Genomic DNA, 72,089 nt, shown 5'->3' with positions numbered 1-72,089 from the left:
GGCTTCTTGTGGTGCACTGACTTAGTTATGATGGGGAGTGTCTAAAGAGAAAGCATTTCAAGAGGAGGAACCATATGCTGCTAGTCCTCTTAATGACTCAGCTCAGAAATCCCAGATTGTTGGGGTAGCATTTGGCCTGCTAGTTAAGATACCTGCATCCCATATCCACATGCCTGTGTTCAGGTCATGGCTCCGCACTCAACTCCAGCTTCCTACTTATGCACATCCTGGGAGACAGCAGGTGATGTCTCAAGTACTTGGATCCTGCCACCCAGGTGAGGGACCCAGGATGAGTTCCTGACTCCCAACTTTAGCCTGGCCTAGCCCCAGCTGTATCTGGCATTTGGGGAACAAACCAGCAGATGGAAGCACTCTCTTGCTCTCTTTAGCTCTCACTCTTATTCTCACTCTGTATCTCACTCTTCCTTTTTTTTTTTTTTTTTTTTGCCAGAGTGTTTTGGCTTTCCATGCCTAAAATACTCTCATGGGCTCTTCAGCCAGATCTGAATGCCTTAAGGGCTGATTCTGAGGCCAGAGTACTGTTTAGGACATCTGCCATTCTATGAGTCTGCTGTGTATCCCACTTCCCATGTTGGATTGTTCTCTCCCTTTTTTTATTCTATCAGTTAGTATTAGCAGACACTAGTCTTGTTTATACGATCCTTTTGACTCTTAGACCTATTAGTATGATCAATTGTGAACTGAAATTGATCACTTGGACTAGTGAGATGGCATTGATATGTGCAACCTTGATGGGATTGTATTGGAATCCCCTGGCACATTTCTAACTCCACCATTTGGGGCAAGTCGGATTAAGCATGTCCCAAATTGTACATCTCCTCCCTCTCTTATTCCCACTCTTATATTTAACAGGGATCACTTTTCAGTTAAATCTAAACACCTAAGAATAATTGTGTGTTAATTATAGAGTTCAACCAATAGTATTAAGTAGAACAAAAAAAAATACTAAAAGGGATAAAGTATTAAATTGTACATCAACAGTCAGGACAAGGGCTGATCAAGTCACTATTTGTCATAGTGTCCATTTCACTTCAACAGGTTTCTTTTTTGGTGCTCAGTTAGTTGCACTGATCCCTAACCCTAACCCTAAATGAAAGATCTCTACGAGTGAGATCCCAGTAGAAAGAATGGGCCATTAAAGAAGGAGGTACCTTTCTCTGAAGGGAGGAGAGAACTTCCACTTTGACTATGACCTTGTCTAAATAAGATGGAAGTTGGAAAACTCAAAAGGCTTCTATAGCCTTGGCAACTCATGACTAGAGCCTAGGGAGATTACTGATGCCATAAACGAGAGTGTCAAATTGTTAAGTCAACAATAGGAGTCACTGTGTACTTACTCCTCATGTAGGATCTCTGTCCTTAATATGTTGTTCAATGTGAATTAATGCTATAACTAGTACTGAAACAGTATTTTACACTTTATGTTCTGTGTGGGTGCAAAATGATGAAATCTTTACTTAATATATACTAAATTGATCTTCTGTATATAAAGATAATTGAAAATGAATCTTGATGTGAATGGAATGGGAGAGGGAGTGGGAGATGGGTGGGAGGCGGGTGGGAGGGAAGTTATGGGGGGGGGAGCCATTATAATCCATAAACTGTAATTTGGAAATTTATATTTACTAAATAAAAGTTTGAAAAAAATAAAAATAAAAAACTTTTTTTAAAAAAGTCTGAAAAGTGGAACCAGTTGGTGCTGGAACCAACTGATGGACAAGTGAACTGCAATTGATGGAATGATACTGACAGACGAGGAAGCAAACAGGAAAGAGAAGTTCCTTCTAGATTTAGCCTTGCAGGGTTTCTACTTCTTCTCTACGCAGAAGCTAAAAGGAGCAGCTGGCAAAGTAGAAATGTGTTTTGCAGAAGCCCATCCCAGCATCACAACGAAGAGTTTAGAATTGAAAAACAGTGGCTTTCAGTTCAAGTCCTGGCTACTCCACTTCCTATCCATCTCCCTGATAATGCACCTGGGAAAGAAGTGGAAGATGGCCCAAGTCCTTGGGCCCCTGCACCCACATAGGAGACCCAGATGAAGTTTCTGGCTCGTGGCTCCAGCCTGGCCCGCCTCAACTGTTGCAGCCATTTGGGGAGTGAACCAGTGGGTGACACATATTCTCTCTCCCTCTCTCTTCTAACTCTTTCAGATAAATAAAATAATCTTTTAAAAAAGTAAAGAAAAACAATTGCTTAATAAATCTCCCCACTGATTTACCCAGAGTGACAGGGATTTTATTGAGTTATTTTCTTTCTATGAATGATGTTTATAATAGTATTTATGGAGATTGGTACGGGGAGAAGAACATAGGAGTTACTAAATCTGTGAGTGAAAATAACACTTTTGCCTACACCCGAGGAGCAGCTAGTTAACATTGAAGGGCTCTAGTCAGTAACCCACATTCTGGGGTAGCTATGCAAATATGACCATCTGAATCTGCCCTGAGGTTTTGATATTAATTTAATGGATAGTAGAAATAATTTCTCATTTTGCAAGGTAGTTAATGGGTCAGAAAGACCACATGGGCCACACAGCTCTTCTATAAATGAGAAAGAAGAATCCCGCATACCCAACAGCCTAACATCTAGGCCTAGTATTCTATTCCTTTATAAAGGACAGTGAGGTTTGATATGACTAAAAGGCTTATTCACCTATGCTCAGAATATTGCTAAGTCCACCTTGGATTAAAGGTTTCGTGCTTGTTGGAATGCCCAAGGAACTGAGAGCAAGAAGGTCACTGAGCTCATGGTACAGGGTAAATGTTTCGCAACTGTTCCAAGTACTTGTATGTTTGGCAGAATTTGGTCTGTGGCTCGCTCTTATGGTTATAGCCCACCTGGTCATGGGGGAGGAGATACAGAGCTCTCATCACTTCTGACTGCATTTCCTTACATTAAACAAAGAACTTGAAAATTGCCAACCATCCAGGTGGAATCACTATGAGAGCTCTAGGAGTACTACTGTGATGGCAGCACCATCAATTAGAGAACCCCACGGAGAAGAGAATATTTAGGGGGTCAAGTCAGATCAGTATGGTCAGCAGATCATCTGTTCAGGAAAATTATCTTTCCAAGGCTTCTCGCTAGAACTTTGTCTTTTTTTTTATTTTTATTTTTTGACAGGCAGAGTGGACAGTGAGAGAGAGAGAGAGACAGAGAGAAAGGTCTTCCTTTGCCATTGGTTCACCCAACAATGGCCGCTGCGGCCGGCACACCGCGCTGATCCGAAGGCAGGAGCCAGGTGCTTCTCCTGGTCTCCCATGGGGTGCAGGGCCCAAGCACTTGGGCCATCCTCCACTGCACTCCCGGGCCATAGCAGAGAGCTGGCCTGGAAGAGGGGCAACCGGGACAGAATCCGGTGCCCCGACCGGGACTAGAACCCGGTGTGCCGGCGCCGCAGGTGGAGGACTAGCCTATTGAGCCGCGGCATCGGCCCTCCCTAGAACTTTGAAAATGTGTGTGTTGAGGAGCCATTTCTTCGCCTTCCTGTTCATTAATTTCCAGTACTCCAGATACCACTGCAAGCTCTCCCTCTGCCCTCATCCCTCTCTCCCTCTGGGATGCTTAGTTTTAGGTATTGGCTTGACTGGATTAAGGAAGACATAGAGATCTGATGAAACATTATATCTTTATGTGTCTGCAAGTGTGTTGCCAGAAGAGACTGGCATGAGAATCAGTGGGCTGAGTGGGGAAGATCCACCCTCAAGGTGAGCAGGCACCATCCAAACAGCTAGGGACCCAGGAAGGACAAAACCAAGAAAAAGACAAATTAGTCTTTCTCTGTTGAATCTTGGACACTCTTCTTCTCCTGCCCTTGGACATCGCAACTCCAGATTGTCTGGTCTTTGAGCTCCAGGACTTACACCAGCAGCCCCCTGCATTCTCAGAACGTTGGCCTCAGACTTAGAGTGACACCATCAGTTTCCCTGATTCTGAGATCTTCAGACTTGGACTAAGCTACAATACAGACATTCAAGGGTCTCCAGTTTGTAGATAACCTGTTGTGGGAGCCAATTCCCATTAAAAAAATCCCTTCTCATATATCTCTAAATATTTCCTGTTGATTCTGTCTCTCTGGAGAGCTTTTCCTATTGTATATCTACTCTTCACCCAGGCCCTGTGCAGCTGGAGCTCTTCTCTCTGACTGTCAAACAATTTCTACCTGGACTTTAAGAGGTAATTGGCAGAGAGGAAGTCCCTAAGGTCATTATCAAGTTCAAGAAGGTGTGCCTAAGGACAGGTATTATGATGCCAGTTAGGATGCCAACATGCCATATCAGAGCTTGGTTTCAAATCCCAACTCCACTCCTGATTCCATCTTCCTGCTAGTGCACAACTTAGGATAAGTATCAGGTGGTAGCTCAAATTGCTGGGTCCCTGTCACCAACATGGAAAACCGGATTTCCTGGCTCCTAATCTCAGCCTAGTATAGCCCTGGCTGTTGTGAGAATTTGGGGAGTGAACTAGAAGATGACAGATCTTTCTCTCTCTCTCTCTCTCTCTCTCTCTCTCTCTCACACACACACACACACACACAGAGGCACACACACAAATAAGAATTTTCAAAAAGGAGTCATGCTGAGAATTTTCGTGTCAACTTTCGAAATAAGAAGATGAAGGGTCATAACACAAAGAATGGAAGAACACATTTTGGAAGAGGCTAATCATACTATATAGAGTTCTCAACCTCCCTGATCCAGCATTTAGAAAGTTTCCAAAATTTCTGCATAACTAGGACTATCTGTCATCTCACTCCTACATGTATACTAATACAATACACATACTCTTTTCAAAGGAATTACTGATCTCGTTTGAGAAACAATTGGTTTGATGGTACCAATCATGCCCTAAGTTAGCCTAGAACGTTAGAACAAATTTTAAAAGGATCATGTTTTACACAAGAAAACATTTCAGAAAATAATAAATAACTAAATGCACAAGTATATATACTGTAACCTAGGATGATCTGGGCCTGTAGTGGAAATGGAAACTCTGGCACCTTCCACAGTTATTTCTGTTCTAATGTTTGGCCACGATGAGATTTTCCAGGGCGTTTGTGCAGTTCATTAAATATATTGTTATGTTGGCTTATGTTTCTTTTTCAATTTAAGAACCCAGCTCCTAGAAAACATTTGCCTGAAATGAGTCCAAATAGTTTAGACCTCAGAAGCAAATCCATTTTGACTAATAAAAGACTAATTCTCTAAATAAAGCAAGATGGTTTTTCTTAAATGAGAATCTAATTGTGAAATCCTATATCCTTAAATCTAGCAAATTACTAGCATAGACATTTCTAAGCCTATACAACTTGGATCAGATTTCTCATCATCAGAAAAAGGAATAATTTCTCTATCATCAGAATTCAAAATGAGCTGCAAGAATGAGGGCCTCAGCTGGCAATTACCTCTCGAAGTAAACAAATCCATATGCTGGGACCCTGGAAGATTTGGGTCTTTTCCCATTTCCCTATGCCACCCCAACCCCCACCCCCACCCTGCTGCCAACCTGTACCACCTAGCAGCCAATCACTTTCAAATCCTTAATCAGCCTTCTTGTCTGCCCTTTATTGGAGGACTAGGAGTGGTTCCTGTCTCTAACAAGATTTTCTTCCTGAAATTCCAGAGACAAAACATTATTGTTCATATTTTCATGCAGAGCAGCTAATCAGGTGTGCCTGATTGACTCTCAAGCCCTCAAGCCAGAATTGCATAAATTGACACACTCTAAAAAAGAAAATTAGCATGTAACATCTGGGGCTCTTTTCACTCAGAAATGCATCGATTAAGAATTAGTTTTCTGGCTATAAACAAATAACTTGGAGCATCATATCTCACAAGGGCATACATATCCTGCTCAGGGAGATGCCTTTGTCCCTTGGCATCCAGTCAGCCATAAGAGCTGATTATTACTTGGGATGCATCTTTTGACTCGCTACAAGCATTATCAGCCCAGCTTTGTCTTTTTTTATGATAGCCACAGGACAATCTCTCTTCAAACTATTAGGGTCACCTGTAGGCTCTCTTGCAATGTAGTGTGTGGATGACACAATTCTAACAAAGGGGAGATTTGTGTAATGAAAATAAATAGCAGAGAGCAGAGAAGACTTTGACAAATGCAAGGACTATGCACACATTTCATTGCCATGAATCCTGGGGATTTGTCAATATGCTAGACTTCTCAAACTAAATTCCTTTGCAAGTCCTGAAACCAAACTGTATTCACAGTTCTTTGTTCTTGCTCTTGTTTTCATTCATTAGATAAAAACCAAAATGAGCACTTCCTGTGTGCAAGGTGCTGTACCAGGTGCTGGAGCAGGATGGTGAAATAGTTTCAACATTAGGAAGGTCATAGTCCAGCAGGAGAGATGGTTAAACAAGAAAACACAATGCTTTGTGTTAAAGGCTTTGATGAGACCAAGTGCTGGAGCTTTAGCAAAGCAAAGAAGCAACTAATTCATTTCTGCAAGAGATGACATTTACATTACTAACTATAAGGGGTAAATAAACTGGTAAGAGTGGGGCAGGGAAGATAGGGAGAAAAGTGGATCAGGACAAGGCTAAAGCACGTGTGAGCGCTTAGAAGTTCATGACAGCATGCTCCATTATTGGAACTGAAAGATGACCAGGAGAATAGAATGAAGAGGAGATAGCCAATTCTTCATTCATTCTCTTGTTACAGAGCTCTCACTCCCTGCCTTTGTCAAGCTTCTGTGATAGGCTGAACTTACTTCTCTTCTCCATGACTTCGGGTTTAGCCATGTGCTTTGTGTTGACCAATGGAATGTCAGCAGGAAAGGCCAGCAGAAGTCATGAATGAACTTGAGTGATTTGGCTTGCATTCTCATGCCCCTGTGATGTTCAATGAAAAGGTAGCTGCTGCCCCTTCAGCCTAGGCCCAGTGAAGATTCAAGGATTAGATCTAACCTAACCAGGAGCTTAGGGTCCTCTGCAGCTTGACCCAGCCTCAGTGAACCAAACTAGCACCACCTAAAGACCTGAAACCATGAAAATACTTAGTTTTGTAGCCACTGAGATTTGGAGGTTGTTATGTAGCAGAAACTGACTAAAATACAAAACCTTGGCAGAGGCTGGCATTTTGTGTCACAGTGAGCTAAGCTGATGCCTACAATGTCAGCATTCCGTATCAGAGCTTTGGTTTGAGTTCCAGCTGCTCTGCTTCTAATCCAACTTGCTGTCAATGCACCTTGGAAAGCAGCAGAAGATGGTCCAAGTGCTTGAGCCCTCGCCACCCACGTGGGAGACCAAGATGGAGTTCGGGACTCTGGCACAGCCTCAGCCACTGTACCATTTGAGGAGTGATCCAGTGGATAGAAGACCTCTCTCCCTCCATGCCTCCCTTTCAAATAAATAAATCTAAAGAAAAGTACAAAACCACGGCATTTTCAAGTAGGGAGTGGCATGGCCAGAGTTGTATTTCAGACCACGCCTGACTCCATCATGGGGAACAGATGGAAGGAGCAAAGACTAATGGGAGGCAGTGTAGAGACAAGTTAGGGGGTAGCTTTGTTAATAATACAGACAGACATAGTGGCAGCCTTGCCTAGAGTGTCAGTGCTAAGGGACAGACAGAACTGTTTATTCGTACTTAGTATGTCCTAAGTGCAGTATTCATTTGTGTGGGGGTTTTCTTTTTCATATACAAATCTGTTTTCCTCCAAGGCAAAGATAAACACGAACCCCCTAGGCCAGTAGAGCTCAACAACTTTAGCAGTCCAGGTCCATTTGTTCATTCATGTATTCATTCTACTGCCATTTATTAAATGCCTGCCTTGTGCTCTCCAAAATCCCACATCCAGGGAAACAGAGGCATATACATAAATAAATAAATACAATGAAGTACTGTGCTGTAATAAAAGAGAGAATAATGGAATGTAAGAGAGAACATGATCCATTTTTTTAAGATTTATTCATTTATTTGAAAGGCAGAGTTACAGAGAGGCAGAAACAGAGAGAGAGAGGTCTTCCATCTGCTGGTTCACTCCCCAGATGGATGCAATGGCCAGAGATGCGCGATCTGAAGCCAGGAGCCAGGAGCTTCTTCCAGGTCTCCCACATGGGTGCAGGGGCCCAAGGACTTGGTCCATCTTCTACTGCTTTCCCAGGCCATAGCAGAGAGCTAGATCAGAAGTGGAGCAACTGGGACTCAAACTGGCGCCCATATGGGATGCTGGAACTGCAGCCTGTGGCTTTATCCACTATACCACAGCACTGGCCCCATGATCCTTTATTAATGTTCCTGAGACATTTATACTCATGCTGAGGTGGATCTTTGCCTATTATTATTCACTGATATATCTCAGGTTCCTAAAAGAAAATTCCTAGCACTTAGTAGATGCCTGAGAAATATTTGAATTCTGGGCTTTGTTTTCTGAACTGGGCTCAGATCCACCCTTCTGTCTGAACTGCCTCAGATAGGAATCCCACGATCTAAGATGGTGGCTAATAGTTTCCTGTACCAAGGGGTGTATAGGGTGAAGACTGAAAAGTCATTGCATGGGGCCACCAGAGGACTGCTATTGATTTTTGTGAGCAGCTTGATAGAGTGCTAGGTTAAGAAGCCACATTGTGGGGCCAGCACTGTGTTGTAGCAGGTAAAGCCACCACCTGTAGTGCCATCATCCCATATGGGCACTGGTTCGAGTCCTGGCTGTTCCACTTCCAATCCGTCTCTCTGCCATGGCCTGGGAAAACTGTAGAAGATGGCTCAACTCCTTGAGCCCCTGTACCCATGTGGGAGACCTGGAAGAAGCTCCTGGCTTCAGATCAGAGCAGCTCTGGCCATTGTGGCTATCTGGGGAGTGAACCAGCGGATGGAAGACCTCTCTCTCTCTCTCTCTCTCTCTCTCTCTCTCTCTCTGCCTCTCCTTCTGTCTGTGTAGCTCTGACTTGCAAAATAAATAAATCTTTAAAAAAAAGAAATAAAAAAGAAGCCACATTGCAAGTGGAAAACTTTCTCATTCTGCTTCTCTGGGTTTTAAGTTCTACTTGAGTGGAGATGAGAATTTTCCCCAAAGGCACTGTAGATATAGGAAAGAAGGCACCCAGCTAGCGGGGTGCTGCTACCTTAATAGCGTCTGCCTTAATGAACTTACCCTACTCTACGTCTGGCCCTTGGTTGCTAAAGCTTATGAGCTTTATCTCAAGGATCCTAATTCACACTAACCCTAATGGACTAAAGAATGTGCACTGATAGGCTTTATGATTAATGTTTACTGAGAAATATAATTATCATGTGGACTTTTTTAGTCTTATCTAGCCAGTATATCTTTTTTGTCATTATATAAGGAATAGGGGATGTGTATTTATCAGAAAGTAGCATCAAGTTTATGGAATTAAAGAAAAGAAGAATTTAACATTGAAATGGAAATAGGTTTTACTAGCCTGATAGAATTTCAGGGTTTGAAGTATCAAGCATTTTGGATACTTATAAAGATGTAGAGGAGACCCTTTCCATAGGATAATGCATAGAAAGGCCCCACCCATGTTTCCCTAGCTCCTCTGTTTTTTCCAGGGCTCCAGTGCTGCCCAGTCTTCATTTCTGATTAACATCTGCGTATTCAAGGAATCTTTATAGGCCATTGCCTATATCAGGCCATGTTGCCCTTGCATATGGAATGTTTCAACACCCAAGACTTGACTAGGCAGATGCAATTTGTAGAAAATCAGTATGGAAGTAGGGCTCAATAAATTAAAACTTGGCCAGCTCTTCTTGTAAATTTGGTTGTCGTATTACAATGCTGGCATGCCCATTCGAGTTTGGGTTATACTAGCATGACAAGGGATTTAGGACAATTTTTCAACTGTTTGCTTGAATACCCCTTGGTCTTCCAGTGAACCACAAAGTAGTCATAAATCATTGTGGCAGTGGTATATTCACCTTGACATCTCCACCAACTAACCCCTAATTGACTAAGCAGTTTCAAGATTAAATTACACAGCAATGAATAAAAGGTTAGAACTAGCATGTAAACAAAACCGCCATAAATCACAGTTCTGGTCAAATTTGCCTATGTTGGTTTATGCATGCATTTCTTGCTGCACAGCTTACTGGAACAGAATAGCAGTTTTCCATGTGGCGAGACGGAGTTGGGGGGTGGGGCGGGGGGGCTTGAGAATCATCTAGGAGGGAGAGAATGACAGTTTCTTGCACTTTTCTACATTCTAGCCAGAAAGGGATGTCCTTTCATATTTATTTAAAATTCTTGGTTTGTCTGTTAGCATCTCCACCACAGTTAGCACATACTTTCCAGTTTGTTGTTTCCTTTGAGGTATCTGTGCTGTTCTGCTGCCTGGTGAATTGGTCCTATGAACTCATATTGCTGTAGAGGGACTGGCTCCTTGCCTCATAGTGTCTGCGGTAATGGCTGAAGGCCAGTGCCTAATCTGGGTCAGTTCCAAAGTTCCCAGGGAGCAGTGAAAAAGAATCCTAGGCCTGACAACCTCAAAACATCTGAGTTGATCATTCCTGTTTGCTCTCGTCTCACCAAGCAAATTTTCTGGTCAGAGCACAGCTTTTAACCCCGAGAGAAAAGCAACACTTCGAGAATGTGGCCCCCATGAGTGGATCCACCCACATGGCAGGTCTTCAGGAAGTGGGGCAGCTGCCCCAGGCTGGAGAGCCCACCCGGTTTTCAGCCGCTCCTCACCCCAAAAATGCTTAGACTCAGTGTCACTCCTGTGTCCCTCATCACCCCAGTTTTGTCTGGCTTGAGTATGTTCCTCAAGAGCAGTCTTGCATTTGCTTTTACCAGAAACCCTGAAAGTGTCCCAGACTTGGACCATTTATATATATATATATACTACTTTCTCAGCTTGGGGCTGCCAGCCCACACAAAGAATGTAAATTCAGGCTATACGCTACCTGAGGAAGGATGGTCATTATTAATTCTCATGAATATACATTTTTCACTCTAAGCTCAGGAAATGGCTGACAGATTTCTTTGTCAGCAGCATGGCTTTTCTTCTTACACAACTCTAGCCCTTCCACGGCCCCGAGTTTATCTAAGATTCTTTGTTCCTATTTCTCATCTGGTCTGTGCATAGAACATTATCTCCTGAACCCCAAAGCTGCTAAAACCCAATCCCTTTGGTTATAAAGATTGGAGTAATACTCTCTCCCTCTGCTAGGGGAAACAAAATGTCAGTACCTGCTCTGATTTTGACCCTGAACTACAGTCATGCATCACATAAAAAGGTTTCAGTCAACAACAGACCACATATACAACAATGTTCCCATAAGATTACAATGGCCTGAACAAAATGCTGTGACCTAGTGATGTGATAGCCATGAACTATCACAGCACAGCACCTATTCATGTTTCGGTGTTGATGCTCATGTAAACAGACCTACTGTGCTGCCAATCATATCTGAATATAGCACTGACAATTATGTACTGGGCATAGTACTTAACAGTGATAATAAATGACCACGTAATTGGTTTATATAATTATACTAAATTTTTGTTATAGAATGCACTCCTCGTGTATTAAAAAAAAGTTTACTGAAAAACAGTCTGCCGTGTTATGCCACAGCAGCCTCATGCAGCTCTTGTTTATCAGGTGTCTTGGTTGCATTATTTTGTCTTCTGCTTGGTTTAACCTCGTGTTATTTTGTTTGTCATGTCCCTAGGAGCAACAGGCTCTATCACACACACATACACACACACCATGTAGCCTAGGTGTGTGAGCATGTACTATCACGTTCACATGATGGATGCATTTCTCAGCTCATGTCCCCCTTGTTAAGCGACACACAACTGTATTTGCCTTACCATCCTGACTATCTATTTAAAAAGATATTTTCTTTATTATCCAGCATTTCCAGAAATTCGATAGTAAATTTCTCAGATTATCCAAATTGCCAAATGACCCAAGATGGATGTTGAATGAAAGCCTAGGAGGTATGTAGACATGAATATATCCACACTCTAGCCTAGAGTTCCAGCCTTGCATGCAGCCTGGAGCTGGGACCAGGGGTATTTTGATGACATTATATCACAATTGAATCTGATGTGCTTCTCTACTTAAGAACCACCACAAGAGAAAATAACAAGCCTGGATCATTATAACCATGCAAGGACACTGTTATTTTGCTGGAAAAAATAATCTTGGCCTGTTTTTCAAAAGAAACGAAACCTTTATTGGCAACTGCAAAGATAAAATGCTTTTGCTAGGGACAAATGCCATTTGGTGATTAGTTCTTTTTATAGCTAATTGAATGCAGAAGATTTTGTTGGAATTATGTATTATTATGTAGTGGACAATTCCATTTTCGAACGGGTAAGAAAAAATAGATGTGTGCATCATATTTCCTGTATGAAAATTTGGCCACAATTTTGCTGAGCTCCGAAAATATTTTAAAACTTTAGCATTATCTGCTTTGGTTTGTCAACATACCAAAAGCCAGTATCATAACATATGGATTTTGGCAGTTGTTTGGTTAAGTGAATAATAACTCAGCAATTTTTAATTGTGTCACTGCTAACAGTACAAGTGGATGCACAACTCTCCATCCCCACTTCCTCTTTGCCCCTGGTACTCTGCTGTGGACCTGTTTTAAAGCTGAACATTACCACAGGCCTTTGAGAATATAGTTGCAGAACTCTAGATGTTCTCAAACCCGAAGCTGAGAACATGTAATCAAAGACTATATACGTAACACTGTGGAATTACATCAGGAAATTTGAGAAGCTGGGGCCGGCTCTGTGGAGTAGCAGGTAAATCCACCGCCTGCAGTGCCAGCAACCCATGTGGACCCTGGTTCAAGTCCCAACTGTTCCACTTCTGATCCAGCCTCTGCTATGGCCTATGAAATCAGTAGAATATAGCCCAAGTCCTTGGGGCCCTGCACTCATGTGGGAGACCCAGAAGAAGCCTGAGGCTCCTAGCTTCAGCCTGGCCCATCTCTAACCATTGCGGCCAGTTGAGGAGTGAACCAGTGGATGGAAGGCGCTTGCTCTCTCTCTCTCTCTCTCTCTCTGCCACTCTGCCTTTCAAATAAATAAATAAATCCCCCCAAAAATATTTGACGCTGTGGTCCAGTAGGCAAATCCTCCACCTGCAGCACTGGCATCCCCTATGGGCACCAGTTCGAGTCCCGGCTGCTCCACTTCCATTCCCGCTCTCTGCTACAGCCTGGGACAGCAGTAGAAGATGGCACAAGTCCTTGGGCCCCTGAACTCACATGGGAGACCCAGAAGAAGCTCCTGGCTCCTGGTTTTGGATCGGCACAGCTCCGGCCATTGCGACCATTTGGGGAGTGAACCAAGAGATGGAAGACCTCTCTCTGTCTCTCCCTCTCACTGTCTATAACTCTACCTCTCAAATAAATAAATAAATAAATATTTTTAAAAATGTTTTGAGAAGCTAAATGGTGCTGGTTATTTACCTACTTTGCATCTCCACACACATTCTTTTATTTCCTGCAAGGTATTGCTGGGGTTGAGATCTGCAAAGTGCTCTACTGGGCTCTTTTAGCAACTTGCTTTCCGCTGGATTCTACCAAGAAGCAGCACTGGTCAGTGATGAGAAGGTAGGAAGGGGTAATAGCAGTGGTTCCTCTCTCCTTCTTCTTGCCTTCCTCTTCTTCTTTCTGGCTGCAAACCTTCAGAAACAGCCCTTCCTCCAACCATCCAGCCCCAGTAGCCCCAGCAGTTCTGATCTGCTGGTCCCTCACCCTCCCTCCTAGGCTCACAAACTGCCTCCCTTCAGTTCTTTGAACCCTAGAGATGTGATAACTACTTTCTGCAGTTTCTAATCTCTGGGCTAACTCATCTTTATTCTTTCAACCTTTTGACATATGTGTGCTCAATTCCCTTATAAAATACTCTCTGTTTTGACATACTTAGAATAGTTTCTGTTTGCCTGCCTGGACTCTGCCTCAAATGGCAATAAATTCTCATCAGGATTAATAAAAAGAAATCCTCACCTAGACACATCAAAGTCAAATTCAGAAGGCTAGAAAGAAAACAGATTGCCTAGAAGAAGTGACAGTTGGAGTGACAACAGATTTCTTAACAGCAACAATAAGAGCCAGAAAATAAACAACATTCTCAAAGCACTGAGTAAAAACAACTGTCAATCAAGAATTATATACTCTGAAATTGACATCTAAAAATAACAGGGAATCAAGATATCTTCAGACAAAACTCAAGAGTTTTCCACAAACTGACACTCTTCAAAAAATTTTCTAAAATACATACTTTAGGAAGAAGATAAATTATGTCAAAATTAAGTCCTGACATGCAAGAGGGAAAGCTGAGCAAAAAAACTGATAAGTGGGGCCAGAGTTGTGGCATAGCAGGTAAAGTTGCCTCTGCAGTGCCAACATCCCATATGGTACTGGTTCAAGTCCCAGCTGCTCCACTTGTGATCCAGCTCCCTGCTAATGCACCTGCAAAAGCAGCAGATTGATGGCTCATATACTTGGGCCCCTGCACCCACGTGGGAGACCTAGAAGAAGCTCCTGGTTCATGGCTTCAATTTGGCCCAACACCAGCCATTGCAATCATTTGTGGAGTGAACCAGTAGATAGTGCGCTCTCGCTCTCTCGCGTGCTCTCTCTCTCTCTCTCTCACACACACACACATACACAAAACTCTTTCAAGGTAAATAAATCCTACAAAAAAGAAACACTGTCACTTGTAATAGAAATGTCTAATTTAGGAGAAGGCATTTGGAACAGCAGTCAGGGCATCACTCCAGATGCCTATATCCCATGCTGGAGTGCCTGGGCCCAAGTCTGGCTTTGCTGTTGATCCCAGCTTCATGCTAATGTGCACCCTGGGTGCAGGTGATGGTTCATTGAGATGTGTCCCTGGTGCCCACATGAGAGACCCAGACTGAGTTTCAGGCTTCCTGGGTTCAGCCTTGCCCAGCCCAGGCTACTGAGGGCATTAGGGGAATGAACCAGCAGATGGAATATCTCTGTGTCTCAGACAGAGACAAATAAAACTTAAAATGTCTAATTTATTGTTCAGTAAAATCAACAGAAAACCAAAATACCAGGAAAAATGACAATGCAAGCCTTGAGCAGGGCTAATGACTGTAAAAGCTTTCAAAGATCTGGATATTAGTATAGAGAATGCTGTGTGTTGATTAACTTTAGACTCTGCTTGCCTAAATAATAGTGATGTGCTGAAATTTAGTTTAGGCCTTGGAATCTTAGATTTAGCTTTCCCATGAGTCTTGTCTTTGGCATTCCAAGTGGACAAATGCCTGCTTCAGCATCACTTCTGGCATCCCTGAAGTCATGTGACCAGTCACCATATGACTGAATATGTATCGTCACCTATTCATGTGAAAGTATTAGCCTAGCAGTTAACCCACTAGATAGGACACCACATCTCACATCAGAGTACCTGGGTTCAATGTATAGCCATGGCTCCCAATTACAGCTTCCTGCTAATTCAGACCCTGGGAGGGTGCAGATGATGGATCAAGGCATTTGCTTCCTACTACCCACTTGGGAGACCTAGACTGAGTTCCTAGTTCCTAGCTTTGGACTGGCACAGCCCTGGCCATTGCAGGCACTTGGGGGAGTGAACCAATGGATGGATTCTCATCCTCTCTTTCTCTCCCTCTCAAATCATTTTTAGAAGCCATAAAAATATTTGATGGAAAAATGAAGATAGGCCGGTGCCACAGCTCACTAGGCTAATCCTCCGCCTGCGGCGCTAGCACCCCGGGTTCTAGTCCCGGTCGGGGCACCGGATTCTTTCCCAGCCATCTAGGAAATGAACCAGTGGATGGAAGACCTCTCTCTCTGACTCTACCTCTCTCTGTAACTCTGTCTTTCAAATAAATAAAATAAATCTTTTAAAAAAAAGTAATCTTGAGTGAGTCAAAAGCCATATGCTTTTTACATGAAAATATATTTTAGCTTAATAATACTGCATGCTGAGAAAGTAGTTGGCTTGCTGCAACCTGAGAAAGAAATGAGCAACTCAGTACTTACTTACATGATAGTTGCTAAAGATGCCCCTATTCTACTCCTGGAAGATGCTGATACTGGTGTACGTGCAATGGAACATATGCATAAAGATCAAGAGGAGTGGTTTCTTAGAAATGAATTATATTGCTCCAGTGCCACACTTGTGGAACCAAGGTTTAAGGACACATTTTACTTAATTGACCATGTAGAGCACCAAGTGAAAAAAAAATGAGAAATTAGAAATGTTATTGAAGGTGACACTTTCTGAGAAGATTCTGAAGCCATTTTCTTCAACTGGGAGACTGCTTTGGTCAAGCTACACTGTCACTGGCAATCACAGCAAGACTGCCATTTTAAATGGAGATGACTTCTTACCATATTCATCCCTAGTCAACAAAAGGAAAGCTTAATTTTGTGGCAGCATCAAGACTAACATTATCCAAACATTATCTATTACTCTACTTTCCTTAAATGAACCGAGCACCTACTTATGTGGTAGATAACACTAGTGTTTCTTTACAGTAACACTAGTATACTTTCTTCTCTACTTCTGTGTATACAGGGGATTACACTCCACTTGATGTTTAACTTCAACACAGCTGCTTGACTAGTTTTAGCTAGTGACGCCTAAGTAAGGTAACACATGCACATCTGGTCCATAGCATCTCACTTCTGGATGATAGACCTCCTGGTTCAGTCTTTCCCTCCCTTGTCGAATCTTAAGCCTCATCTTGAGCTGTGGCTATGATAAAAGGATGCAGTCAGTGCTGGCATTTGGCCCAGCCATTGCAGCACTGGGTAGGACAGCCATTTTTCATATTGGAGTGCCTGAGTCCAGTCTTCCCATTCTGGCTCCTGATGCCAGCTTCCTGCTAACGTGGAAGCTGGGAGGTAGTGGTGATAGCTAAAGTAGTTGGGTTGCTGCCACTCATGTGGGAGACCTGGACTGAGTTCATGGGTCCCAGTTTTGACCCTGCCTAGCCCTGGCCCCTGCAGGCATTTGGAAAGTGAACCAGCAGATGGGAGATTTCTGTCTATATGTCTTTCTGCTTCTCAAATAAATAAATAATTTTTTTGAAAAAAAAGGTAGTCTCCTTCTGTCTAGTCCCCTCTGCATGCACATCCTACCAACTCATGATGGATAATGTTCTTAGGGTTGTTTCCAAACACAACCTAGCTTATCCTCACTGGTGCAATTTAGTGTTATAAATATATATGCAGAATAACAACCACAGATGCAAACTATTAGTTCATATTGAGTAGAAATAATTATTCCTGAAAATAATGTCAAATCTATAATTTGATTTTTAATTGACCAATAAAAACACATAATATGTTGTGTTGAGTTATTGATACATTATGGAATAGCTAATTTAACACAAATATTTTAATAAAATCATAATATTTAATATTTAATTTTCCTATGTAACATGTACTTTTACCTCAGAAGTACATTATATGATGGTTATATTCTGTTTCAGTCAATTATTGATTTTTTTGAAAATATTTTATTTATTTGAGAGGTAGAGTTACAGACAGTGAGAGTGAGAGACAGAGGGAAAGGTCTTTCATCTGCTGGTTCACTCCCCAGATGGCCGCAGCCAGGAGCCAGGAGCTTCTTCAGGGTCTCCCATGTGCATGCACGGGCCCAAGGACTTTGGCCATCTTCTGTTGCTTTCCCAGGCCATAGCAGAGAGCTGGATCAGAAGAGGAGCAGCCGGGACTCAAACCAGTGCCCATATGGGATGCCAGTGCTGCAGGGGAGGATTAGCCTATTACACCACAGCTCCGACCCCCAATGATTGATTTTTAACATGCAGCTGTTATGCATTCAGCCAAAATATATATGGTGCCTTCTAAAATAATATACCAAAAATAAATGCTATGAATAAAAGTTTGGTTATGTGTACTTTATTTAAAGTTACTTGATAGAAACATAAAATGATTTGTAAATTAAGTTACAGATTTATCCAAAGAAAGAATGTCTTGATCTAGAATTCAGGCATTCTTTGTTGCCATCTTGCATCCTCTGTCTTGTTTCTTCTGCTGCCACCAGCTGGCTTCCACTGCTGCTAAATTCCAGCAACCAGCAGGATTCAATTCACCGCTTTGTTTTGACTGCTGGGTCCCTGATGAGAATATCAAGTCAGTTGAATTACTAAATTTTTAGGCTAGGAACAGAAAAGCACAATGAACTCATTTCCCACATATTTTGGTATTTGTATCAGCAAGGGGTCCAGGCAAGGCTTCAGGCTAACAAAAGTGAAGCCATTTAAATCCTGAAATTAATATTCTCCTCCCAGGGAAGAATACTGTTAAAAACTAGAGTAATTATAGAAGAGAAAACAAAGGTCAGTTCAAACACAATAGTGTATCAACAGTCTTAGTGTAGTCTTAAGTCAATGTAACTTCAGGGAGGGAGCCAGGGAAGAAGGAAGCAAGGAGGGGCCAGCGCTGTGGCTCAGTAAGTTAATCCTCCGCCTGCAGCGCCAACATCCCGTAGGGGCACCAGTTCTAGTCCCGGATGCCCCTCTTCCAATCCCGTTCTCTGCTATGGACTGGGAAAGCAGTACAAGATGGCCCAAGTCCTTGGACCCCTGCACCCACGTGGGAGACCAGGAAGAAGCCCCTGGCTCCTGGCTTCAGATGGGCACAGCTCCAGCCATTGCAGCCATTTGGAGAGTGAACCAGGGGATGGAAGACCTTCCTCTCTGTCTCTCCCTCTCACTGTCTGTGACTCTACCTCTCAAATAAAATAAATAAAATCTTTAAAAAAACACAAAAAGAAAGCAAGGAAAGGGGGAGGGGAGAGAAGAAGAGAGGAGAGGAGAAAAGAGAAAAGAAGGGGGGTGGGGGAAGGGAGTGAAGTATCATTATATTAGAATTGCATCTATGGGCTACATTGAATCTATTCTCTTTGCATAATCACATTAACATGAGAATTGTGTTGTAGTACTTATTCATTTGCTGTGACCCTGCGTATCTAATGTATTAATAAATTCCTTTAAATTTTTTTTAAAACTCAGACAATGGCAAAGGTTGTCAGTAGTATCAATATGGAAACCAACCATCCTTCTTAAATCTGTCTGAAATTTAAAAAACTTAAACTAGTATCCAAATCAAATTTTGCCACAAAACAACTGCTGTAGTTAAATGAACTAATTTATACATTTTAGCACATATTTATGTTACTATTCAGTGTTGACGTTGATATTGTAATTCAGACTGCTTTTAATGAACAGACTAGTTTTGTAGTTCAAAAAACATAACTGCAGAAGTGTAAGTTCTATAGGCATACAAAACATCATTTGAAAGTGAAATTATTTAAATTTCTTTTATGCTTAGTTTTATGGATTTTTGAACCATAAATGTATTTTCTTTTTTAAAAAATTATTTTATTTATTTGAAAGACAAGAGTTACAGAGGGAAGTAGAGCCAGAGAGAGACAGAGAGACAGGTCTTCTATTCACTGGTTCACTCCCCAAATGGCCGCAACGGCCAGAGATAAGCTGATCCAAAGCCAGGAGCAGGTGTTTCTTCCTGGTCTCCCACGTGGGTGCAGGGGCCCAAGGGCTTGGGCCATCTTCTGCTGCTTTCCCAGGCCACAGCAGAGAGCTGGATCAGAAGAGGAGCAGACAGGACTAGAACCAGCAACCATATGGGCTGCCAGCGATGAAGGCCAGGGCTTTAACCTGCTGTGCCACAGCGCCAGCCCCTATAAATGTATTTTCATTTTTTGTTTTGATGTTTGCCATTTTCTTTTAGAGGGACTAGAAATTTTTTAGTTATTCAACATTCACAAAATAAAATAAGCATAAAAGAAATTAAATAGACTTTCAAGTGATGGTTTCTGCCAGTTTATGCAGTTATATTTCAGAAATTAACCAAGCTTAAAACAGCCTAAGACTTATGGGATGCCTGCACATGGAAAATTGTGGTCACTGATGGAACAAGGACATAAGCCTCAGCCATTACCTCTGCCTTCTTTCAAGAGATCAGTGCCACCTCACACCCTGTATTGTTCCCCACCCCACCTCCTGCATTCTTCCCCAGGTTTGGAAGCCAGTGAGCCAAACTTGAAGAACCAGTATAGAGATCATCTCTGCCTACTGCCCCCCCAGCTCCACTCCTAGTCCACCTGAGATAAAAAAGGCCCCGCCTGCAGGGGTTGGGGCCTTTTGCCATGTGTTCGGCCTGTGTACATGCTGGCATTTGGTCAAACTCTGTGAATTTATTTTCTCTGAATACATTGTCTGGCTGCTATTTTGTATTCTGTCTCCTCTCTGTTCTGTACCCCTTTGCCTTATATTTGGTGCCCTATGTGAGGAGGCACCAATCTGTGTCCTTTTTCTTACAGTCATAGTGTTTGAGTATAAATTTTATACCAAAGAAAGCTGAAACCATTTACAACACATATACACACATATATACAAAAAGATGTAAAACTGAGCCCTAAGAGTGCTTGAAGCTGGAACAGACATGCTGCTACATGATTAAAATTTTATAAAAGGTATGGGAGAGTGAGGCAAACTAGTTACAATAGGTGTAACACAGGCTTCTGGTATTGTACTAACAGTATGTGTGTGTGTATATATATATATATATTTCTTTGAAGGGGGTTGAGTGTGCATTTTTATTTGACATACGTGTTAAGATAGTATGCTTTTGACATTTTTCGTATTAGTATTATTATTGCTAATGACGTTTTTGAAGAAAAGTTGAAGGAAATAACTTTTAAAGACCCATGTTAAGTATATGCAGAAAAAATAATAATATTAGTTTTACTTCCTGTTAGAGATTATGTAATTTAGTGGTTCTTAACCTTGACTGCACACTGGAATGTACTGAGGACCTTAAAAAGTACAGATGCCTGTGTCTTAAGGCGTTTCTGATTTAATTGGCCTAGGCTAAAGAACGGGCATTGGGAATTTTAAAAGCCCCCTCCACGATGCAGCCAAGGTTGAGAACCACTGCTGTAGTTCAATACATAATCAGGTATAATAAGAACACATGCAGATGTTCAGAGCTGCAACTTTTTCATCTGATACTTTATTATGTTAATGTGATATTAATACAAATAGAACAGATTCAATGTGACTCATAGATACAATTCTTTTTTTTCTTTTTTTCTGTTTTGCTACATTTTAATAGTAGGATTTTTTAAAAAGATTTATATATTTATTTGAAAGAGTTACAGAGAGAGGAGGAGACAAAGAGAGAGGTCTTCCATCTGCTGGTTCACTCCCCAATTCGCCACAACGGCCGGAGCTGTGCCAATCCGAAGCCAGGAGCTTCTTCCAGGTCTCCCATGCGGGTGCAGAGGCTCCAGGACTTGGGCCATCTTCCACTGCTTTCCCAGGCCATAGCAGAGAGTTGGGTCAGAAGTGGAGCAGCTGGGACTTGAACCGGCGCCCCTGTGGGATGCCGGTGCTGCAGGCTTCGGCTTTACCTCTTACGCCACAGCACCAGCCCCAATAGTAGGATTTTTAAGGGATGATTATTTTAGGTCTCATTAGCAACATCAAACAGGAACTGAATACTCCACAGGGTACAGAGTGCTGCCAAGCTCCTAGGGAAATGTGTGTGACATGGAGGAAACATGGTTCTTGCTCCTTGAAGTGCTTACAGTTTGGGGATTTGACAAAAGGCAAATTTTTCATCCTCTAGCTCTACTGTGGACTGAGTTACTTGAGAATCTGGAATTAATTACATCAAGTTGAGAGACAAGACTAAATTTGGTTGAGAATTTTTTCAGGCTCATATGGCTTTTATTAATATCTAACTAATAAACAGAACTCACCTAAGAGACAACTGAAAGACTATATCTCTTGAAGTGCAAGGGCTAAACAACTTAATTGTGACTACTTACTTCAATAAGGGTTATTACACTAGTTTAAAAATAGGCCAGAGGCCAACACTGTGGCGTAGTGGGTAAAGCTGTCGCCTGCAGTGCTGGCATCCCATATGGGCGCCAGTTAGAGTACCAGCTGCTCCACTTCCAATCCAGCTCTCTGTTATGGCCTGGGAAAGCAGTAGAAGATGGCTTAAGTCCTTGGGCCCCTGCACCCACAGGGAAGACCCGGAAGAGGCTCCTGGCTCCTGGCTTTGGATTGGCGCAGCTCCGGCCATTGCGGGGAATTGGGGAGCGACCCAGTGGATGGAAGACCTCTCTCTCTCTGCTTTTCCTTCTCTCTCTGTGTAACTCTTTCAAATAAATAAATAAATCTTTTTAAAAAATAGGAAAAGTACTGAAATTGCATTCCCCTCATGCATTGTTCATTAAAATAGTGAATATTAAAATATGCGAGTTCTACATCTAACCCACAGAGAGCCCATCACAAATTTTAATGTTCTGTGTATCAAATATCCACCTCATGTGTACTATGAAAATTTTATTTATGCTCCATTAGGTCAAAAGTAATATAAATAGTCAAATTATAATAAGCTAATGACCTGCATATTCTCATATGGATGAATTCCAATATATCTAAATAGGAAATAAATGGCAATCCTATCTACCTAGATTTAAGAAAATAGAATATCGGCCAGCGCCACAGCTCAATAGGCTAATCCTCCACCTGCAGCGCCGGCACACCAGGTTCTAGTCCCGGTCGGGGCACTGGATTCTGCCCAGTTGCCCCTCTTCCAGGCCAGCTCTCTGCTGTGGCCCGGGAGTGCAGTGGAGGATGGCCCAAGTGCTTGGGCCCTGCACCCCATGGTAGACCAGGAGAAGCACCTGGCTCCTGGCTTTGGATCAGCATGATGCGCCGGCCACAGCGCGCCGGCCGTGGCGGCCATTGGAGGGTGAACCAATGGCAAAGGAAGACCTTTCTCTCTGTCTCTCTCTCTCTCACTGTCCACTCTGCCTGTCAAAAACAAAACAAAAAAAAATAGAATGTCTTTCCAGATTTTGCACACTCATCACTATAAGAAGAGCTATGCAGGTTTTAAGGTTTCACAGTTGTCAGAAAAGCAGCAGTTGTTCCTGCAACATCTTGGTAGCATCTGACTCAGCTATTTTTAGGTAACATGATTTGGAAGACATAGTGAACCCACCTAAACATTTGTTAATTCTGAGATGGTTCCAATGTTAACCCTAGAATCATCAGAAAGAATAACAATGTGATACAGAAGAAAAGCTAATCAACACAATTAAAAGTATGCTTACTTTCAGAAAAACAGTCTGGTCATCTGGAGAAATTCACAGCTACAACCTGGGGAACACTCCCACACCAGATATTGATCTGGCCAAGGCACACTATTTCTAAGCAAGAAAATGATCAGAGGGTGAATGTAGGCAACTTCAAAGGAGCAGCCTATCATCTCCAGACACACCTTCTTAGGCAGCATAACTGGTCCATTTTCTCTTAAAGTATTTGATACTATTCTACCCACCTCAACCCAAAGTTTGAAGTTAACTCAAACCAAAAGAGCATATTGGAGCAAAAGTGAACAGACATGTATGTAAACTCTAGTACATTCTTATTGCTGTATTAAGTTTGAAGATGAGCAAACCTACTCACAGCAGTATTTTTCCAGGAAGCAGCGTAAGAGTAGTGGTAACTTAGAAAACAGACTTTGAATTGCACAATAGAAAAGTAAAAATGTTTTAAAACCTACAATAAACCTGTATCCAAAGGAGTCTTTTACATCAATGATGTGCTAGACTTTGTATTATGTGGTACAGCTTTGCGATGGACTCCCTCTGGCCCTACTGGCATGGTTAAAGGCTTGCTTTCTGCCTTCTGATGGGTGAATATGCTACACAGAGCTGTGATGGTTTCTAACAAGTGGCAAAATTCACAGAAGTTCCAGGTTATTCATGTCAGGATCATTCCTTGTGCAAAGTTTGATGTGGATGAAGATAAAGTGGTTCCTTGGTCAAGAATTGCAATTTCTTTCTTTTAAAGTCAGTGGGTTTCTTGTATAGCTCTATTACAATTGGCCCAGGCTTAATTTCATCCATATCCATGAAAGCAAAACACTTGGTGCTGGTAAACCATTTTTTAGGCTTGCAGTGTTTGAATTCAAAGACAGCTGCACCTTTGGTTAATTTTTCAACATGCTTCTGGAGCTCAATGTCCACATTAAAGTGAACATATGTATCTTTTCTTGAAGCCATGAGAGTATACTGCACAGGAGCTAAGTCTATGCCATTCGGATCTTTTACACTAACTGTAATATAGGGGTCGATGCACTGCCCAGCATCTTTCAGACCACTCTTCTCAATTCTGATTGTGGGTAATGTCATTCCTGCTCTGAGGGCAACCTCGGTAACAAGGTACCAGGAACTCTGGCAGGAGAAGAATCAGGGGACCCTGCTCCAGCACCACCCTCTTCTTTATCTTCTTCAAATTCCAAACTCTCATCTTTACCAGGTGCTAAAATTCTTCTTAATGGGACAGGCTGAACATCAAACGGGAATTCTTTATTATATGTAAGAATATTCTTTAGAATCGGTTCTAGCTTCTTCAGGGCCTCCAGTTTAAATTCTTCTTGGGACTGTGTGGACTGTAAAGCTGCACTTCGCAATTCCAAACATTATTGCAGTTTTGCCTATGGTTTTCTTTTGTTCTTCAGTGAATTCAGAATTATGGTGTAGAGCTTGAGCTTCTTTTTGCAGATGTCTTGCTAATATCTGATACTCGACAATCACTTCTACCAGCTGGCCCCAGGAGTCGAAGTCGGAGCCTCTCCTAAAACTGGCGCCTCAGCGCTGCAGCAGACTCCGGGTCACCTCTGACACGGCGGTGCCCCACCCCGTCCCCTCTTAGATACAATTCTAAGGATATGTGATTTCCTTCCTCCCTCCCTCTCCCTTTTTTCTTAATCTTTCTGTTTCTCTTTCACTCTTTCTCTGTTTTAACGCAACACCAATCTCAAATTTCACAAAGAAGCTGAGAAAGAACTTGATCATCAAAATGAATGTTTCAAAAAATATGTAGAGTAAGTGTGACACAAAGAGTACTCACTGTGTGCTTTTATTTGCATAAAGTTAAAAAATCAGGAAATTCCTGAAATGGAAATGTTCGCTATTTTGATTAGGGCACACAGATATATACATTATTAAAACTCACAGAAATGGACGATTGAGACCTGTAGGTAGGATGTCGCTATACTCGTAGGCAAATTACATTTCACTACAAAGGAAAAAAGATAATTAACTTAAATCTGGATACCTAAGACGGGGTCGAGGACTTCATATAACCCCAAACCCTCGCTAGGTTAAAAGACAGCAAAGCCCAGACCAGAGTCCGCGAAAATGGAGAACTGACAGCAGGGAGGGCCAAAGTCTAAGAAATCGCTAGAGGGCTGAGAACGGAGATCCAGCTGCTGCCGGGACGGCGGCGCCTGAGCGTCACACGAAAACAAGTCCCCACGCTATCTTCCGGTATTCGCAATTCCCACCCGTGTCCCCACCGGAAGAGTTCGGAGAGAAACGTCGCCACCGCGGAAAAGGAACCGACAGCGGCTAGGTTCCTGCACGGATGCTGGGACTGTAAGGCGCCGTGTGTTCGGCTGGTTGCGGCTCGCAGGGAGGAGGACACCAGGGTTCGCCTTCCCTCCTCTGCTGCCGCCGCCGCCATGATTCCAGTGTCGCTGGTGGTGGTGGTGGTGGGTGGCTGGACTGCAGTGTACCTGACCGACTTGGTGCTGAAGGTGAGGGCCTCAGGCCTAAGGCCCAAGCCCCGGTGCCCAGGGCCAAAGTGCAAGGGCCTCCTTTTCTCTTGCTTTGCGCCGCCTGGCTGGGAGCCGCGCGGCCGGTGCCCACGTGCGGCCTTCCGCGGGGCGCCTCGGCCCGCTGGAGTAAATAAAGCACGGCTGGCTGCGGGAGGGGTGTGGCAGCCTGCGCGGCTGTGGCTTTCGCCGTGCGGGACAGTGCAGGCCTCGAATCCTACCTGGGAGGCGTCGGTGGTGGGCTCGGGAGGGTCAGACCCTGCGGCAGCAGTGCACCAGGAAGGAAATCAAAGGTCTATTTAGGGAAGGCGTTGTTTCTGAGGTCCCCACTCTAGACATTCTGGTACTGGAATGAATCCAAATCAAGTCGTGATTTAGATCCAGTGGTCGCATAGTTTAAAGGGCATACAATCACGCACCTTCCGGTTAAATTGCAAATTCTGATTCAGCAGTTCTGGGGCAAGGTTCTGCATAGCTAACCAGTTCTCCAATGCTAACAACGCTGCTGGTCCACAGATCATCTTTCAAAGCAGCACGCTCCAGGAAGAGGGATTTCAGTAACCTGTGCTGAAATACTGGCTTGCACGCTGTACCCTTTCTTTGCACCAACTATATACACTTTGGAATCAGGGTACATGTTTCAATTATCTGAGAATGATAGCAAAAAATAAGCAACAGTTGTCTCACCACATGCTTAAGCCACAATTTGGATTGAATATTGAGGGGGGTGGAAGTAGTCTGTGTGAAATAAGATTATATAAATTGTCAAATGTAGAATATAAACTCCAGTCATGAATAGAATACCATAGTATTTTGTGTTTTGGATTTAACAATAAAATGAAATGAGACGTGCTTTTTTTGTTAGATTTAAACTTGCAAAGTGCAGCAGGTTGCACAGGTTGGGCTCTGCCACTTCCTAGTTGGTGTGACCGTGGACAAATTACTATCTTTACCATGGTTTCTCCTCTTTAAACAGGGATAATAACAGTAAGAAGCTCCTGAGATTACAGAAGGATTACATTAGTGCATCCACATAAAGTCTCACTACTCAACCTTAGGCTCAAGGACCAATAGCACCTGCAGCATCCAGGAGCTTGTTAGAAATGCAGAATCTTGGCTTCACCCAGACCTACAGAATCAGAACATGCACGATAACAGATGCATCTTAATGTCCCCAGGTGACTCCCGTGAACCTTTGTGTTTGAGAAGCACTGATGTCAAGTACTTGGTATAGTGCTTAGCATGTCCTAAACAGTATAGGCCACAGTGATTTTGTTATTTGGAAAAGAAAAGCCACATGATTTCTTAATGTTGCACGTGTGACTAAAAATCCAAAATAACAAGAACTTTTCAAATCTCTACAGTGCCTGGCCAAGTGTGTGAGGTGATCAGGATGTCAGTTTAATGTCAGTCACAGGTCTTGGGTCCTTTAGAAAGTGCTATCCCCCCAAGCAAAAGATAGAACGCTCACATTATCAGCCAGGGGAATTGAGAGACTCCAGTTTCTAGGAGCCTGCACCTTCAGATTCTCTGCTTCCAGTTCGGTCCACTAGTCCACAGTAGACCTCTGTGAAAGTATTGTGTCACTTTCCTTTTCCAAGTCCTGGGTAACAAGCTGGTTTGAAAAACCACCCAAAAACTGAGGGTAGAGAACTTTACAGATCTAAAGCAGAGAAATACCTGTATTCAGACTGGTCATTTTTTTATGGTTGTGTTAGGGCTGGACTATGCTTCCAGGACAGAAAAGTTTCTCACATGGATGATTGTCAATATAACAGAATATTTACTCTGCTTACTGTAACTGTGTCAGGTACATAACAGCCTTATGTTACCCAAACTTCTTCATTAGTGAGACAAACTTCCCTACCGTAAAGGTAAAACTTTTTGGTTGTATATAAACACCTATCCCTCCAACCTCAGATAAGAGGACTTACTGAGACCACGGTGGGTTTAAGTTAGGTACACTTATATCATGAAAATTGGCCTGATTTCTTAGGGCTGTTGCTCAGAAGATAGGAAGCCCTAATTTTGACTAACTTGTCCTTTCTGTTGGATTACTTGGGTAAGAGGGAATGTCTATAAGTTATAATGCAAGACCTATATTTTGTATGGTAAAAAGGCTTCTCGTCCTGTGCTGTCCAGTGTGATAGCTATGAGCTATTGAGCATTTGAAATAGAGCTAGTCCAAATTGAGATGTGCTCTAAGTGTAAAGTTGACACAAGATTACAAAGAATACCCCCCTAAGGAAAATGTGCTCACTAGGCTAATCCTCCGCCTGTGGCGCCAGTACTCCGAGTTCTAGTCCCGGTTGGGGCACCGGATTCTGTCCCCGTTGCTCCTTTTCCAGTCCAGCTCTCTGCTGTGGCCTGGGAAGGCAGTGGAGGATGGCCCAAGTGCTTGGGCCCTGCACCTGCATGGGAGACCAGGAGGAAGCACCTGGCTCCTGGCTTCAGATCGGTGCAGCACACCAGCCGTAGCAGCCATTTGGGGGGTAAACCAACAGAAGGAAGACCTTTCTCTCTGTCTCTCTCTGTCTCTCTCTCTCTCCCTCTCTCACTCTCTCAGTGTCTAACTCTGCCTGTCAAAAAAAAAAAGTGTTCATATTAAATACATATTGGAATGATACTTTGGATATTTTGAGTTAAAAGATGATGAAAATTTTTTCTTTTTCTTTTTTTTTTTTTTTTGACAGGCAGAGTGGACAGTGAGAGAGAGAGAGAAAGGTCTTCCTTTGCCGTTGGTTCACCCTCCAATGGCCGCCGCGGCCAGAGTGCTGCTGCCGGCACACCGCGCTGATCCGATGGCAGGAGCCAGGTGCTTCTCCTGGTCTCCCATGGGGTGCAGGGCCCAAGCACTTGGGCCATCCTCCACTGCACTCCCTGGCCATAGCAGAGGGCTGGCCTGGAAGAGGGGCAACTGGGCAGAATCCGGTGCCCCGACCGGGACTAGAACCCGGTGTGCCAGCGCCGCAAGGCGGAGGATTAGCCTGTTGAGCCACGGCACCGGCCAGATGATGAAAATTAATATCCTATTTCTGCTTTTTAAAATTTGGCTACTCGACAATTTAGAATTAATTGTGGCTCACATATTTCTGTTGGGTAATGCTGTTCTAAGCAAGGGTCAGCACACTTTTTTGTAAAGGAGAAGATACTATTTAAGGCTTTGTGGGTCACACAGGGTCTGGTTGTTTTGTTTTGTTTTCTAGTTCCTTAAAAATATAAGAACTATTCTTAGCTCACAGGCTGTATGAAAACAGGCTGTAGGCCAGATTTAGATTTATCTTATAGGCTACAGTTTGCCAGACCATATCCTCAGTGACCCCCTAGTCTGAGAGCTTTAATATTCTGAAGATAAAGCTTTAAGATTATAAACATGTAAACGGCAAGTTGATTTGCTGAATACTTTTTTCTTACACGTTATAAATTGTTCTTAAAAATTGAATAATGTGGAACTTTTCTTTCTCTCTTAGTCATCTGTCTATTTTAAGCATTCTTATGAAGACTGGCTGGAAAACAATGGATTGAGCATCTCCCCTTTTCACATAAGATGGCAAACTGCTGTTTTCAATCGTGCCTTTTATAGTTGGGGACGACGGAAAGCGCGAATGCTTTACCAATGGTATTCCTTATTTTCCCATTTTAATTTAAACTAGCCATTTGTGATCATGAGACTTAGCTCGTTAAATTAATGATTTCTGTCCTTTTCCAATCTACTGAATTTTGAAATATTGCTAGTATAAAAGCATTCTGCTATTACACAAACTTTTGGGGTGATGTCATTGTGCTTTTGCTTACATTCAAAATCAAGACATTTACAGTGTTTTATGCTTTGGGGGTTTACAGTGATCTATGAGGACCCCCCCCCCCAGATAATGACAGATTCTGTAGTTGAGAGAACGGGAGGTTAGGGGGTTGGTGTTGTCTAAGTTCCTCTTGATTAAAAATTTAGCTCTAAAATGATTAGAGCTAAGCAATTGAATCATCAAAGAGTAGAAAATGAAACAGAAAAGCAAAGAATACAAAGTGGAAGGAAGGAAATGATAAAGAGTAGAAATCAGTGAAATAGAATGTGTACTGTGGAGAAAATCTGCTAGGTCAAAAGTTGGTTCTTTGAAAAATTACTAAAATTGTTAAGCCCATTCCATGACTGATCAAGAAAAAAAGAAAATTCTGGTAACTAAAAATCAGCATTGGGGATATTACTACAGAGTTTATAGATAATCCCAATATTCATATAAACTTGAAAAATTAGATGAAATGGACAAAGTCCTTGAAAAACATCTTGTCAAAAAGTTAGAAAAAAATAAAAGGTTATTCCCAACTATATAAAGGTAATTTCTAACTATTGTACTATAGAAGACAAAAACTTCCATTAAATTTTACCATAATATTATTTAAACTCATCACAAAATAAATCTAAAACACAATGTAGACAATCGAATAGATAGATGTAAAAGGATAGCTGGTATCAAAAAAGCTTTCATAGCCATATGAGAACAAGATCAGTACAATGATATGTAAATGAGCAAATACATGAAAAGAAACACTTTTTTCAGTCTCTAACTGCCAGAGAATTGTAAATTATCAGAACTGCTTCAAGAAACTAGTACCCATGCTTTAGTCGAGTATTTGAAGTTTGGGTTGGAAAAGAAGCAGTTAGTGAAATTTTTTAGCCATTGCTTTGAAGCTGTGAAATGTGGCTTGACAATGAATTTCTTGGTGCATGAACTGTGAGGAATTGTGCATTTATGTAATTTTGTTCTCTTTACAGGTTCAATTTTGGAATGGTATTTGGTGTAATTGCCATGTTTAGCTCTTTTTTTCTCCTTGGCAAAACACTGATGCAGACTTTAGCACAAATGATGGCTGACTCTCCCTCTTCTTATTCTTCCTCCTCTTCCTCTTCCTCTTCCTCCTCTTCTGCTTCCTCTTCTTCCTCCTCTTCCTCCTCTTCCTCCTCGTCTCTTCACAATGAACAGGTGTTACAAGTTGTGGTAAGTGCCTTCTTTTTGCTTTAATAACTGTTGAAATGCAGATACAAGATCTTACTTATGACTAGTATAACTCTTATCCATGCTATAAATTTGAAGCTAAATTTAAAACCTCAAAAGTTTTCAAATTGCCTACTTAAACAAAAACCCTTAGTAAGAACCTAGCTAGGAATTTTTGTAATGTTTGGTGGTAGAATTACTCATAGCAGAGAACACTTACACCACCATTAAGAGCATCAGCAATTAACAAATATTTAATTCATGTTGTCTGCTTAAGACATTAAGGGATTGTTACTTTCAAGGAATAAGCATGCTGATTTCTGATTTAATCCTATGCAAAGTGTTCCCCTTTCCTCTTATATGGCTATCAGAGTCTAACCAGTAATCTTTTAATTAAAGATATGAGAATTTTCTAAGTGGTAACTGTAATTTCTTGATGTGACAAATAAAAACCATTAGGGTAATTCTCACTTGTTTCCTGTCTCCAGACTTTGGAAGGTGCTTTACAATGGCTCACTGCTATTTCACATTTTTACACTTAGAGCTCATATTTCCGTGAGTCATAGGTGTTGTTTTTAATTGTGTTCTTATTAATGGAATAGACTGCTTAGTGATTAGTAACAGATTTGAGGTTTTTTAAAGATTTAATTATTTATTTGAAAGGCAGAGTTACAGAGAGAGAGGGAAAGAGGGGGAGAGAAAGAGAAATATCTTCCATCTCCTGGTTCACTCCCTGAATGGCCGCAACAGCCAGAGCTGAGCCAGTCCAAAGCCAGGAACCAGGAGTTTCTTCCAAGTCTCCCACGTGGGTGCAGGGGCTCAAGTACTTGGGCCATCTTCCACTGCTTTCCTAGGTGCATTAGCAGGAAGCTGGATTGGAAGTGGAGCAGCTGAGACTCAAACCAATGCCCATACGGGATACCGGCATTGCAGGAGCAGCTTTACCCACTATGCCACAACACTTGCCCCAAATTTTGGTTTTTAAATCATCTCATTGTGGCCTCTACTAGGCTGGGTCCCCGTGGGTAGAATTAGAATTCATTTGTAGAGAACAATAAAGAATCTCTCCTGTGGTCATAGTTCCTTCTTAGAGGTTAAAATGATTTCATCAAGTGAGGCCTCAGAAGAGATGATTTATTTCTTCAGCAAACATTACTGAGTGTATTATAACTCTCAGCCATGTGCTGGATCCTCCTTATATGAGGAACAAAACCCAATCCTAGTACTTGTGAAGCTTTTAGTTTAGAAAGAGAGCAGTTGTGGCTGTACTCCAATGGGACATTGTACAAAGTGCCAGAGAAACAGAGGGAAGGATGTGAGGTGTGCCTGGCACTGTGAAGAGCATAAAGGAGAGCTCCAACGGAAGGATTGAAGAGTTCACATAGCTTGAGAATGGACGATGGAAATTGAGCATCCCAGTGATAGAGGGAACAATAGAACATGGGAAGGTGGAAGGAATAATCAGAGTAATAATAAAACCTAGTTAATACGCAGCGCTTCTTATGTAAGGTCTTTCCTGCCCAGCCTGTTTTATTCTTGCAACAACCCCGAGGTAAATATTGATGTTATCCCTGACTTACAGATGAGAAACTCGGCACAGAGACATTAAGTTACTTGTGGTCAGCTAGTAAGTAGTGAATCCGTATCACTGACCAGAGCCTATATACACTGTGCTCTTCTCTTAAGAAAAGACAAATAATTCTTGAAGGAACTATAAATATTGTTGAGCTGTGTATCTGAGATACGTGGTAGAAGTATAGATAGGAGTGGCAGCAAGAGAACAGGACAATGGGAAATAGTAAGTAGGGTCTAATTTGTGAAAGGCCATTCTAAGCACTTGCAGTTTTACTTATAGGCAACAGGTCTGCGCAAAATGAACCAGCTCGGTCAGATTAAAGATAGGGAGACCATTTAAGAGGGCAGTTGGAGTAGTTTGTGTAAAAAGGGATAATGATTTAAACTAAATTAGTAGCAAGGAGAATGAGGCGGGATAGAGTCAAGTGGAGTTCTCAGACCTTGGTGAGTAATTAAATGTGAGGCTGAGGGAAGAGTTTAGGATGATGCTGAGGTTACATGGTTGCTTATTGTTCACCACAAAAGAGGGTAGGAGATAAAGAAGCTTGTTGGGAAAAAAATATGATCATTGCCTTATCTACCTGCTCAAATTAGAATGGCAAGATACTGTTTAGAGAAGAACATATTTCTTCTTTGCATCTCAAGTAATTCACAAGAATGACTATTAGGAGAGCTGTGCTTTGGAACTATTAAGAAGTCAACTGCCTTTTTCGGTGCACTATTTATGCATAAAGTTAAGAAGGTTGTATCTCCTGACTTCGATATGAACTCTTGTAGGTTACAGAACATACTTTCCGTTTACTCTGTAATTCCCTACAGCCTTGTTCAGTAGTAATTCCCCAAATCCTGGCACTCAGTGTTGTTAGAGTATTCTGTGTCTAGTTTTCTGGTACAACTAATACCCTGTGTCATCATGGTGAAGACAGATAGACAATCATGTACTGTTGCCAGCAAATAAAACCTGCCATCTGTTAATATGGTCATACATTATCTCAGATATTCTTGCATCCAGAAAATAAGAAGAAGGAACAATTATCCTATTTGATTAAGCTTACTGATTTTTTAAGATTTATTTTATTTATTTGAAAGAGTTATAGAGAGGTAGAGCCAGAGAGAGAGAGAAAGTTCTCTCCACTGGTTCACTCCCCAAATGACCCCAACGAACAGACTGAGCTGATCTGAAGCCAGGAAACAGGAGCTTCTTCTGAGTCTCCCATGCAGGTGCAGGGGCCCAAGTACTTGGGCCATCTCCTACTGCTTTCCCAGGCCATAGTAGAGAGCAGTATCGGAAGTGAGGCAGCCGGGATTTGAACCAGCACCCCTATGGGATGCTGATGCTGCAGGCCAGGGCTTTAACCCTCTGCGCCACAGCACCGCCCCTTACTGATTTTTTTATATTGTTTATTTGAAAGGCAGATTTACAGAGAGGCAGAGAGAGAGAGAGGTCTTCCATCCACTGGTTCACTCCCCAGATGGCTGCAACTGCCAGAGCTGGGCTGAATCAAAGCCAGGGGCCAGGAGCATCCTCCAGGTCTCCTATGTGGATGCTGGGGCCCAAGGACTTGGGCCATCTTCCATTGCTTTCACAGGCCATAGTAGAGAGCTGCATCAGAAGTGGAGCAGCTGGGGCCGGCGCCGCGGCTCACTTGGCTAATCCTACACCTGCGGGTTCTAGTTCCGGTTGGGGCACCGGATTCTGTCCCCGTTGCTCCTCTTCCAGTCAAGCTCTCTGCTGTGGCCCGGGAAGGCAGTGGAGGATGGCCCAAGGACTTGGGCCCTGCACCCACATGGAAGACCAGGAAGAAGCACCTGGCTCCTGGCTTTGGATGGGCGCAGCGCACTGGCCGTAGTGGCCATTTGGAGGGTGAACCAACGGCAAAAGGAAGACCTTTCTCTCTGTCTCTCTCTCTCTCTCAATGTCTAACTCTGCCTTTCAAAAAGAAAAAAAAAGAAGTGGAGCAGCTGGGACTTGAACTGGCGCCCCTATGGGATGCTGGCACTGCAGGCGGTGGCTTTACCCGCTATGCCACAGTGCCAGCCCACCCTTAGTGCTTTTTTAAAAAGATTTATTTTATTTATTAGAGTTACAGAGAGAGAGAGAGAGAGAGAGAGAGGTATCTTTCATCTGCTAGTTCTTTTCCCCAAATGGCTGCAATGGCTAGGGATGGGCAAGGCCAAAGCCAGGATCCAGGAGCCTCTTCTGGATCTCTCATGTGGGTACAGGGGCCCAAGCATCTGCTAGGCCATCCTCTACTGATTTCCCAGGCGAAGTAGCAGGGAGCTGGATCGGAAGTAGAGCAGCCAGGACTCAAACCTGCATCCATATGGGATGGCAGCATTGCCACCAGTGGCTTAACCTGTTAGGTCCCAATGCCGGCTCCTTGCTTACTGATTTTTTTTTAATAGATGTAAGGTCAACAGGATATTTAGTAATCTAGTGAGTATATATGAAATTAATCTTAAGTATTTAAATTTAGAGTAGTCAGAGGAAAGAGAACTACTGCACTGTGCATGGAGATACCTGACAACATGAGAATGGAGCAGGTTTGTAGAAAAAGGGACACTGATACACATTAAAAAAAGTTACTCAGTAGGGTATGAAAAAAGAGAATTGCAGATATTAATATTATAAAGATGTCCATATCTTTTTATACTCCTGCACTGGAACTCTAGCTTAGGGAAATATTTCTAAATATAGTGGCAAAATTTTGTTCATCAAGCTCTTTAGCCTAATATTATTTATTATTATGAAGAATTAGAAACAACCAAAATATCTAACTGTAGGATGATTAAATTATTGATTTGTCGTTTAATGACATATTATGCATCCATTTAAAAATGAAGATTATGTTAGGGCTGGTGTTGTGGCGCAGTGGGTTAAGCTAACTGCTGCAGCGCTGGGATCTCATATGGGTGCCCATTCAAGACCTAGCTGCTTGGCTTCCTTTGCTGCCTGGGAAAGCAGCAAAGGATGGCCTACGTCCTTGGGCCCCTTCCACCCGCATGGGAGACATGGCTGGAGTTCCAGGCTCCTGGCTTTGGCCTGGCCCAGTCCTGGCCCAATCCTGGCTGTTGTGGTCATTTGGGGAGTGAACTGACAGATGGAAAATCTCTGTATTTCTCCCTCTCTTGCTGTAACTCTGCCTTTCAGATAAATAAATAAATAAATAAATATATATATATATATATCTTTAAAAATAAATAAATAGAGGTGTGCTGTGGCATGGCAGGTGAAGCCGCCGCCTGCAGTGCTGGCATCCCATATGGGTGCTGGTGCTAGTTCCCCGCTGCTCCACTTCCGATCCAGCTCTCTGCTATGGCCTGGGAAAGCAGTAGAAGATGGCCCAAGTCCTTGGACCCCTGTACCCACGTGGGAAACTGGGAGGAAGCTCCTTTCTGGCTCCTGGCTTTGATCAGCACAGGGCCGGCTGTTGTGGCCAATTGGGGAGTGAAACAGCAGATGGAAGACCCCCCACCCCCGGCTCTCCTTCTTTCTCTGTGTAACTCTGACTTTCAAATAAATAAATTAATTAAAAATAAAAATAAATAAAGATGATTATTATGAAAACTAGTTTAAGGACACTTGGAATTAATGGAATTTAAAAAATGATTCAAGCAGCATATTTAAATCTCCTCTTTGGTTACTAAATGAGGCTTAAAAAGTGAAATTCCTTTTGTACAAAAATAAATTCCAAGTGAATTAGAATTAAAACGTTAAATCATAGATGACCTTGTTAGAAAAAAAAAAACTGGTTATTGTTTCTGTGAGCACAGAATGACAAAAACATAAATCTGTCAAACTATGAACTTATGACTGTAACAGTGGCACCTTTATTAATTTTTGATTCTTTAAAAATCTTATTTTTTAAGATCAGATTTAGTGTCACAGTAAAACTGAGAGAAAGGTACGGAGGTTTGCCATATATCTCATACCTCCACTCATACATAGCCTCCTTCTTTATCAACATCCCCCACCAGAGTGGTCTGTCTATTCCGTACAGCTGAGGAGCCTACACTAATGTGTCATCCAGAGTCCCTAGTTTATGTTAAGAGTTCATGCTTGGCATTGGAGGAATGGAATATTAGTAGATATTATTGCCTAAAAATTCTTATCTAGTAAAAACCATGAGCAAAATAAAATTAAAAGACCAACTGGGGAGTACATTTGTGATGTGTATTACAAAGGACCAATACTAATATTTGAAGTGACCTTACAGATCAGTAAGAAAAAGATGGATACTTTAGAAGACAAACTAAGTCATGAATAGGCAACTCCCAAAAGACCAATGGTCAAAAATCAGGAGAAAGTTAGTTCAGCTTTACTAATGACCAAAATATGTAAATCAAATTTCAGATTTGAATAAAATAATCTTGCCCAATATTATGGAAGGACCTGCTTTTGAAGAGCAGCTTGGTTAAATATATCAAAATCTTTTAAATTATGTGTTGTAATAGCATCTGTTATACTGTTTGAGATGCATAATGGTAAGCATTGAGCAAAGATCAGCTGAATTAAGGCTGAAAATTACCTTGTATGCAGATATGGTTCTTTCTATTTTAATGATGAAGAACCTGGAGTGTTGGTGAAATAATGTCAGCTTCCTCAAGGTTATTTAGGTAGTTGGTGATGATGCCAGGACCTCAAACGAAATAATAAGTCCTCAGAACATGAGCCCTTAACAACTTGCTCAGCTAAGAAATTATACCCCAAAATATTTGAGTATTTGTGTTTTTGTCACATTTTTTATAAGAGCAGAAATTTTTAGACTACTAAATGCCCAACAGTTCATCTAATAGAATATAATGTGGGTGTTGCAAATCATATGGAATCAGAAAATACTGGGGCAGGTGTTGTGTTAGAGCAGGTTAAGCCCCCTCTTAGGACAACTGCATTCCCTATCAGAGCGCCTGGGGTTGAGTCCTGCTTCCACCTCTGGTCCAGGTACCTGCTGCGCACACCCTGGGGGACAGCAGATGATGACTTAAGTACTTGGGTTGCTTTCACCCATGTGGGAGCCGTGGATGGAATTCCTGGCTCCTGGCTTCAGCATGGCCAAGTCCTGATTGTTATGGACTTTAAGGGAGTGAACCCTCAAATGGAAGATCTGTCTATCTCTCTATGTAGCTCTGCCTTTCAAATAAATAAATATAAATAAACTTTAGAAAATACTCATGGGAAAATATTTATGATACTGTTAAGTGACAGCAAGTTTAAAAAACAGTAAAAGTATATTTTTAAGAAATGCATGTATGCAAAAAGACTTAGAAGGACATGTGTCAAAGCATTGAAAATAGATTTTTGCTGTTCTATGTTTGGAGAATAGGGTTATAGGCTTCTATTTTTCTTTGAGTTTTCTAGTTTTACTGCTTTAAGCATATTTTATAATTAATACAACATATAATAAAGATGTAATTTTCTCCAGACCTTCTGGGTCCCAACTGTGGACTGAGAAGTAGATGCTCAGTATATAAGCTATATTCATTGCCCTAGTGTGCCCCACCTAGCCTAATTTACAGAATTTCCCAACAGGTGGCTTTACTTGGGAGTGCTTATTTATCTTAGTAGAAGACTCTTGGCTATCAGAAATTATTTGTATTGTGCAGTAATGCAATGCTATATACGCGTACAGTGTTTTAGGAGCACATGATTGCAGGACAAGTACTGCTTCTTATGTCTGTTAACATGTCTGTGTGTTCCCAATGCCTTAATTTCCACACTAAACTTTAGTTTTAATATAGTATTTGTGTATCTCTGATACTATTTTTCTGACCATTGTAGTAGGATAGAATGAAGGGCATGGTGCTCTCAACTGATCAGGCTTTTGATCGCACTCGCTTTCATTACCAACTCTCCTTTATAACTTGAGAATATTAAAGGAAACTCTCTAATTTGGGAAGGGAGGGTCCCTAATAACGTAAGTACTTGGAACCTTGCAGTAACAATTCAGAAGAAAGACAGAATCTGAACGAGAATTCCCAAACTGGGGATTCAGTCTGTAACTGTGGATCATTTGCTGCCTACTTCACTGTCACCTTTTATTCCTTGGCACTTTGCTATGCTTCCTCATTGTTTCCCATGACGACGATTTCGGGAAGCAGAGTTTGCAGTTTTTCATGTAGTATTTCTTACTCTCTTTCCATTGGTGGTGTACTTGATCCACAGAAACTACCTGGTTCAAAAAACTCATTGCTATTTTTGCTTTTTATTATGATAGAATAAGTTAACCTTGATGTTCATGTTACTTTTAGTTTATAAAACATTCCTTGGGACTTTAAGTTTTAACATTTAGTAAAAATCATGTCTCTTGGTGCCCAAGTGGGGTTCCCTTCCACCTCCACTGATAATTACTGCTATATTGTGTCTTTGAACAGGTTCCTGGTATAAATTTGCCAGTCAATCAGCTGACGTATTTCTTTGCTGCAGTCCTCATTAGTGGTGTTGTACATGAAATTGGACACGGGATAGCAGCTATTAGGTAATAATAGTTTTTTCTTTCTACTACATGCAAAGAAGCTTTTCATTTAGGAAGATTTATTAGTAAAATCTGCTTCATTTGATACTTCACTATTTTCTTTGTGTGGATATTACCCAGTGTATAGCCATCATTTGTTACTTGAAGCAGCTTCTCTTTTATAGTGAAAGATACTATGTTCAAAAATCTTCTCAATTAACCATGTGCATGTCTATAATGTGGACCTTTCTGTCCTTTGCCTTTTGCCAGCATGGTTATATCCTCAAGATTTTTCATCTAATCCCGAAAGCTAATCTTCCTATTTATCCTTGGGTCAGAATGATAACCACTGCTCTGAACCTACCTATCTTAGTCCTTTCTTTGGCTTATCAGTTGAAATAATTTCCTGCTTCTGCTCATGTCCTGTGCTAGTTAGAGGAAGAAAATTGAAAGCTCTAGGATTAACAAATATCAAAGCCTATCTGGAAATTCAAGTGGAAGATAAGAGAGTGAGACCTGCGACGTCAGTGTGTCATCATAATTATACCTGAGCTTTTAAAGGCCTTCTACATTTAAAAATTGTGATGGGAAAAGTGCGTGTCACAACTCCCCTCGCCACTGCCAGTGATAATTACTTCCATAATCAGCAGGCGTGCTGATGGAAATGTTTTAGCCTTTGTGTATGTGGAACAGAGAAAAGGTTAAGAACCACTGTTTTAAAGAAAATGTAATCACTTCTTGTTATTTCCATTGCTTATGAACTAGAGTTTTTGACCCTTAATAAACCTTCAACTTGACAGATGATCTACTGTTACACATATGTGGGCAATAGTAGCTTAAAAGGACAACATTATTTTTATCTTTTTCATCTTTTTTAAAAATTTTTAAAAAATTTTTTTATTTATTTGAAAGAGTTACAGAGAGAGGTAGAGACAGAGAGAGAGATCTTCCATGTACTGGTTCACTCCCCAAATGGCTGCAATGGCCAGAGCTGAGCTGATCCCAAGTCAGGGAAAAGGAACTTCTTTTGAGTCTCCCACATGGGTGCAGGGGCTCAAGGACTTGGGCCGTCCTCAGCTGCTTTCCCAGGCCATAGCAGAGAGCTGGATCAGAAGTGGAGCAGCTGGGACTAGAACCAATGGCCATATGAGATGCCAGCACCACAGGCTGGGGCTTTAACCTGCTATGCCACAGCGTTGGCCACCTTTTTCACCTTTGCTTCCACATTTTTAGCTTTGCAGCCTTTAGGTTTTATATAGAGAAGCATCATTATTAAGTTTAATAATTCACAATATGTGAAATAATGAACAATTTTTTATAAAATCCCGACTACCAACAATGAATTATACAGTTGTCATAAATTTTTAGTATTAAATGGCAGCACAATATATTTTAACTGATGCTTTTTTAGAGTACCTGTTTCCTCTTATAAGAGTATTAAATATATCCATCTGTAGAAAATGAAGTGATGAACATAGTTCTCATAAGGACAATTTGAACATTGTCCTCTTAAGAATGTATTTATGGGGGCCAGCACTGTGGCGTACCGGGTAAAGATGCCACCTGCAATGCTTGCAACCCATATGGGTGCCGGTTTGAGTCCTGGCTGCTCCACTTCCGATCCATCTCTCTGCTGTGGCCTGGGAAAGCAGTAAGAAGATGGCGCAAGTGCTTGGGCCCCTGCACCCACATGGGAGACCCGGAAAAAGCTCCTGGCTCCTGGCTTTGGATCAGCACATCTCTGGCCATTGTGGCCATCTGGGGAGTGAACCAGTGGTTGGAAGACTTCCCCACCCCTCTCTGTAACTCTGCCTTTCAGATAAATAAATAAATCTTTTAAAAATATATTTATATTAACATTAGCTCAACAGGAATACACTGAGATAAATCACCACCATTGTTTTTATAATAGCTAAGACAAATGTAAGAATTAAGATATTTACTCGGATTATATGTTCTCCTGTGACTCTGGCAATAGTTAATAGTGTACCATAAAAATGTTTTTCATGCCGGCGCCGCGGCTCACTAGGCTAATCCTCCGCCTTGCGGCGCCGGCACACCAGGTTCTAGTCCCGGTCGGGGCACCAATCCTGTCCCGGTTGCCCCTCTTCCAGGCCAGCTCTCTGCTGTGGCCAGGGAGTGCAGTGGAGGATGGCCCAAGTCCTTGGGCCCTGCACCCCATGGGAGACCAGGAGAAGCACCTGGCTCCTGCCATCGGATCAGCGCGGTGCGCCGGCCGCAGCGCGCCTACCGCGGCGGCCATTGGAGGGTAAACCAGCGGCAAAAGGAAGACCTTTCTCTCTGTCTCTCTCTCTCACTGTCCACTCTGCCTGTCAGAAAAAAAAAATGTTTTTCATTTACTTTCTCATAGAATTGTTAAGCATTTCTTTATATATGTGACTAATTTCAATTTGCTTGGCATATTGGTTTTAAAACTTTTGAAGTTGTAAGTCTATTTCAGAATGCCCTATTTTACAAACTTCACTTTCACAGGCAACCAGATCTGTTCACTATTTTATAAAATTCTGAGTATGCATAATGTAGATACAATGTTTTTTATTTTGCTGTCCAAAGTGACTTTTCTTTTGTAAATAAGAATTTGATTTATAATGAGAAGTTTTAAGATTACATACATTAGTAATTTGACAGATATAATCATATTAGTGAATTCCTTTTTCTTATGTGATTTCTTAGGGAACAAGTTCGATTTAATGGCTTTGGGATTTTTCTCTTCATTATTTATCCTGGAGCATTTGTTGATCTGTTCACCACTCACTTGCAACTTATATCACCAGTCCAGCAGCTAAGGATATTTTGTGCAGGTAACAGATTTATTTTTTTTTAATGTGCATATGTGATTTTGTTTTTTGGTTTTTTTGTGTGTGGTTAGTGGTTTTAGAGGAAGTGTATCACAAATGACAACATGTTATCTTTCAGTTAGTAAATTCAGTTTATAAGACTCCTTCAGAAGTAGTACAGGAAAATAATTTGTTTCTTCTTTAAAATCAACTGAAATAATATACATTATTAAAAACTTATATAGAAAATAACAGAGAAGGGAAAACTTCATTTTTCTGAAGCTACGAAATGGCCATAAAGCTGAAACCACAAACTACAAAGGATATCAACTGAGCTAAAATACAGTGCATCAAATCAAGGGGAAACACAAAGAATCAATCAAGAGGTAAAAGAATTCAGGAATGGAAAAAGAATGATATGCCAGGATGGATGGTAAATTCTAGCTGTGTCAGAGTTCATTTGAAACCATCATTTGGAGATATATGGCTATATAGGAAAGAAATTTCTGATAAACACAATTCCATCTGATCTAAATTGACACAAAGCACATCCAATCCACCACAACCATGCATCTCTTTAAAAAAAAAAAAGGAATAACTGAAGCTAAGTAAGCATGGAGTTAGAATTCTCGGGAAAACCTGTGAAAATAAGAGAACTAACAAAAAAATAAAAATAAAAAAACAACTAGAGGTGGGAACCGTAAATCCAAGTACTAATTTCCTCAACTTCACAGTGGAAAGCATCTGCCTAAAATTTTAAATCAAGAAATAGAGACTAGAGTGTATCACTTAAGATTATAAACACACACTGCAAGATCTAAAAACACATAAATTCTTTAAATTATCAGAGTGAAAGCATGAAATACAGACCAAAGAAAACGAATTTTTTTTAAGATTTATTTATTTATTTGAAAGGCAGAGTTAACAGAGAAGGAGAGAGGTCTTCCATCTGCTAGTTCACTCTCTAAATGGCTGCAACAGCTGGAGCTGGGCTGAGCTGAAGCCAGGAGTTTCTTCCAGGTCTCCCACGTGGGTGCAGGGGCCCAAGTACCCCCTGCTTTCTCAGGCCACAGCAGAGAGTTGGATTGGAAGTGGGCAGCTGGAACTTGAACTACTGCTCATATGGGATGCCAGTACCACAGGCAGTGGCTTTACCCGCTATGCCACAGTCCTGGCCCCAGAAAACAAATTACATCAAAAGATAAAATAAGGTAACAAACTTAAGATCAAAACACATTTATTTTGTAAATAAATATAAATGAGATAAGCTCACCTATTAAAGAGAAATACCCTTAGTTTGGATTTAAAACATCGCAAATTTGTGATGCACAAAAGAAATTCATCTAAGAAATTGCTTAAAAAGATTGAAATTAAAATTATGATGAGAACACACCATGCAAATGTGAATAGAACATAAAAGCTTTCAGTTACATATAGGGAACCACTTAATAATTAGGAGTACAAGCCACAGTTTAAATTTAATAGTTGTGAATCTTACTATATCAAGTAACCATCGAAATACACAACAAAAATAGAAAAAGTACAAGGAGAAACAGAAATATAATATAGAGACTCATCTCTTAACACATGGTAGAGGTAGAAAAGTATAAAAAAATCAACCTATGGAAACTCTAATCAGTAAGGTAAAATTAGATAAGGCAGATTCTTTATGAGGAATACAGAAGATAGTTTTCTTGTCAAGTGTCAATGAAACGTATAAAAATTGACCGTGTTATAAGTCCACAAAGAAAAGCTCAATAAATTCCCAAGTATAAGAGTAGGAACCTGGATAAAATTCACTTGAAATTTATATATTTAGGGGCCGGCGCTGTGGAGTAGCAGGTAAAGCCGCCACCTGCAGTGCCAGCATCACATATGGGCACCAGTTCGAGTCCTGGCTGCTCCACTTTCAATCCAGCTCTCTGCTATGGCCTGGGAGAGCAGTAGAAGATGGCCCAAGTCCTTGAGCCCCTGTACCCACATGGGAGACCTGGAAGAAGCTCCTGATTCCTGGCTTTGGATCGGCATAGCTCCGGCCATTGCAGCCAATTGGGGAGTGAACCAGTGGCTGGAAGACCACTCTCTTTCTCTCTGCCTCCCCTTCTCTCTCTCTGTGTAACTCTGACTTTCAGATAAAATAAATAAATCTTTTTTTAAAAAATAAATTTATATATTTGTCTTAATGATAACTTGGATCAATTTAATTCAAAACCACAACTTTAGTATAATGATAGCATTATATGATAAAATAAAAATTTAAAAATGATGAAAATAATGATAACAAAATCATTTTGCTGGGATATGTAGTTTGGCTAAATGGAAAAGTCACTGCCTTAGGCGATTATTAGGCATTTAGAAATGAAAATCAATCAGTTAGGCATTGAACTAAAATATGAAAACTATAAAATAGTTAAATGATGAAATTAGTAAGGATAACACAGAAAATAATATTTTAGAGAAACGCTACATTGAAGTGTTAAATCTAAAAGTTCTGGGGCTGGTTTTGTGACACAGCAGATTCAGCTGCCACTCACGACACCAGCATTCCACGTGAGCAACCGTTGAAGTCCCAGCTGCTCCACTTCGGATCCAGCTCTCTGCTAATGCATCTGAGAAAGCATCAGAAGATGGCCCAAGTACTTGGGCCCCTGCCACCCATACAGCAGACCAGGATAAAATGCTGAGCTCCTGGCTTCAATCTAGCCTAGCCCCGGCCACTGTGGACATTTGGGGAATGAACCGGTGGATGAAAGACCTCTCTGTCTCTTTCTATAATGCCGCCTTTCAAATAAATAAAATAAATCTTAAAGAAAATCTAGGAGTTCTTTGAATAATAAAAAGATGAAACTGGGAAAAAGCATGTATAGACAGAAGCAACAGTTAGACTGAGGAATGACAACTGATACAGAAAAAATTAAAACAATTATAAGTGTTCTTTGTTCATCTCTGTAAGAAAATTTTCAAAAAGCTGGATAAATGTAGGAAAATAAAAATAGCTGAAATTGACTCCACAGGAGATGAGGGGGGAAAAATCTAAATAGGGCAAATAATTGCAATAGGAGAAATTAATCAATTAAAAGATTTTTATTTTTAGTTCCAGTGTAGTATAAACTTTCCAGATCACATGGAAAAGAGAGTCAGGTTGTCTTTTTTTTTTTTTTTTTTTTTTTTAAGGATGGCATGTTCTTTTACTTACTTTTTTTTAAAGATTTATTTATTTGAAAGTCGGAGTTAACAGAGAGGAAACGCAGAGGCAGATAGAGAGAGAGAGAGAGAGGTCTTGCTCACTCCCCAACTGGCCACAAAGTCCGGAGCTGCACTGATCCAAAGTCAGGAGCCAGGAGCTTCTTCGGGGTGCCCCACGCAGGTGCAGGGGCCCAAGGACTCAGGTCATCTTCCACTGCTTTCCCAGGCCATAGCAGAGAACTGGATAGGAAGAGAAGCAGCCAGGACCAGCACTGCAGGCGGTGGCTTTTCCAGCTATGCCACAGCGCTGGTCCCAGGTTGTCTTTTTTAATCTGTATGTCACTGATATATCTGATACTACACGTAAAAAAAAAAATCCTACAGACACATGATATGCCCAAAAAAATCCTCATCTCAGAAGTTGAAACAGTATTTAACAAAATTCAATATCAAATAATGGTTAAAAAAAAATCCTTAGAAAAAGTAGAAACCTTTGGATACTTAGGACAAATGAAGCTTTCTTGCTGTCAACTATTATTGGTATTATTAAATGTTGGTCTGTATGTAAATGTGGGTCAGCAGGATTAAATACAAAGAAAAAAAAAAACGCTGTATAAATATTAGGAATAGGGCCCCCCTTATCCATGCATACTGTTATATCCGTGGCCCCAGTGAGACAAGAAAATCGGCTGAATTAATTATAGAGAAATTCGGTAAGGAGCCTGTTTACTGCCTGGAGACTCAGCAACCAGTAGGTGAGCGAGGCTGCTCGGGGCTGGCGCGAGCCGCAGCGTGTGCACTGAGAACCAGAAGGAGGGGCCGTGGCACGCGCGCTGTTCGCTAACGGAATGGCCACAGGCGCATGCGTGGATTGCCCACGCACACGCGCTGGACACTCCCAGAAGCACCCGCTTCTTCCTCTTCAACCGTCAGCGGCGTTCTCGAGCTCCCGCTTCTCTCCAGAGCTCGCTGTCTCCGCTCAGCCTGTTTTAACTGCTTTTCAGCCGCTCACGAGCTGCCGAGGGCCAAAACTACTGCTTGGCTCAGCCATGGCCTCATACAACGCTTTGTACAACCCTGCGGAGAACTCGGGCGTTCCTACAGAGATGGTGGAATTACACCAGGCCGGGTCAGAGACTGTGCCTATGGCTACTGTGCCAGTGCCGGCGCTCGATATGTATGAAGATGTCAGCGGCAGCTGGGTTCACGGTGGCCACTACCACCCACCCCTGATCGCTCTGCAGCCGCTTGTCACCAACAACTTCTTCCATGGGGACCATGACCAGGAGTTGATCATGGTGCAGACCCGAGAGGAAGTGGTGGGCTGTTACGACTCGGACAGCCTGCAGGCCACCAGTGACTACGGAGACCAGAGGGTCGTCCCGGCGCAGGAGAGCGCCGAGGACATTCAGCAGAGCCTGACCTGTGAGCCATCGTTGGCCTGCAACTACTACAGGAAGCCAAGCAGAAAGCATGGCAGCTTCCGAACTCGCAGTAGCAGTGAGGCCGCGGCCGGGAGCAGCAAGAAGTGGGAGCAGAAGCAGGTGCCAATCAAAACACTGGAGGGTGAGTTCTCTGTCACCATGTGGTCCTCTAGCAATAAAAGGGAGTGTAATACGGTGGGTGGCAGCCAGAGTGACGGTTCAAGTTCTGATTATTCTGAGTACTTCACAGGGAAGAAACTTCCTCCTGGAGGAATACCTGGCATTGACCTCTCAGACCCCAAACAACTTGCCGAATTTGCTAAAATGAAGCCGAGAAAACCCCAGGACAGTAGTTCGAGGACGGTAGCTTGCCCTCATAAAGACTGTGAAAAGATGTTCAGGGATAACTGCGCCATGAGAAAACATCTGCACACCCACGGTCCCAGGGTCCACGTGTGCACAGAATGCGGCAAAGCTTTTATTGAGAACTCGAAGCTAAAACGACATCAGCTGGTTCACACTGGAGAGAAGCCCTTTCAGTGCACGTTCGAAGGCTGCGGAAAACGCTTTTCCCTGGATTTCAATTTGCGCACCCATGTGCGAATCCACACCGGAGATAAGCCGTTTGTTTGCCCTTATGATGCCTGTAGTAAGAGGTTCGCTCAGTCAACTAACCTGAAGTCACACATCTTAACGCATGAGAAGAACAAAGCCAGCCAGTGAAAAGGAGCAAGAAGATCATTCTCAAACTTGGGAAGTGTTTCCAGTGGTTGTGGTTAGGAACTAATAGTATTGTTGTATTGTTTGTAAGAAAGAGTTTAAAAAAAATTAATTCTTAATATCTAAAGGTTGTGTTTTTGATATAGTAAGAATAAAACGTAAGCTTTTTTTTTTCTTAAAGTAAACCTTTACATAAGATAATATTGCTAAGATGTTTTATCTCATTCTGTAATGGTGTTTTTGATGAAGTTTAGTCCCAATAAGAGAAGATTTCATGAACCTCGCATCAAAAGACAATTCTTTATACATCTGTATTAAAATGGGACTTTTTTTATAAATGTGAGATTGACTTAAATTTTTCAAATGTTCATGTTTCTTATAGATGTGAAGTTGACTTATTGCTTATTATCTTTTTCAGGTGTTCATGTTTATACTTTTAGGAATACATTTAATAATTATATTTTTTCTGGAGGTTGATAACTTTATCTGCAATATATTTTCTTTAAAAAAATGAACAATATGTACATATATATTTTCCTTCTTAAAAATGACATGTAATTGATAATCTCAGAGGGGGAAAAAGCCATGAAAGTTTTGTTTTCTATTTTAGTTTTGGTTATATTCTGTGATGTTAACACATTTTTTCATAACTATCCTTTAGCTGCTTTGAATTTGGGAGTTTTGAATATTAGATAATTTAATAGTATTTGCCAATTTAAACATTTTAGTCATTTTATTTTCCCATAAATACTAGCAGATGATGTTGCTTAGAATAATGTCTTTGTTACATCAGAGTAATGCTCAGTAGATGATATTGTACATATATTGAGTTTTAACATCTGACATGTACATCCTTTGTAATCGAAAAAAGCAAAAATAAAATACTTGTTATAAAGAAGAAAACAACAGTAGTTTGCCTGTGTAAAATATAGCTGTTACAAAATAAAGAAAAGGAGGGTACTATTGGCAGTAGTGCCACTGTTAAGAAACCTTGCTCTAGAGAAAGTAAAAGCTGTAGCAGAGGTTCCAGAGGTGTACTTAGAAACAAATCACTAATGGACAAGAGGTTGTTTAGATGCAGGAAATATGTGTGCTGCACCACCCTCATTGCCACTTGGCCATTGTGGGCAAATCCAGAATCTGGACGGGGTGATCTGTTAGCTGCTGCATGCCTGAATGGAAATAGGAGAGCACTCTGGGAGTGCAGGAATTGGTGACACCACCTCTGCTCAACCATTCATGCCTTGTTTTTGTGACAGCAACTAGTAGTGGGTAGGGGTGTGGCGAGTGGACACTAGTATTCTAAATTAGTTTCTCCAGAATAAATTCCAGTGCCTCAAAGAATTATAGGGGTTTTAATTGTGTTAATGAAGCTATGAAAGCAGTTTAAGAAAATACAGATATCTTCTATGCTTTTGAAACACTTAATACAAAGGAGCCATTTGACCACCCCAAAATTTTAAATGTCTATATAGATGAAACTACAAACCTAGCAAAATAAACTGGGAACAGAAAATTATAATACCTGTTACAGAGGACCCAATTCTCCAAATGTATATATTATAAGTAGTAATATAAACAAACTAGTTTTTTTAAATAATAAAAAAAAGCAACCCAGTCAAAAAATGAGCCAAGATGTCAATAGGCGACGTCTAGAAATACACAGCTCTCAGGCAAAAGAAATACACATAGGGGCTGCTGCTGAGGCACAGCAGGTTAAGCTGCTGCCTGTGATGCCAGCATCCCATATGGGCACCTGTTTGTGTCCTGGCTGTTCCACTTCTGATCCAGCTCCCTGCTAATGTTCCTGGGAAAGCGGTGGAAGGTGTCTCAAGTACTTGGGCCCCTGCACCCATCTGGGAGACCCAGATGAAACTCCTGCCTCCTGGCTTTGGCCTGGCCCAGCACTGACTGTTTCGGCCATCTAAGGAGTAAATCAGCAGAGAGAAGATTTCATTGGAGGTCAATTTTAGTGCCCATGTTTTGACCCAACGATTCCATTTTTAGGTAATTTTCCATACCTTCCCAGAAACAGACTTAATTAGGTACATAACCATATTAGCAAAGCTGTTTATTGCAGCATTGTAAGAAAGTATTAAAATGACCTAATGTATTAAAAAGTATTAAAATGATCAGTGGTAGAGAACTTTATAAATAAATTGATGTTAATTAAAATGAATTTGTGACATATAAGAAATGGGATAGATATGTATAAATATGGGGAAATTCCAAAATAAATAAAAAGCAAGATCATTTTATATTATTGGTGATTTTTAAAAGTTTCATTTATTTGAGAGAGAGCTCCTGTCTGCTGATTGAGTCCCCTCATTCTCCCAGTGGCAGGGCTGGGCCAGGCACTAGGAAGTTGATCCAGGGCTCCCACATGGGGAGCCATCACCTGCTGCCTTTCAGTGCATTAGGAAGAATCTAGAATCAGAAGCAGAGCCAGGACTCAAACCCAAGCTTTCTGATAGGTGGTGCTGCTGTAGTTATGTCCGGAATTTAGTGACTTTAAAAAGAAGGAGCCTTTACATTGTAAATATGGTGCATGGAACATGTGTTAGCTAGGTATCTGACTGCTCTGACAGCTAAACTCTCATAAAGCATCCCAAATGCAGACAGTTCGGTGTGGATTATAATATCCTGTGATTTGGGGAAAACTCAGGCTGTGTCTTGTGAGCTTTGCTTGTTAGCTGTTCTCAACGTGCAGCTTCTGTGTCCAACTGCATCATAGCTACATTCCAGCCAGTAAGACAGGGTTATCTCCATTACTTCCATTCCCTGAGAAAAACTGAAATAGAAAAAGGGAAGACAAGGTGTGCAAGGAGTGGTTATCTAATGGTGTGCTAGTGAATCTTTACCACTGGGTCTAGAGGGTAGGGATGCTAGCAATTGGCTAGTTTCTGTGGTGTAAACACTCCCACCATGGCCAATTTCAAGCTGCCAACCTACAGTCTTTAAAGTGAGCCCCTGGGTTCATGTAACTATCTTTACCATAGGACAGGATGTAAGATATTAAGGGGAGAATGAGTTTTAAAACTATATCTTGAAAAGCCTTTTATTGTGTTTGTGTGTACATGTTTCAAGACATTCATGAAACATAACCTGTAACTGCACACCACACTCATTTTTCAGTTATTGAGATGATTTGTTTAATGGATAATCATCTTTAAAATCCTTTAAAGCTACTCTTAAGTATTACTATTAAGTTTTATTTAAAAATTGTTAAAAAAAACTTGTTGTTTTCATACCTTGCATAAATTATCACTTACATATATGTCGTCCTATATATGTTGGTGTGGGCAGAGAAAATATCTTGTGGGATAAAATAGAAAATAATAGTAGGTTGACTATGATTCATGGGGTCAGTGCTCAAGAAATGACACTTAGGAAAATGACTTTTTATTAGTTCCTCCAATACTGTTTGGATTTTTAAATTCAAAATGTATTTTTCAGTAATTTTTAAAGCCAATTAAACATTTTAATTCATTTAATGTTAGGGTAAAAGCAAGATTTTTTTTGTTTTACCTTTATAATTGCTAAATAATGTCCAAATGTAAGACCAAGGAAGTATATCACCACCAATAATTGTGCCCACACATCTCCTTATTAACTGGCATAGAAATATCTAGTCGTGCTGTCCAAACATCACTCAGCCCATCACCTTCTCTTTCACGGCTATGAATTGCCAGCCATGTAGAGAATTGAGCGGTTTTGCCCTGCCCTGTTTCCTAGGCAAGGGGTTCAAGGGAAGGAGATGCTTGTCTTGCCCTGAAACAAAGAGAGGGCAAATGCGAAGATTTGGAATTGTCTAAGAAGAGAGTAGTGTCTAGTGTCTCACTTCTTGCTAAATATTTGCTGAGCTGTGAGCTCACTCTGGTGCTGCCACCAAATTGGAAGAGAGCATGGAAAATTTTTTTGTGTTCCCCACAAATTTGGGGATATACATAAATTATATATGTAGAGAGCTACATTTCCAAATATATCCACTGCCTAATTTACTGGTTTTAAACTTACGAAGATATCATTTCATTTCTTCTAAAATGTCATCTCACTTCCAGGGTGTCATTTATATTAGTCTCATGAAGAATACTTAAATCTAGTTTTATAATGCAGCTTTAAAGTGTTGTATATGTAATAGCTAGCTATTCAAACAGTGAACTATATACTGATTTTGAAAAGAAAAAGTTGGTAGTGATTTGTCTGAAATTCCTTAGGGAAGGAAGAGAAAAAATAACATGGGATATTTCCTGAGTACATTGTAAGTGAAGGTCTTTAAATTTTTAATTGATGTATAAAGAATTTTTGGGAGGAGGATTAAACAGTATCTGTTATCCAATCCTAAGTGAAGAGTAAATTGCCTTAAGAAATTCTTTAGATTTTCTTGATAAATTAACCTTTAACTCATGAAGATAAAATTTGTCCTTTCTGGCTCCATATTCAATTTTTTAAAAATCTTTCTTAAATATTGAGAACCATGTTGTTATCATCAGTCAGTTTGGAATTTATTGGGGGTAAAGTAAAAACATTTAGTAACCATAGAAATGATGCTTCGATTAGAGTTAGCTGTAGCTTTGCCAAGGTGATGATTTTTAATTTTTCAGATGTAACTACTATAAATGATCCAAGGAATACCCATTCAGTCATCTGGTAACCTGAAAATCACTCTTGTGTCTTTATAGAATTAAGGTGGTCGTGTTTTCTTTTTTTGTTTCCAAGCTATGCTTAGCACAAGTCAGTCTTGTTGTAAACCATACCCCTTCTAATAATAATTACTAGAAATAGCTTCAAGCCTATTAGTACTTACTGCCTCAATCGTAGCCATAGATTTTCTTCTTTGTTGACCCATGATATCATTCTTTTTTTTTTTTTTTTTTGACAGGCAGAGTGGATAGTGAGAGAGAGAGAGACAGAGAGGAAGGTCTTCCTTTTTGCCGTTGGTTCACCCTCCAATGGCCGCTACGGACGGCGCATCTCGCTGATCCGAAGCCAGGAGCCAGGTGCTTCTCCTGGTCTCCCTTGCGGGTGCAGGGCCCAAGGACTTGGGCCATCCTCCGCTGCCTTCCCGGGCCATAGCAGAGAGCTGGCCTGGAAGAGGGGCAACTGGGATAGAATCCGGCGCCCCAACCGGGACTAGAACCCAGTGTGCCAGCGCCGCAAGGTGGAGGATTAGCCTGTTAAGCCACAGCGCCGGCCCCATGATATCATTCTTAAACCCTTGATCACCTGTGGTCATATTTTTGTACTCTTGTACCAGTCTCACTAGTTAGTATATAAACCACAATAAAATTGACCCTCAATTCCATCCATGCCCTGCTGTTGCTTAACTACTCTCATATTAAAATCATGAAGAAAGCAAGACAAGACATGCCATCACAACTACTTAACATTGTTTTAGAAATTCTAGCCACTGCTGAAAGACCAAAAGAGGGGAGAAACTGAGGAATGAATGTTAGAAGAAATAAATGATCATAATTAAAAATCCAAGAGGTGAGGTTAAAAGCTAAGCAATCCTAAATGGAAAGTTCAATTTGATTACAAAATAAATATTCAAAAATTAGTGTATTGTCCCCGTGTGTTTGAAACAGCCAGATAATGTAAGGAGAAGAAATGATTACTTTCCACAAGTAATGTGACATGGTAAAAAAAATCAAAAATTAACATTTTGTAAGCAATATATAAGACCTCTCAGAGAAAGCTAACAAATCTTTAGTGAGAAATGTAAAAGAATGGTAAAATGGAAAGATGCCATGTTCCCGTGTCAGAAATGTGAAATTGTGTAGAAATCCTAACGAATATTTAGTGGTTGTAAAAATGATTCTCTGGAGCTGGTGCTGTGGCATAGTGGACTAAGCTGTCGCCTGTGGTGCTGGCATTCCATATGGACACCGGTTCGAGTTCCAGCTGCTCCACTTTCTATCTAGCTCTCTGCTATGGCCTGGGAAAGCAATAGAAGATGGCCCATATGCTTGGGCCCCTGCACCCATGTGGGAGACCCAGAAGAAGCTCCTGGCTCCTGGCTCCTGGCTTCAGATCAGCACAGCTCCAGCCATCTGGAGAGTAAACCAGTGATGGAAGACCTCTCCCTCTGTCTGGCTCTACCTCTCTGTAACTCTGACTTTCAAATAAATACATTTTTTAAAAAATGATTCTCAAATATATCCAAAAGAATAAAAAGTAAATAATCAAAATAAATAAAGTCAGAGTATTTAACTAGCAAATACTTAACTGTTGTCACTACCAGTAATTACAGTTATTTTATTTTCACTAAAATAATCTGGTAAAGAATGGAAAAAATCAGAAAATAGGCTAATGAATAGATGGAAATGTAGTGTATGTTAAAAGTAAATTTTGGGGCCAGCGGTGTGGCATAGCAGGTAAAGCCGCCGCCTGCAGTGCCAGTACCCCATATGGATGCTGATTCAAGTCCCGACCACTCCACTTCTGATCTAGCTCTCTGCTGTGTCCTTGGGACCCTGCACCTGCGTGGGGGACCCAGAAGAAGCTCCTGGCTTCTGGCTTTGGATCAGCACAACTCCAGCCATTGTGGCCAATTGGGGAGTGAACCAGCAGATAGAAGACCTCTTTCTCTGCCTCTCCTCTCTCTGTGTAACTCTGACTTTCAAATAAATAAATAAATCTTTTTAAAAAAAGTAAAATTAATTTGGTAGACAAAAGGATGCATTACTCAGTAATAAATGGCTAAATATTTGAATAAAATTATTTGCAAATCACGTGATACATAAAATAAGTTGCAATTATAAAAGACTGAAATGTAAAAATAAAGCTATTTAAGACCACCTCCCCTACAGAAGAGTGATCACTTATATATTATTACAGGTGGGCAAGTTTTCGTTTGCATGGCTGCAAAGGTTGAATATATGTTGGATGAGATTGGTGGATTTGATCACATGGATTTTGGGTTTTTTTCTTTATGGTTTGTTGCTTTATGATCTATGATGTGATGTAAATGAATACTTTATATATCCCACCAATACTACTCTCCATATCAGGTTAATGCTTAACACATAAACATTCTCTTTGTCTGAGTGCTATTTAGGTTTTCATGTCACAGTTCAGCAAAATTTTTTTTTATTCCACCTTAACTTTTATTTGAATATATTTGCAGTTTCTTTCAAAGATCGCAAGTATGCTTTAATGATATATACATTTTCTGAAAAGAGGGTATATTTAGAAGATACTATTTTTGTGACTATTAAATGCTCATTTTAGGCTTCAGAATGTGAAATGAAGGTAACCTCTAACTGAATGTCTTTGTTCTGTCCTGATAAGTGGATCTCTCTGCCTCACAGCTTCTTCTGGTGTCTTTACTGAGTTATCAGAATGCTCGAGAGCTATGAATTTCAGCTACCTATATCATTCCTTCCCCTTATTGAGCTTATTGCACTTTTCTTGTATTTTCAGGTATCTGGCATAATTTCGTCCTGGCACTCTTGGGTATTTTAGCCCTTGTTCTCCTCCCTGTAATTCTTTTGCCATTTTACTATACTGGAGTTGGAGTGCTCATCACTGAAGTCGCTGAGGTAAATGATGGATGTTGGGATGTGATACTTACTATTTAATGTCAGGAGATTTAATTCAATTTCTCATATAGAGAATGCTCTGCTTTTGAAGAAATTACTGTGATCCTTTAAAATCTAACAAAACAGTGTGAAACAGATTATCTTTTTAAGAATACCATGAAAAATTGTTTTTGTTCCGAGTTACATAGTATTGTTCTACCTGTAGTTTATTGATAAAATGCATTGTTGCCTTTGCTGTTTATTTCTTTAAAATTTATTTATTTACTTATTTATTTATTTATTTATTTATTTGAAAGAGTTACACAGAGAGAGAAGGAGAGGCACAGAGAGAGGTCTTCCATCCACTGGTTCACTCCCCAGTTGGTCGCAACAGCTGGAGCTGTGCCAATCTAAAACCAGGAGCTTCCTCCAGGTCTCCCATGTGACTGCAGGGACCCAAGCACTTGGGCCACCTTCCACCGCTTTCCCAGGCCATAGCAGAGAGCTGGATCGGAAGTGGAGCAGCCAGGACTCAAACTGTGCCCATATGGGATGCCGGCACTGCAGGCGGCAGCCTCAGCACCGGCCCCCGCTGTTTATTTTTATATCTCTGCTTTTGAGTCAAATGTCCCTGCTCCTGGGCTGGCGCTGTGGTGTAGCAGGTTAAGCCTCTGCCTACAGCACCAGCATCCCATATAGGAGCCAGTTCAAGTCCTGGCTGCTCCAATTCCCATCTGGCTCCCTGCTAATGCACCTGGGAAAGCAGCAGAAGATGGCCCAAGTGCTTGTGCCCCTGTACCCACATGGGAGACCCAGAAGCTCCTGGCTCCTGGCTTTTGTGTGGCCCAGCTCCAACTGTTGTGACCATCTGGGGAATGAACCAGCAGATGGAAGAACCCTCCCTCTCTCTCTGTAACTCTACTCATAAGATGTATAAGAAAAAACGTAGTCTATAGCTATGCCACCCTGAACTTGTCTGACCAGTAGTTAAGGAGAGCCAAGCTTGGTTAGTACATGAATGAGAAAGATGAAACCCAGACTGCCCAGCAGAACATTTTTGTAGAAGTTTAAGTTAATATATTCAACTCTGTGTTATACTCCCTTAGACAAAAACTACTATGATGGCATCAAATCTTCTATTCAGACATTGGAAAGAGGAAAATAACTTTTGTGAGCAATTCGCTTATGTATTTATTGTGCTGATGCTATTGTCTGCATATTTGGAATGGTGTTTACATAAGGATTTGTCTTACAGTTTCATTCACTGAGGATATAAGAAGGTGAAGGTAGTCTGATGATTACTTCATCAAAAAAAATTAACTAGCAGTTTGGGAAAAACTTGATCATTTTAAAAGGCTTTTTAAAAGATTATTTATTTATTTATTTGACAGAGTTAGGGAGAGAGAGAGAGCGAGCGAGCGAGCGAGCTTCCATCTGCTGATGGCCACAATAGCCAGGGCTGGGCTACACCAAATTCAGGAATCAAGAGCTTCTTCTGGGTCTCCCACGGAGGCCATCTGCTGTTTTTCCCAGGCCATTAGCAGAGAGCTGGATCGGAAGTAGAGCATGAACCAGCACCCATGTGGGATGCCAGTGTCACCAGCCCCAAAACTTGATCATTTTAATGTTGACAGTTGGCAGGTGGATTTGTTTTTCAATTGTGCAAAACTCAAAATCTTTGAGAATTGGGGAAACAACTGTAATTATTGAACTTATTTTGTTAATTTTCTAGACTATATGTTGTAGATTCAGAGCTGGATTATTTTATGCACTATTCAAGATATTCCATTTAATTCTCTTAGTCCTTTTAACTTTTATTTGTTCAGGTTAATCATAGCTTATTTTCATGCATTATCTGATCTGGTTTTGCCCTCTTCCCAAGGACTCACCTGCTATTGGACCCAGAGGCCTTTTTGTGGGAGATCTTGTTACCCATCTACAGGATTGCCCTGTTACTAATGTGCAAGATTGGAATGAATGTCTAGATACCATTGCCTATGAGCCCCAGATTGGCTATTGTATAAGTGCATCAACTTTACAACAGTTAAGCTTCCCTGTTAGAGGTGTGTATATTTCTTTAATATAATGTAATGCTTCAAACACCAAAACCTGCCTTTTGCTAATGCTTAGACTATGTCTACACTTATTTTGTTCTAACCTTTTAAAAGTAAATTAGGAAAGCGATATGCCAAAACTAATAGACACTCTTCTTGGTGAAATACTAATATATAAATTTCATTTATTGTACGTTGTTGTTGATCTTCTAATTATGTTTGTAATATCATATGTGACTTTCAGGCTTCATGTATCTAATTCTTTCTGCTTTCAAAAAACTGTTAAATCAGCATTTAAGTTCAACCTTAACCAATTAACTGAACTCCAGTAATTGGATCCCACCCAATATAATATTATCTTAATGTGTGTGTATAGATAGATAGTACTATTTTAATTTATACTTCTAAAATGTAAAACAAAAGGTAATATGTGTATTGAGATGTAATTGTCCTTTGCATAAGCTTATGTCAGAACAGATTAACAGCTGATGGTTAACAACCACATAGACAAAAGTCAAAGCATAAGTATTCTATATTAATATGTTATGCTTCCAACACAGGCTTGCAATAAGGAAAGGTTAAAAGAAATAAAAGGAACTTGGCAAACACAAACCCCACCTGAGAATTAGAAAAGATTCCCTTACATCTTTGTGTAAGCAATTCTAGTGGTTGCTATTTGGACAGTGCCATGTCCAACACTATCTGGGGTAGATATTTTATATATTTCATGTGGCAGACTTCCAGTGGAAATTATCTTGACTTCCAAAAATATCCTTTGAAGTCAGATATGTTGCTTTGTGCAGCAAGTGACAAGGCTGAAGCAAGTTTATTCTCAGAACCTGCTGAACTTATTTTGAGTTTGTTCAGCTTTGAAACATCAGCTTCCCAACTCTTTATACAAAATTTCAGAGAAACTGTTAGAAAATATAGATTATATTCAGAGACTGTGTCTTAGGCAAAACATACCCTGGACATTTGTCTAAGTCTATTGGTATAGGCAAATGTGACTAATACTGGTAATTTTTCTAAAGTACTGTTTGCAGCAAAGGGAAAATAGTTAGAACTATGTTTTTAAATTCTTTCAAATTTAATCTTCTGTGTATAATCCATTTTTGGAACTTTTTTATTATAAAAATATTTCAGACAATATCAAAACAGTATAAACAAGCTCTCATGTGTCATTCCCCCAGATTGAACAATTATTAACAATTTGCCAGTTGTTTCATCTAAACAAGTCAGTTTTGGGGGATTATTTTAAAGTACTTCCCAGGCATCCTATCACATCATGTATAAACTTCAGCCTGTCCTCAATAGATGATGACTCCTTAAACATGATTTACAGTACCATGACTATCCCTAAAAAAATTAATATCTAGTTAGCATTTAATCTTCTTTAATTTTTTAAATAATTGGCTTGTTTAAGTTGGATGGTATGTCTTTGAAGTCTTTTAATTTGTCATAAGTACCCCGTTTTCTTGAACTGGATTTGTTTACTGAATACACTGAGTTTTTTATTTTCTCAAATCTCCTATATTCTCAAATTTTTTGGTTATCTCACCTTCATGACATCACTAACATGTTCAAATGTCTCCCAATTTACTATAAACCAGTGATTAGGTCTAGATTAGATTCAGGATCCTTTTGAATCTTTTTTTGGCAAAAAAATATTTCAAGGGTAGTAAGTGGTACTGCCTATTGCATTGTATCAGAAGGCACCCAGTTTCTGGTGTTTTCCCTTTTAGTAATGTGAATATTGTTCACTGAGACAACCTGGTCATTTAAGGTTTAAATATGTACAAATGTTCTCTATTCTCAAGAGCCGCTTAACATCTTCCAAAACTTTTCAGAAGTAGATAGGCGCTTCTTCACTATCTACTTCAGAAAGGGCCCTGGAGTTACTATTGCAAAACGTACTCAGACCCTAGAACTCTAGCTTTATGGATGGGTAAGTTTATATGAGGAAAACTCTCCTAGGATAAGTGCTGCTTCTTGATTTCAAATTAGATGGATCTTTTTTTGCAATGTAAAATCAAGTTGTAGTGAGTAGCTGTCAGTTCTGAATTACACAGTTGCTTCCAAATTTATGTGACATTTTACTTACTCTTTTTGTCTTAAAAGCAAAATTTTTATTGCCATTGTACTCCCGAGTAACAGATTCTAATAAACATTGTGTTTCTCTTTAGCATACAAACGGCTAGATGGTTCTACCGAATGCTGTAACAATCACAGCCTCACAGATGTGTGTTTTTCCTACAGAAATAATTTTAATAAGCGTTTGGTAAGTTGTTTCTGAGGCAGTCTGGCTTGTCTTGTAAAATCATTACAAAGTAAGCATAAGCAGCTAAAATAGAATCTGTGAAAACTCCCTGTTGCTCTATTTACTTTGTATTATTTTATTAAAAATCTCTACATTTCAGGTGCCATATTTCATCTGTGAATCTTTCAAAATTTTTAATGGTAATGCCTTATCTGGTCAAAGTGAGGTCATTGAATCTAACTTATAGTAGGTATACATAAATTGTATTTCTTTTATACAAACTTCATTCCTAGTGTACTGGGTGCTATGAAAAATATTGAATGAATGTAACTTGGATTTTTGTTTTTAATAAATCATGTTTAATGTTGACTAAATAATATTTTATTTATAGCATACGTGTCTACCTGCCCGGAAAGCAATTGAAGCCACCCAAGTTTGTAGAACCAATAAAGACTGTAAGAAAAGTTCAAGTTCCAGTTTCTGTATAATACCATCTTTGGAAACTCACACTCGCTTAATAAAAGTGAAACATCCACCTCAGATAGATATGTTATATGTAGGACATCCACTGCATCTCCACTACACAGGTGTGTATTATTGTAGTAAACCCTTAGAAAATCATTAAAATTACATATATTCTTATTTGTAGAAACTCACTAAAAATCATTGTGTTAGTTTTACTTATTTTTTGCTTGATCTCTTATATAAGTATTGCTGACTTGTTCTTGAGCATTAAATGAAATTTAAGCAGTAAGAATATAATCTGAATTTATAAAGCAAGATGGAGCTGAATCCCGTGCCTGCCTATAAAGAGTGGTACATTCTTCCTGCCCCACAGTTGATGCCCAGGTCAAATATATGATCCCTCATGTCTTCACTGAGAGCTTATTAAACTTATCTGAGTTCCTCAAAACAGTGACAAAAGTGGCATACCCTAGAGAATACCTGGATGCAAGGGGATGTGATTATAAAATAATTTATGTAAAACATGTGAATTTTAAATGAATATGATTTCAGAACCTCAACAAATGAAGGCTGTCCCAAGTTAAAGTAATTCAGAAATGTGTACCATGGGTTCTAATTACAGGATAGTTTTTAAATGTTTTCAACCAAAACAGGATTATGGAATCCACAAATAGTAGAAAAGACTTTTTTTAAAAGAGACTTTAAAAATCCTCTTGTCTTCATCCTTGTTTTAACAATGAAGGAAAATACTGAGACAGAAAGAGGTTAGGTATCATAGTAGTTGGAGTAAATGTGATTTGATATTATGACACTTTAAAATAGTGAGGACTCATGATAAAAATTATAGTATTTCGTTAAGTCAGACTCTGTGTTTGGTAGTCATACTTGGTGTTATAGTCAACTTTATCTTACTCTCATCTTAAAATGTAAGTACAGACTAATATATGAATTTTTTCATTCTACTACTTTTATTAGATGTTATAGAATAATTGAATGCTTTTATATGTGATGCAGATAACCTGCCTACATATGTTTATGAAAGGCTTTCTTACTCATTTTAAAACTAGTCTGGTTTTTGACCATATGGTAAAGTTCATAATGCTGTTACTTAACTGTATGAATAACATTCCTTATTCCTTATTTTTCTTTTTTAGTGAGCATCACCAGTTTTATCCCACGTTTCAACTTTCTAAGCATAGATCTTCCAGTGGTTTTGGAAACATTTGTCAAGTATCCTTTTTTGTGTGTAAAAATGTTTTTTGCGTTTATTTGTTTCGTTTTTAAAGATTTATTTATTTGAAAGAGTTAAAGAGGGAGAGGTAGAGAGAGGGGTCCTCCATTCGCTGGTTCACTCCCCAAACAGCTACAATGGCCAAATTTGGGCCAGGCTGAAGCCAGGAGCCAGGAGCTCCATCATGGTCCCCTACATGAGTGCAAGGGCTCAGGTACCTGGGCCATCCTCTGCTGCTTTCCCAGGCACATTAGCAGGGAGCTGGATCAGAAGTGGAGCAGCCAGTATACCAAAAAAAAAATGCTTTGAAAAGTGTATTACTTAGAACTTGATCAGTTTAATTTGAATAGAACATTGCAAGTAAGGACATTATAAGTATCACTTAATCACTGACAACTAAAAAAGATACTTTAAAGTTGAAAGAGATCAGATTGTACACAGGAGGGACAAAGTCAGAAGAGAAAGATTGATCACAGAGGGAGAAAAGTTAGGATATGAAAGGGAAGGAAACCTGAATATAAATTGAGAATTGAATTTACAGATTTAAAACCTTTTAGTAAGTTTATAAAGAATAAAAGCTTTGGTTACTAGGGAGATGATGAATTATGTCTTATCTGAGCCTTTTAATTCTAACCAAATGGATCATGACTCATACACATAACCATGAATTATATTGGTCCCAAAGAGGAACGTGTAAGGAAGATAAGTTTCTGCTACTTAAAAGCATTTCACGGGACAAAATCTCATGTTGTCTATATCATATTATGTTTGCATATAAAAGATGAAAATTTTAAAAAATTGATCTGTGGAACTTTAATTAATGGAAAGTTTTGCAAGAATTCTTTATTTTTGTCACTTTGAAATATTTAAAATTTTTTTCTTCAGTGATATGTAGCAAAATGAAATGGAAAACAAATAAGCAGTTATCCCAAATAATACAATCAAGATTTTACCTTGTAGAGTTTGTAGTCCTGTCACAGAGTTGATAATCTTACAGATAATAAACTAAAGTAGGGCTCAAAGGATAGAATCTTTATGTTTCCTGATTGTATTTGTCAGGTTTTTGTTACTTTAACTCAGATATTTGAGCTATTTCTGAAGGAGAGTTTATTTCACCTAATGGTTTGGAGGTTCACAGTCCAAGATCGAGTGGTCTCATTAATCTGGCCTCTGAAAGAGGCTGGCAGTGGTGGAGAGTATACAGAAGGACTACTGACAAGCCAGGAAGTAGAGAGAACAGCTAGACCACACTTGAAATACAAAACCAACCCTCTCACAAGAACCACCTTCCAAGAGCATACCCCCAGTGATCTAAAGACTTCCCACTAGACCCACCTCCCAGGTACCATAATTACATCAAGTCTCTACCATTAATTCATCTACCATTAGCATTATCCTGTTATCCATTAACATAATAATTCAGAGTTTAAATGTCTACATGAGTTGGGGAGCCAAATCATCTTCAAACTGTAGAGCTAGTACAAAATAATACTCCGTGAGAATCAAAAAGTAATTTTCCTTTATTTCTTAATCCTTCCACCTTCCTTTCCCATGTATCATTAAAGGATTAGAAAGGCTTAGTCCCCCTAAGAGTTCATTATAGATGGCTTAGTTTATAAGTGGTTGGCCTTTATTTTTGTAGTCTAGGTTTTTGAACTTTGAAATAATGTAAACTCTTGTATTTTAAATAGCAGAGACCCAATAAGGAATGACAAAGATTAAAGTAGGTAAGTCAACTGTGATCTCAATTTTAGTCAGTAAAATACCTCCTGACTCAGAAATGTGGTTTCCAGTCAGACCTCACGGTCAGCTCCTTAACCGATTGTAATCCAGGTACCTGATTTCTCTCTCAGGAGCTCTGGCTATTGTTAATGCAGTGCCCTGCTTTGCTTTGGATGGACAGTGGATTTTAAACTCTTTCCTGGATGCCACCCTTACCTCAGTGATTGGAGACAACGATGTCAAAGATCTGATAGGATTTTTCATCTTGCTTGGTGGCAGTGTCCTTTTGGCTGCCAATGTCACTCTGGGACTCTGGATGGTTACAGCACGGTAATATGTACACTCCTCTGACAAAATCTCTCAGTTACAGTATACAGCTCTGTGGTAAGATCCACTGCCCCTCAAAACCATACTTTGTATGAAATATGAAGTATTTCCTTAAAATTCCACGTTAGCCAACAACTTTGAACTTCTCCTACATCCAAAGTATACACACACTGCAGTAAGGGGAGAGGGGTGAGCAGAAGAAATGAAAGGCACAGTCCATGACTACATTCTAGTTTTAAAGACTGAAAATACACACTTCAGTTGTGTGTGGAACATTTTCTAAACAAGTGCAAACTCACTCATGTAGTACCATTTTGTGTGACTACATATCATTGTATAGTATAAAGGAGAACAGAATTAGGTGGAATTCATTGGATAAAATTATTGAAAAAGCCTAATTAGTCACAATTCTAAGGAGTCCAGACTTTGGCCAAGTTAAAGAGTGAGCATTTTCTTGGCCTGTATCTCTTGTTCTTTGTCTTGTTTCAAAAGTATTTTAAAAGTTCATGGTGTATCATTTTATACTTTGAAAACTGAGGCCTGATTATAATTAATAAAATTCTGTAAAAGAATCTACTGACATGAAAGGGAAAATCTTTGTCAAGTGATGCCAAATAAATTAACCCTACGTAGTAGGGCTTTTGATATTATGAGGCATAATGTATGTAGTGTATTTCCGCACCCTTATAAAGCAGCACCAGCCTTGACATCGGAGTGAGCTGCAGGAAGTGTCTCGTAGCAGTCATGGTTGAACCTCAGCACTAAGCCAGGTCCTCTGACAGATCTAAAGATAGACCACAAGATCTTTAGCAGTCCTGCTTTCTGTTTCCTATAGAACTTTGAAACTTGGAACCCTTCCAGGGTAGACATTTTCTTTTGTGCTACTGAGGCCATCTGGGGCCCAACTGCAGGGTTCCTGTCTTCAAGAAGCAACAAACTTAAGCCCTGAGCCATACTCTCATCACCAGCGGCTCCCATGTTACTCTCTGCCAGGTAATTAAACACCTGGTCCTTGCTTTCCATCTCTTTCGTAAAGCTACCTCTGTGGGTCCATGAAGACATGGTAGTAGTGTAAGAAAGGCTACTTATGAGCAAAAACGTAGATTTTCCAGAGCTTGGGAATGAACTCTTGAGCCTGAAAGAGCCACATGCGGTTCGAGGTCTTGTGGAGATGCAGCCCTCAGAAACGGGAAGTCAACTGGTCAGTGTGAAGCTGTTGGTCTTAGAAGGACACGAGCATGCTGTTTCCTTGGTGAAAAATACATGTTTCTCTCACACACTCAAGAAGTAATAAAAGGCAATAATTCATTAATAACCACATATCCAATTTCTTTAGTAAGTAAGATATTCCATGGGGTCACTTTTCTTGGGCCATTGAGTTGCTCTTTAAGCACTAAAATGTTTTCATCATTTTTAAGCAACTTTTTAGATTGTATTAAAAATGTTACCTTCTTAAAGTGAAATTATATTGAGTATAATTTCAACATTTTATTAATGACTGTAGTCATCAATTAATCTCATTCACTAAAACCATGCAAATTACTGTTTTATCCAAGAAAATACGGCATTTGTTCTGTTATTAGGTAGACAGCCGTTTGGGATCAAAATATATTAGCATAGTAATGCTAAGACCTGTTCAGATAGTAGAGTTTGGGAAATGCCATGAAATACCTATATAATTAATTCAATTATATGAACTAAGAAGTTTACTAAGAAAATGTTGTATATGTACAAGTCATTTTTTTAAAAAACTGAGAAAAGATTTTAATAGAATAAATGCTATCCATTAGCTTCTTTTTATGGATACAAAAACAAAATCAAAATGTCATTTTGTTTTAGCTATTAAACACCTTGGTCTGTTGATCCATAGGGTCAGGGTTTGGGAACCACTCTACTCAAACTGAGCAATTAGCACCAATTGTGAAGTAGCCTCATTGTATAAGAAAGAAAATGTTATGTGTTGTCTCTTCAGCTTGATGGTGGGCACTTCTAGAGCAAGGACCATGTATTCGTATTTGCATCCCTGGCACAGTGCATGAGACATCATAAGTACTTAATAAATAAATGTGGTTGAATGGATGATGATTAATGTTATTTATGAATTAGAAAAGCATGTCTCTATTTAAGTAAGCTGTAAAAAGTATTATTGAATAGTTACTGTAAATATATGTTAACATAAAAAAATAACTTGGAAGATCTTTGTGTCCTTGGTGTATTATCATCTTTATAGAAAGAATCCATATGGTTTTCTATACAATAATTAGAAAAACAAATTATTTCAAGAATTTGAAGGAAGTGTTCTTTCTGTGTTGTTACTTTGTTCAACAGTAAAAAGTTTATTCTCAGTGTTCCGACTCTGCATTGTTTACATTTTTTAGCAGTTTTTTAAAGTCACCTATAATCTGTAAAGAATGTATACTTTTCAGCATCTCAGCTTGAAAAGACATGCAGTTAAACTCGACCTTTTGATAATCACTCATATAGGTCATTGTGTCTTCTAACAGCAGATTGTAAACATGTGTTTCATAGATATGTGGCTCTCAGTCACATTGTCCTATGATATTTATTGAATGTCTACATACTAATGGTGCACAGGTATTTTTTTTCTATCAATCTTTTGACTGTGTTGTAATTCATCCTTAAGCTTTAACTTGAAGATATCATAATTGCCAGCATTTGATGTTTAGCAATAAAAGAATAAATGTGTACCAGCATTTTATGTTTATCAGCATGTAAGTGTTGTCATTTTTTGAAAAAAAACAAACAACTCTGTGTTCTTTTTCTATCAAAATTGTTCCCATTACATATGGTAAGATCTGAGTTGGTTTTAAAAACAGCCTATAGTTTTGTTCATGTAATCTGTATATGAAAGTTGTTGCAGACTTTGGAAGTAAGACTTCTAAATAAGCTTCCTGTACTCTTGCTGCAGTTTTGGAAATGGCTGGTTTGTGGATGAAAGAAGAGGACTATCAGGTTTCATTGTGTTAATGTCTGACAGAAGTCTTCTGTAAGATAGTTCATGTTTTTAAGAATTCTTTAAAGTGTTTTAGCAGTGACATTTGGTTCCTTTTGACCTTTTGCCCTAGGACTTCCTCCCTTTTCTCTAGCACCAGCCTTCTCTCCCTCCCTCCCATTCTGTTTCTTTCTCTATTTCTATCTCTGTTGCATTACTAAGGGCCAAATAATAGACTGGGAATTTAGCTCAGTTCCTGATTTTGCTGTCATATTCCTCTCCTTCTCCTCTTTCATCCCACTACAAGACTAAATGACTGATTATATAAACTATTTTAATAGCTTTACTGAGATATAATTAAATACCATAAAGTTCATCCCTTTAAAGTATGCAGTCTTTTTCTTTTCATGTCTAATCAAACAATAGTTTACATATGCTTAGTATAATGTAACCTTTTTTCCTTTTCTGTAAACAATTAGAAATACTCATATTATTATTTTTTTAAGATTTATTTATTTGAAAAGCAGAGTTACAGAGAGGGAGATCTTCCACCTGCTGGTTCACTCCCCAAATGACCGCAACTACTGGGGTTAGGCCATGCTGAAGCCAGGAGCCTAGAGCTTCGTCCAGGTCTCCCACATGGGTACAGGGGTCCAAGCACTTGGGCCATCCTCTGCTGCTTTCCCGGGCACATTAGCAAGGAGCTGGATCAGAAGTGGAGCAGCCGAGACTTGTGCTGCAGATGGTAGCTCAGCATGCTACACCACAATGTCCTCCCCAGTATTTTCTTCATTTTTAAAACACATTGATACAAAGTAGTTTGTAACAACTGTTCTGTAGACTAGTGACAGTCTGTGATGATGTTTTTGTCCAAACATAGTGAAATGAGAAAATAAAAATGGTGTATTGTCTTTTTTTAAATTTTATTTTAAGTTATTAAATGTATTGTCTTTAAATACAAAATATATAAGACTGCCTGCTGCCCTTTATCAACGAGATCCCCTATATTTGGTATATAGAAACACTCTGGAATTTTCCTTAGTAGTGCCTCTAGGATGGCTTCTTGTAACTGATACAAGGCCATCGTGGGTATTTGGACAGTAAGCCAGTGGGTGGGAACTCTTTATGTGTCTCTTCTCTCTGCCTCTGAAATAAATAAATGATTTTTAAAAAAAGTGTAAGCATTAACCAGTAACTTTAAAAAGGACCAAAAATTATAATATTTTAGCTATTGGCTAAAGATTTTGCTTAGTGACGCTAGTCAGAATAACTTGTGTTCATGAGCGTCCTCACTGATGATAACATAAGCCAGCACTAAAATCTGATCTTACGGAAACAGTATCTTAGAGGCTGTAACAAACCAACGTCAGAGAGAATTTGGGCTAGGATTGCCTTTGCAAACACCAAATTAGACAATAGAAAGCTAGTTTGGAATATTGTATTTCAGAAAAGGCTCTTTTACGTATGCATGTTAATGTATATTTTTTAATTGGAAAAGAGGTTGGATTTCCTTTTTTTTTTTTAAAGGTATGTAAGGGTGGGCATTTGGTGCATCAGTTAAGATGCACTTGGAACACCTGCATCCCACATCAGAGTCTCTGTTCAAGTCCCAGTTCCAATTCTAATTTCAGTTTCCTGCTAATGTGCACCCTGGGAGGCAACAGTTGATGGCCAAGTTGATGGCCAAGTTGTTGGGTGTCCGCCACCCATGTGAGAGATTGAGTTCCAGGCTGTGATCTGGCCCAACCCCAGCAGTTGTGTGCATTTAGCAAGTAAAACAGGGAATGAAAGATCTGTTTTCCCCTCTCCTTCACCTCCCTTCATCCCTTTCAAATAATTTTTTAAAACATAAATAATTTTTTAAATGTGTGTTCTTTTGTAAATTGCTTATCTACATTTTTTGCCCATACTTCCCTGTAGTGATCATTACCTTCTTATTTTTCATTATTCAGGAATTATATTTTTACAAATAATTTACAAACATATTTGACTATACCTTAGTTTCTTTTACATGTCCCTTTGAGACTTTACTAGAATTCTTTTCCTTCCTTTCAATCACTTTGTCCCATCTTTTAATGGCTTCTATTTTTCTTTCTAGGCTTTATATATCAGCAAAAATCTACAATGGTAGGTAGCATTTTACCATTTGCAGAACATTCACTTCTCTTCAAGGTACCCCATTTCTGTCATGGGAAGACTTAGGGAAAATAGATTGGTAATGAGAAGGGTATAGAACTGTGATAGAATGAGGTAAATAATGTAATTTGTTTCGGCCTATATAAAGAAATAATTTGGGGCCAGCACTATAGTACAGTGGGTTAGTCAGCATCCCATATCAGAATGCCAGTTCAAGTCCTGGCTGCTCTACTTCCAATCTATCTCCCAGCGAATGCACCTGGGAAGGCAGAAGATGATAGCCCACGTGCCTTGATCCCTGCCACCCATGTGGAAGACCTGGATAGAGCTTCTGGCTCTTGGCCAGCCCCAGCTGTTGCAATCATTTGAGGAATGGAGCAGCAGATGGAAGATTTTGTCTCTGTCTCCCTCTCTTCCTCTCTCTCTGATGCTCTGTATCTCATATAAATGCACAAATATATCTTTAAAAAATTTTAGATTTATTTATTTATTTATTTGAAAGACAGAGTTACAGAGAGAGAGAGAGAGAGAGGTTTTCATCTGCTGGTTCACTCCCCAACTGGCCACAATGGCTGGAGATGGGCCAGGCCAAAGCGAGGAGCCTGGGGCTTCTTCCAGATCTCCCACACAGGTGCAGGAGCCCAAAGACTTGGGCCAGCTTCTGCTGCTTTCCCCAGCACATTAGCAGAGAGCTGGATCAGAAGTGGAGCAGCCAGGACTGGAACCAGTGCCCATATGGGATACCAGCACTGCAGGTGGTGGCTTTACCCACTATACCACAGTGCCGGCCCCTAAAAAAATTTTAAATAAGTTTTAATTAGAAAGAAATATATGCTCATAGAAAACATGTTAATGAAAATTAATTGTGACATATTCAAAAAATGGGATTTGTTAAACTAATAAGCTGCTATTTAAAGTTCACAGTGTATTACAAGCATTTTCCATATTATTAATATTCTAGTGTTATTTCAATAATATCATCACCATGATAAAAATGCCATAATTTAATCTCCAATTTCCAATATTGCAATCTTAAAATAACGCTGTTTGAAGTATCCTTATAACTAAGCTCTTTTACGTATCTATGATTCCCTTTGGATAATTCTAGAAACAGGAAAATCCTAGAGGAAATATTGCTGTCTTGAAGTGTGAACAAAGTTTTATTCAGGTTCAGCATTCTTAATCTGAAAATACAAAATCTGAAACTTTTTTAAGTACCGCACCTAACCTCAGGTGATAGGTGGTAGTCAAAAGCAGGCACACTGAAAAAACTGTAAAATTATCTTCAGGCTGTATGTATTAGGTGTATGTACTCCTGTATGAGACATGAGTGAATTTCATGTTTAAACTTGGGTCTCATTCCCAAGATAGCTTATTATGTTTATACAAGCGTTCAGAAATTTGAAACATTTGAAATCAGAAACATTGCTGGTCCTGAGCATTTCAGATAAGGAATGCTCATGCTGTGTATACACATTGCCTTGTTGCATTTAAATTTTTTTCTGTTAATTGAGTATATACAAAATGTGTCTTATTTCGATTTGCATTTCTTTGATTAGAAAAAAAGTTGAGTATTTTAAAATGTATTGGCTAATGTGTTCTTGTTTATCCATCCTTTAGCATTTAAAAAAATCTTTAAGATATATTTATTCATTTAAAAAACAGAGAGAGAGAGAGAGAGAGATCCATCTTGCATTTGCTCGTTCCTTCCCCAAATGGCTGCAACAGCCATGTCTGGGCAAGGCTGGATCCAGGAGCCAAGAACTCTATGTGGGTCTCAGACATAGGTGGCAGTGACCCAAGCACTTGGGCCATCTTCTGCAACCTTCCCAGGTGTATTAGCAGGAAGCTGGGTTGGAAGCAGAGGAGCCAGAACACAGTAACTGGCATTCCCATACAGGATGCCAGTGTTGCAAGCAGCAGCGTAACCTGCACCAGGGTGCCAAGTCCCCTTTGTTGGTTTTTCATGGAGTAGTTATCTTCTTACCGGTTCCAGGAACTCCATCTGGATCTGGGTGGCAGCGCCCCAAGGACTTGACCCATCATCTGCTGCTTCCCAGGTGCATTAACAGGAAGCTGGATCAGAAGCAGAGCAGCCGGTCACTCTGATATTAGATGTGGGTATGGCTAGTGGTAGCACCGCAATACCTGCCCCTGGTGATATATTTTTAAAGTATTCCTGACCACAAGGTTTTATAAATATTCACATTCATTTTCTTTAAAATTTTTATTGTATGATTTTTTCTAAAATTAACTTTTTAGCCCACATGTAATATATTTTGAGGTTACTCTAAAGTAAGGACATAACCTTATGGTTTTTTTTTTTCTGCAAATGATTAACCATTTGTCACAAAGAAGCTGGTTAGTCTTAAGAGTTATTTCATACCAGCCAAGGAGAGGCATCAGTTTACATCCTCTGGAAAGAACAAATGTAATGAGTGTGTTGAGGTAACCAGGTAGACATGAGCCTATGTGTCTGTGAGGGGCTGAAGAAAAATGGGAATTTCTGTGTGATGGAACCAGGAAGCAAGCCTTGGAAGCAAACCAGTATTTCCCTATCCAAAGCCTTGCCATTGTTCAATAATATGGTTGGGTGGGTCCCCTGGGTAGCTTAGGGGATTCTCCTCTGCCCTTCACCAAGGGGGCTATTAAGAAATTCTGGGAGGGATTCCACACCCAGAAAGCTGTACCTGCAGTATTCCAGAAAGGCTGCAGGGGAGGGGAAAGAGGGCCCAAGCTCTGGAGTGTTTTTCCAGACAAACTCCAGTCTGAATGCAGACGGGGCTTTCAGCACCTTACTGAGACGCCGGCCTGGTCTGCCAGGTGTACGGTCTTCGTTATTTCTCTTCATTAAACTTTGCTAGCATGCTCACCGCTACTCTGTCTCTCATCTGAGTTCTTTCTTCCGCCAAGACGACAGCCCCAAGCAACCGATTCTGGGTAACACCTGTGGCGCCTAACGCAGGGCACTGAAGAGAACCTGTGGCGGTGAGTTCCGAGCAGCCTCACTCTGAGGATTGCTACTTCTTGCCTGCCTTCGTGACACCCAAGTCTCTTTGCTAATGTTTGACGGAGGCAGAGGCTTGAGCACTTTCTTTGATGCTAGCCATCTTGGCTTTGCCCCGCTCTGTCTCTTTCAGCCAAAGTCTCTTTGTTGCGCTCATGAAGGAGGAGTATCCTACAAGAGGCCACAGCAATTTCCTCTTTCAACCCCTCTGGCTAAGCCCTCTTGCCTGACCAGCCTAGGGCCTGCTCACTGTCCCCTCCTGTCTCACATGTGGGAAAGTGGGGGAAATCTCAAGTCTCCTTGGCCACCGTTTTAACAGCATGGCTCATTTTAACCACCACCAGACCCTACAGGGCCGTGGGTTCCAACTCCCTGCTAAGTTTTTCCAGGCTAGCAAGAGCAGGCCTCCTGGCCCTTCTGACCAAAGGGTTCCCTTTTTCTTGCTTGCTAAATTATGGAAGTTTCTCTGCTTGCCTGTGTAAGATCCTTCTGCTCTGCAGTTAGGGCCAACATATTCCTTCCTGAACTTGTTAAAGCCAGAGCTCTCCGACCACTTCTTCGCTCCAGGGTAGATCCTGAGGCCTGAAAGGATAAGAGTCTGAAACTGCTGTACTTTCTAAAATGGTGTACATTGTTGAGTGTTTGTAGACATCTATTTTAAGTATTTTTGTTCTCCATTTGAAATTCTCTGAAAATATTTGTGAATACATTTACGGAGCTCTGTTTTAACAAAATTTGGTTGGCTCTAGGCTTGACGATGCTGATGTCATGTGCTAATCGTTTTAATCAGGGCTTTTCTGTACTATTGTAACTGACCAAAATAATGAGAATTTCTTGTGTCTTGGGGAAGGTTTCAGGTGTTTTTCTGTTTCTGTTATTGTGCCTTGATTATTTGGAAGAACCGAGTCTTAAAGGAGTTAACATTATGTGTATTTTTGATGGTTAAGTGATTACCTTAATTCTTATTAGCTCTGGCCCACAGCTTTGGTTACAAGTGCTCAGGTTAAATGTACATTATCAGCCTATTTTTATTTTGAACAAATGTTTTGAAACTCTGACAAGCCTTTAGATTTAGCATTAGAAACTGAGTCTTCTGACTTTGGGGCTTCCAGTTGGATCCCTGGAACCCTCAAAGAGACACTCAAGTTGCTGAGGTAGTAGTTGTTTGAGTTAAATTATGTAAAATGCATTGTAAGGTTATCAAATGATGGCAAAGTTATGTTGTGCTTATATAAAAGTCTAGTGTTTTATGCACCAGGGTTAGTCACTGTTATAGGACACAGTCTCAGAATTGATCCCATGCCCCACAGCTTTTTGTATCAGATATAGTTTGGCAGGTGCTGGTCACGTGCTGCTGAGGGTAATGGGATGTATACTGTCACATTCCCATTGTCCGACCAGGGCCTGGCTGACGCTGAGATAGGGAGGGAGCTACCCGCTCTTCCCCATCGCACCCCCATCCTTGCTCGCAATCCTCCTGTTCCCTTCCAGGCACCTAGGTGTCCCGGCACTAAGGGTTGAGACCCCACATCTGTGTCTGGGGCCATGCACCCATGGGGGGCCTCCACCCCCAGGCAGGACAGCCATATTTCAGATGAGGAGTTACCTGGGAGCTAGG

At 40.4% G+C, this 72,089-nt stretch overlaps 2 protein-coding genes and 1 pseudogene across 3 annotated transcripts; 2 read left to right on the top strand and 1 right to left on the bottom strand.

Annotated features, from left to right (window-relative positions):
• Positions 1–23,708: 23,708 nt before the first annotated feature.
• LOC133752875 (axin interactor, dorsalization-associated protein-like) lies at positions 23,709–25,559 on the bottom strand (annotated as a pseudogene).
• MBTPS2 (membrane bound transcription factor peptidase, site 2) lies at positions 25,411–65,091 on the top strand. The gene is made up of 11 exons (XM_062183482.1): positions 25,411–25,632; positions 29,121–29,269; positions 30,422–30,644; positions 38,589–38,692; positions 41,363–41,490; positions 54,222–54,340; positions 56,202–56,382; positions 58,557–58,651; positions 59,022–59,217; positions 60,250–60,325; positions 62,160–65,091. Exons 1-11 carry the CDS (start codon positions 25,558–25,560, stop codon positions 62,380–62,382), a joined length of 1,569 nt encoding a protein of 522 aa, XP_062039466.1. The 5' UTR covers positions 25,411–25,557; the 3' UTR covers positions 62,383–65,091.
• YY2 (YY2 transcription factor) lies at positions 43,670–46,891 on the top strand. Of its 2 annotated transcripts, XM_062183484.1 has the most exons (2): positions 43,670–46,218; positions 46,327–46,891. In XM_062183484.1, exons 1-2 carry the CDS (start codon positions 45,501–45,503, stop codon positions 46,797–46,799), a joined length of 1,191 nt encoding a protein of 396 aa, XP_062039468.1. In that variant the 5' UTR covers positions 43,670–45,500; the 3' UTR covers positions 46,800–46,891. The 2 variants fall into 2 exon arrangements, with proteins under 2 accessions (XP_062039468.1, XP_062039467.1); XM_062183483.1 differs by having other exon boundaries at positions 43,670–46,891.
• Positions 65,092–72,089: the final 6,998 nt, after the last annotated feature.

This window comes from Lepus europaeus, chromosome X (genome assembly GCF_033115175.1).
Source record: "Lepus europaeus isolate LE1 chromosome X, mLepTim1.pri, whole genome shotgun sequence".
In the NCBI taxonomy this organism is placed as follows: Eukaryota; Metazoa; Chordata; class Mammalia; order Lagomorpha; family Leporidae; genus Lepus; species Lepus europaeus.
The sequence above is the reverse complement of the archived record's forward strand: the minus strand, read 5'-3'. Positions and strand labels throughout refer to the sequence as shown.

Coding starts and splice junctions, on each gene's coding strand:
- MBTPS2 (XM_062183482.1), top strand. CDS start 25,558: ATGATTCCAGTGTCGCTGGTGGTGGTGGTGGTGGGTGGCTGGACTGCA. Junction 25,633..29,120: donor TGACCGACTTGGTGCTGAAG/GTGAGGGCCTCA, acceptor TTTCTCTCTTAG/TCATCTGTCTATTTTAAGCA. Junction 30,645..38,588: donor AACAGGTGTTACAAGTTGTG/GTAAGTGCCTTC, acceptor GTCTTTGAACAG/GTTCCTGGTATAAATTTGCC.
- YY2 (XM_062183483.1), top strand. CDS start 45,501: ATGGCCACAGGCGCATGCGTGGATTGCCCACGCACACGCGCTGGACAC.